Raw genomic sequence first — 69,121 nt, forward strand, 5'->3', positions numbered from 1 at the left:
AGCCAGAAAATGTACTTTGGGGTGATTAAGACTAACCCATAGTGGGACACAGAGAGACGAGAAGAATGGATTAATCACGTCATGTTTTTTTCCCCTTCTTGCGAGGAATAATTAACTAGTAACTAGCAAACAAATAATAATGTAGTAGGTTAATTAGTAGTGCCCATGTTCCGATAATCATGTTTATTTTGTTTTCTGTTTCGGAGGCAGCGGATGCGCCAATGATTCGCACACGGCAGCACTCATGCGCACAGCCATGCTGCCCTGCTGGAGCTTGGTTGTACTGTTTCCTCCCTCTTCCTCCTCACTGATGGAGTGTATTCAGTAGCCCTGCAATGCAAGCGATGCGACGAAGCGAGGACCATTGGATGGATCATGGATGCCAGAGATTGGGCTCTGAATTATTCAGGCATTTTTTTGTAGGGAATAGAAATATTATTAGAGCGGAATTATGCGTGTACATACAGTACTGCTGCTTGTGATTGATGTTTGGTACACGTACTACGTACTCGTACAAATGCTCCAAAACGGACCCGGCCGTGCAACGTCTTTTTCGTGAGCAGTGGGTGATCATTTGGGGGGCAATATTGTAGGGGCGGGTTAGGGGTGTTTGGTTTCTCCTCCTAAATTTTAATTGTTGTTCCATTGGATGTTTGACACATGTATAGAATATTAAATATAGACTAATTATGAAACTAATTATACAGATTGCTACTAATTTGCGAGACGAATCTTTTAAGCCTAATCAGTCCCTGATTTGATAATGTAGTGCTACAATAAACATATGCTAGTGACTGATTAATTAGGCTTAATAAATTTGTCTCGTAGAATACTGACGAATTCTGTAATTTGTTTTTTTATTAGTATCCCAAACATCTCGTACGACACACTCTAAATACCCCCTAAGTTACCTGCTGGCTGGAGTGGCAGCTGCTGTGGTGGCCTCCGATTCGAGCCAGGCGACTACTACTTGTGTTGGATACCTCGATCATTGAGTAGCTAGGTAGCTCCGAATTGAAAAAAAAAAAACTCGACCGGTGAGGAAAGAACCGTTCTCACGGCATTATTATAGGAAGAGACCGTATGACCCTGGTCGAGAAAACCTCCGAATCCTGGCACATACCCCGAAGGGCCGAGTGAACCGGGACAGATCATCAGGCCGGCGGCACCAGAGGCACACCACAGCTGACGCAGTCACCAGGTTCGCGTGCACAGCGAGGGGATTTTTTTGGGTGGGTACCGGAAATTCTGCCCGAATTGAAGCCGAATCATTGTGTTGGAACTAATCGTGTCGTTAGTCTCTTGCTTAACGCACGTCTAGCCAAGCTGGACCAAAATTATTTGTGCAGCAACAGGTTGGTTGGCTAAGCTACTAATACTGCCTCGCTTGCTTCCTCTCTGGTCAACCCGTCGATGCTCGCCACCGTGGTTCTGCTAGATTGCGTCACCAGACAAATTAATTCTTTCGATCGTTTTCTTTTCTTTTCTTTTCTTTTCTTTCTTCTGCGAGGATGATAGTTTTGTTTCAGATCCGATCCACAGGCCTCAAATGTTAACCTCTGTCCTCCGCCAGATCCAACAGTTGATCAGCAGCCAGGAATCATTAGTGCGGTAATCATAGGATGGTCTTACAGAAATTGACAGCTTCCGTCTGTGTGTGAGCTGTGAGTGTGTCCGAGGTACGTACGCGCGGGCAGGTGGTACGGTAACGTGCCAAGTGGCAAGTGAATGGAACTTGCTAGTAGCAGTAGCAGTACGTGTACCTGTACCTGTACCTTGCCTTACCATACGTGTGCATGTGGTGGCCGCACGTGGGGGGCTTCCATGCAAACAGTATTACCCTCAGAAACAAGTGGCCCTCCCATGATCCCATCCGTCCACCGATCCGATCCGTCGCGACACCATCACGACACGTGGCCCCCCGTCCACGCGGGCGTTGTCACCTGTCGATGGAGCGGATGCGCCGGTACACCGAACACGTTCCCAAGTTCTTCTCCACGAATCGGCATCGCGATCCAGGACGGGACGCGCCCGTGTCCCACGGATCACGTGTGAGCGCGTCGACCTCCACAACTTGGCTTCCAGTCGGCCAGTCCGTTCCTGGTGGACTACAGCCACGGCCACGGCCCACGGCAACATGATGGGCTAACGCGGGCGGTCTCCAGTGCCTGAGCCCAGCTACCACCGGGCTTTTCAGATGGGCCACACGCACAAACTCCGGCCTGCGTACTACTACTCCTACATCGTAAAGCAGCCCATGAGGACTGAGGAGGAGAACTCTCTCTCTCTCTCTCTCTGCAAAGGCGGTTCGGTTCCGATCGCCGTGCGACTGACCGACCCGACGACGGCACGACGCTACCTGCCCTTCCTCGCGCTCGACTCACCGGCCCGCGTCGTAAAGGACTAAAGGCGGTGGTTGCGTTCCATGGCACGCCTTGCCGTTCTTGGCTGCTCAGACCCGATGCGTCTTCAATTCGCCAGGCAAACCTTCTTCCATTCTCGGTTCCTCCTCGATGGAGACGCGAGCCGCGTCTTCCCCGAGTGCGCGCTCGTTCATCTCCATCTCTTTCGGCCTTTTCTGCACCTCCGTCTCGGGTTAAAGCCGTGTGACGAGGCCTAGCACATCTGCACCTCTGCCTAGCACATCCGTTCTCCGTGCGTGATCGGCCGGCAGGGAGGGACCGGCCATGGACGACGACAACCTCGGCTGCTGCCTCCTGTGCTGCGCCTGCGCCGCCGACGTCATCTGCAACTGGTGCACCTTCCTCGTCGCGCTGCGGCCGCCGCGGTGCTGGTCGCCGCCTTCGGCGTCGCGCTCCCCGTCCGCGCCACCGTCACCGACGCCTCGCTGAGCTGCCTCGACCTCGTCGTCACCACCAGCAACGGCACCGCTACCGCCGCCTCATCCGTCTCCGTCTCCGTCGCCTACAATCTCTCCCTGACAGTCCAGCTGCGCAACCACAACTAGGCCATGCGGGTCGAGCTGGCCGCGCCGCTCGACGCCGAGCTCCGCTTCGCGGGGCAGCGCTTCGACGGCGCCCGCCTGGCGGACCCGGGCAGGAGCGTCCCGCCGCGGGGCACGGAGGAGTTCCGCGTGCTGGCCGCGTCGCCGTCACCCGGTGGGGTGCCGCTCGGGGGCGCCGGCGCCGCGACGGAGCTCGCGAGGGAGCGCGCCGAAGGGGTGTTCGAGGTGGAGCTGCGGATCGCCGGGGAGGTCAGGTACCGCCCCGTGCACGCCGGCCGGAGCAGCAGGCTGGAGGCGACGTGCCCGCTCAAGTTGCTCATGCCGAACGCGCCGCGGGGGACGCACTTGGTGGTGCTGCAGAAGGACGTCAGCTGCTATTAGCCTACTATAGCTAGCTTGCTTGCTTACCAGGAATTACGTACGTACGTATGCTTGCATTGCATATATGGTTGCATTGGACGCAGTTTGTTGGGGATGCGCGCGATCTCTGATCTGATCTTTCATATGAACAAATAACTAACCTAGCATGGATTCCTACGCATTTGCATTGTAATTACTATAGTCACGAATGAATGGCTCCACGTCTACTGTCATTCACCTTCAAGTAGTCATTTACATTATTCGGTCTGTACATGAATATGTCGTTATTAAATGCGTAGCATGAAAGTTCTTGAAGTGCCCACAACTACACAAGCGAACGCAGTACTAGAGAATTTGCAGGAAATTCGCCTTTGTTTGGTTAATTAAAATCAACCTGCAACGTTTTGATCACCAACTACGTTGTGCACGTTGACTATAAGCACTAGAAAATTCTATGGGCAGTCTTTTTAAAAAAAATAGTTTCATAATCATAGAATTTGAAAGAAAATACTAGTTATTATCAAATTATATGCACTTTTCCTATCTACCAGGTGCCTGATTTCCTTTAATCCGACCAGGGGACGTTGTAACAGAACCGACCAATTATACGAAATTAAGTAAGAAAATTATCCGCCGGAGCAGACGATTTAGCAAACTTAAGCCCGTATAACCCGGTAGTCCGTGAAATCACGAAGGATTTCAAACCAACTCACATACCAACCAAGATCGTAATAAGTTTAGCGGTCACCATCACATATTACATAAAAGTTCGCATCACAGATACATCAGAGTTTAAACATAGTTATTACAAACGAGTTCGAATAAAAGTAGCGGGAGCCATTTGTTCAAAACCACACACACTCACACGGAGTTCAAATACAGTACCAGCTAATGATCATCTCCAACAAAAGCATCAGACGAGACGTAAGGAATGACCATGCACGTGGTCCTAAGCATCACCCATCGCAGGATAAAGGCAGTTGATACAGTAGTCGTAATACATCTGCTCATCTGCAACAAGTGGGAATAAAACCCTGAGTACGAGAAGGTACTCAGCTAGACTTACCCGACATAACCGAAAATAAAGTGACACCAAGGATTATGAAGGGCTTTATAGTAGGGTAGCTGACTCATTTGCAAAAAGAGACATTTTTAGCATTTCAAGAACCTTTCCAGAAGCATTATTGTCAAGTTAATTATTATTAACCTGTCTACTACATTTGCACCTATACTAGAGCAAGCATGTGATTAAGCAAATAATGATAACCATTGATCATTAACAACTTCTATAATGTCATATTCCTTATAGCTGTCCAAGTGTTCCATCAACATTACTACGATGAAGTCACTCAAGTCAAGTGCTCACTATCCAGGAGCGATGGCGATTCGAATCGATTCCTAACCAGCTGGTGATTTATTCCTTACACAAACCTCACTCACCCGCTAAAGTGAGGTATCGGTCACCGAGTCAACTATCCAGGAAAATCTCGAGTTTGCCAGGAACCACATGTACCCGGGGGCCGACCGACTGCCCTTTGGTCTTATCATCGCGCCCCCGTGTCCTACCACACCTGCTCCGGCACAGTGCGCTGCGGGCAATCTACTCGGCCTGAATAATCTTCCAGCTTCGCGGTCGAAAGGTACTTTATTCGGCCAGCTAAATATAAGGCATGCGTTCAACATGACCTGAGGCCCAACAACGGTCGGTCCTTAATCGACACAGACGGAAAGCACTACAGTCCAAAACTCTATAAGTCTCCGTCCGGTCTCAACTTCAAATTAACACTTAGTTATACCATGACTACATAGTTATCCAAGCAGATCTAGGTAACCACCTATAGCTCGCAGGTGACAGGAAATCACCCGACTTCTACCGATCTAAGCCAGCTAAGCATTGACTCGACTGCGGATACCAGGGTAACAAGGATGTAGTATAACAAAGGTAGACAAGGTATAATGCAGCAACGGTTGCAAACAACTCCTGAACGTAATGCATCAATTAAGGTAAAACATTTAATTAATAATTGCAAACCGGGGAGAAAAATGCTCCGGGGCTTGCCTCTCTCGAAGGAGCTCGGGCGGTGATCGGGGCACTCCGAAAGTTCCTCAACGTCCTCCTCGTCTGCTTCGGTCACTTCCTGCGGCTGCACCTCGAGCTGCTCCTCAAGCTCCTCGGGTATGATGACTGGGCTCTCGGTTTGCGATCCTGTATGATGCAGGTGCGTAAGTGCTTATGCAAAAGGTGCATCGGATGAAATGAACACAATGAATATGCTTGGATGCAAGGTAGTCAACATCATCTAAGGACATGTACTACAAGCACATGTCATCTACTGCATTCTCTTCTACTACTAATATGCTAAGTCAACACATCTCATTAAATGCTTCAAAGATACACCAAAGCTTCACTAATTTCTTAATCTTGCACAAAGCAACATTTGATTAAACCCTAATTAATAATAGGTTTGAATAGCAACGTCTATTTTTATAGCTTAGAAATTTTTTAGAAAATTACCATAGCACAGTACTACCCTAAGTAGTCTACCATCAGATTTTTATGGTATTTGGATAAGTGGAATAGCCTACACAAAAATGACAAGCTTGGACCTAATTATGAGCATGAAAATACTTTGTATTATGAAAAGTGTCAAACAACAGATTTAGTATTTTTTCTAGATTCTAAACAGTAAATAATCACTGTACAAAAATTATCACATGCATGTTTTATACAAATTTTGCTCTCTAGCAAAAATAACAAAAATCAGCCATTAAAGGCACTTGAACTACATCTCACAATTTTTCTATAGGACATGCATGGCATATATTTTTTCTAGGAAGTACATTACACAAGAAGAGTAACAAACTTGGAAGCATATTTTTCTGATACATATAGGTTTTACTACACATTTTACAAGATATCAGCAATATCAAGAATTAAATAAAGCTCTACAAAAAAGTATCTAAAAATGACATGCAATATTTTTATCATGTAGATCTGGTGACAAGGAACACAACAAAATTTGTTTCAACAAATTTGGAGCCAAAATGAGTACACAAACATTTTTCCAAAGTATTTCTCTTCCCAAATAATAAAAGAAAAACCGAAAGCAATTTTCCTATTACTACTGGGCCGGCCCATGGAAACGACTGGCCCACGGCCGCTTTCGGCCTGCGCAACCGAGCGGAGGAAAGGCGACGGCCTGGCTCGGGGCTCGGGCCCAAGGCCGACCTGGCCTAGCTCGGCCGAGGCTAGACAGCCACGCCACGCCGGCGTTCCAAGCGCCACGGCGGTGTGGCCGCTGCCAGCGGGCCGGCGGCCGTTGCCGGCCATGACCGGGCAAGCGGGCGTGCGCGCTGGGTCCGCAAGAAGATGGCGAACCCGAGCAGGTTACTCAAGGGGATGGAGAAGGGACGGGGGAAGCCCTTCCACGGCGAGGTCAAGCGCGACGGCGCCATGACCGACGGCGGCGAAAACGCGCAAGGCAGCTATACCTTGCTCAAATGGTGTCCCTACAGCGAGCACCAGGTGCCGGGGAGCGAGGCGGAGCGATGTGTGCTCGATTGCGGGCAATGGTGGACCACCCGCGGCCAATTTCGCCGACGGGGCTGCGGTGGCGATGCCGGCGCGAGCAGAGCTCAGTGCAGGGCGAGGTAGAGACGCAGCGCGGGAGAGGAAAATGAGAAGTGCTGGGAGAAGCGGAGCTGCGGTGGCTTGAAAACGGCGAGGCGCGCTTGCTTGCGGGGGCCACGGGACGCCACCCGGCCGGCGTCGCCGGCATGCGCTCGACACGCGGCGCAGCATGCCTGACGCTGTCGGACGCGTACGCGCGCGCGGGAGAGAAGGAAGACAGCGCGCGGGGTGGGCTGGGCCTGAGGCGAAGGCGCGGGCGCGTGGAGATTGCTGGGCCAGCTTCGGCTGATGGGCCAGAAGTGAGGCGGCGGCCTGTTAAAAGAGAGAAACAATTTTTCTAATTCCATTTTCAATGAATTTTCAAATATCAGTTTTCAAGTACCCTTTTGAGCAAGAAAATGACTTCTTTTGAAAATGGCCCAAAAATAAAAGTTGCTTAGAATTTAATCCTCTACAACTTTGCTTTAGGGACTAACTAAAAATTTTGCATAGATTTTGAATTGGGAAGCAAAAGCTAAATAGAAGGGATTTTTGACCATTTTCAATAAAAATTTCAAAAGCATATTTTGTCAAAAGTTTGAATACAAACTTTGCTCCAAAAATTGTGCTAAATAATTCTAGATGATTTACAATTATAGCCAAACATGTTTTACTAACCTAACAAGCATAATTAGGGCAAAATAACTCTAAACAAGTGTATGCAACATTCATGTTTCATGAGCATGTTTCATATGTTTCGAATCATTGTTTCAGTTATTATTTACATAATTAGGCATGGATACTTAGGATGCTTGATGATGCACAATATGCATGATTTGCAGTGCCTAAATGCTTGCATAACACCGGGGTGTTACAGACGTATCAGCTGTTGATCGTGTTTTGTGTTTTTGTGCATGATCAAACTCTCTGATGGAATCAACAGCTCTACAGTATCACTTTTCAGGCACCTATAAATTAGCATCTCCTGATTATATGGGTAACTCTGTTCTCTTAAAATATGGATTCATTCTGAAATGCTTGACATTTAATTTTGTCCATTTTCACTGTATGCAATTTCACCCAAAAAAAATCAATTTTAACAGTTTAAATAAAATGTACAGACAATAATTATCGCTAGTTGTGGTGGTTGGAACTAAATCCAGCCAATTCAATTGGCTTTCAACCGGAACAAATGGCCGAAAAGTCAACCGCAGCTGCTGCCGCTAGCTGATCCGGCAGGAGAGATACATTTGCAAAATTTTAGCATGGGATTTTTTTTAAAGAAACCGATTATATAAAGAAGAAAATAAAATTTTTCCACAGCAGGCTGAGGTTCTAGCGTTGCTCAACTCAAAAGCCCGGTGGTGGCTGGGCTGAGCCGCTCAGGCCCAGGAGCGCAGGCTAGGCAACCCAACGCACCGTCGCCCCTCCCGTTCCTCACTCGCGCCGCCTCCCTCCCACACGCGCACTCGCGGCTCGCGCAGGCAAGGCGCCGCCGCCGCTCAGCGCCGAGAGGAGCAGCGCCGTCGCTCAGCGGCCGCCGGTGACGAGCCTCCGCGGAAGCCAGCGGCCCTACCGGCGAGGAAGCGAGTTCTTCTTCCTTCTCCACCGACGGGACAGCGCGTGGATCTGGCGACCTCTGGGCTCCGGCGAGGCGGCGACGGCGAGTGGTGACTGCTGATAGGTGGTGAGTTTATTTGCCTTCTGTCTCAGCCCTTCCTTAGTTTATTTGACTCAATTTCTTCTTATGAGAGCTGATGTATTTTGAGTGCACAGCTAGAACGTCCACGTCGACCATTGCCTACTTGGAAACTGGAACTGGGCTGAGCGGACGTAGACCGTTCGAATTCCAATCGCAAGGTCTGCTCTCCTTCGTCAAGGGCTTCCATGTCGGAGACTGAATCGGCGGCAGTGGCAGCGGCGCCGGACCCGGCGGCTGCAGCGGAGCCGAAGCCTCGGCGGCTGCGGGGGCACAAGAAGGGCGCCGTCACCTGCTGCGTCGCCTCCTCCGCCCGCCCGGGTGTCGTCGCGTCCTCCGGCGAGGTAGGCGTTTCCATCACGCTGCTCGTCTACTCTTCCGAGAACAAACACTGTGCCGTACGATGACTCGGTGTCCTGCTTCGGGAGTTGTTACAAGGGCGCCCCGTGGTCCATGGGCGTCGGCCAATAGTTGCAGTGCAGGCCATGGTGTCTTTCGCTGAGGACACGAGTCGAACACCTCATGTGCAGTGGTCGCTGGTTAATTGGTGCTCGGTTGAGACATTTTGTCGGTCGGGTGGCAAACCATGGGCTGACTGCACATCGAGCTAAGCGTGTTGCCAGAACAACGAACCGCACCTTGCGTGCTCCTCCTTGCATTCTATCAACGCACTGGATGGAATATCCTGTGTGGGATTAGTAACATAGATGATTCTTTCGAGTGTCCAGTGACCATTGTCTCCATCAAAGTAAACTATCTGGTAACAATCTTATAAGGTTATGCCATGCCCCATGTCCCCATGCCTTTTTGTGATTTTATCCATTATATCCATTCGGTATCACAGTTTCATTACATGTTTCATGCTATGTTGAAAGCACCAGTAGGAACTAGGAAGAGATGAGATTTTCATGCGGTAGTATACTGGTAGGCAGAGAAGAGATGGCAATCCATCACTAACTACTTGGTCACTATGCTGGAAATTCTGGTATCATAGGGTAGTTGGTGCTCTCCTTGTGTAGGTCTCCTTTTTAGCGGCTTCCAATGGCGTGTTTTTCATGAAGAGGGAGAGAAACAAATAGCGATTACAAGAACTAGGTAAGCCATGGCTTACCCAGAGAAAAAGGGACCCAAGAGTATTTTTAAGGACTGTGCATAGTTAATTCGCGACTGGATTGACCTGGGGTCTAAACTGAAACCCATGCTAAAAGGTTTAGTAACAAGATTCGACAAAGCCCATAGAGCTGAGAAGCCTGCTGAAATCTAAAATTCAGCTTCCTCCACAATTGCATGGGTGAGCACAGTTAGCGACGGAGCGACCACAATAGTTATCTGAAAACTCTCATTTCTCTCCTTCCATAGCAGCCAGGTAACCAGCAGCACCAAGCAGTCAAACCCTTCCCTGAATTGTTTGTGCACCTTCTTTCTAGCTATCTGCCACCATTGTGTAATTGTAGACTCAGGGCGTGGTACAAGGTGTGGTAGGCTTCCCTATGAAAGCAGGCTCCACCAAACCTCCCGACTGTAACAGAAACCAAGAAGAAGATGATCAATGGATTCTAACTCCTGACTGCACAACGCAAAACTCATGGTCCCTGCAGCTTATGACGCTTCCTGTGTTGCGCCGTCCAGCAACGATCTTGGAGGACTAACCAAACAAAAAACTTAAGTTTTGGAGGCGCTCTAACTTTCCAAAAGTTCTTTTGCAGCTGCCATGTAAATTGCTCCAATGAAGATTGCTCTGTAAGCAGAAGATGCCGAATACTGACAGTCTGCAGACCAGCGACAAATAAATTGTTCTTCCTCCCTGACTGAAGAGAGAAAGCTTCTACTTTGTCCCAGATATCCAAATATTCTTGCATTACCTGTACCTTCAGAGCACCTTGAATTTTTGAAACCAGTGATTCCTTCATGGACATTCATACTGTCACATCTCTTTGGGACCGCATGAAAAAAGCTGGGTGCCACGTGCCTAATTGAGGAACCATCAAGCCAGGCTCAGAAGATCAACCCAAGTACGATCTGGGTCAGTTCTGTGAAGCCATTCCCACCTTAATCTGAGGGCACACCCAAAGAGACAGAAATCCTGGAAACCTAGGCCACCAAGCTCAGTAGGGTGACAGATCAATCTGTTCAATGGCCCATACCGACAAACAGGTGGCAATGGAGATGAATATTGGAATTGCAGAGTGTGTGACATTCACCAAGGTAGCCCGCCCAGCTAAATTTAGCATGTTGCCCTTCCAAGTGGGAATTCTATCCACAATCATGTCCACCAACGGCTGTTCCTTGCTGTGTTCAAGCTTGTAGATCGAGAGAGGAACACCTAAGTAGTGACAGGGGAAAGGAGCAATCTGACAGCTGAAAATCTCCTGACCGAAGGCAAGTTCGGCCATGGAGCACCAGATGGGTGTCACCTGGCAGCTGGCACTTGTCCAGGTTGGTCCAAAGCCTGGTCAGTGGTCACCCCTCGTCGAATGTACCCAGAATGCTTCTGAAGTCAAGACCAAAAAAATCCCATTGAAGTTGAGCGACCAGGACCACGAGATCATCCACACCAGATGCTTGGCACGTGATGGCACTATGGCCCAGTGGCTTGAGAATATCACATTTTTCCGCCAAACAAATCAGTGCATTCAGCACCTCCATGACAATAACAAAGATCATTGGTGACAATGTCACCCTGGCACAGACCTCTCGCATGGCCGATCCGCCTCCCAGTCCGTCCGTTTAACAAAATCTTCGTGCTTGTTGACAAAATAAATATAAATCCAATCATGTCATCCTTGTAGTGCTCCTTTAGCTCAAAATTTTCCTCACCAGCGGTGAGGCTATTGCAGAAATCTTATGCATATGATTTGTACTATTTGCTTCCCTTCCCCCGTTTTTCAAGCCCTTGGTGGGTTAATTGTCATGTTCTCATGTCTTATCCTACCGCCTCAGGATGGATGTCTTTGCTGGTTTGATCTGCGCACCAAAGATGTACTTTTGACCATGGAGGCAGCAAATAAACCAATTTCTTCAATTTGCTTTAAACCAGGTCACTATGCCATCCAAATACAAGCATCTTTGTATGTTAATCCATGAATTGAATATTTGGTGGGCGTGCAGACATTTTGCACTTACAAAATCATTATTTGTGTAGGAAATGAAGATTGTGTGTATATCTCTGCTGGAAATGAAATATTGTCCTTTGATGTTCGTATGGTAAGTTCAGAATTCAATTGTATTTTTATTGTTAGTTTGAAGTTATATGATCCAACTGACTATTATGTTGCCTGTGCCTGGTTTCTTGTCAGTAACATGATTACAGTGGTTTTCTTATAGGGAACTCAATCAAAGCCATTAGAGACGTATAACTACAATAGAGATGAAATCAATCAGGTAGTATGCTATTCTACAAAACCACTATAAAATATCCTCCTACTGTGATCTTTCTCCTACATTCAATTCTAGGCTTTATGATAACATTGAATTGAGCTAAAGATTCAGAATCTGATACTTTCACTTTTGATGCAGATTGCTGTCAGCTCTAAAGGTTTTCTCGCTGCTGCAGATGATAGTGGGGATGTTAAGGTATAGAATATTTTGCAAGTGTATGAACATAAATGTCAAAGATCATTGCATTTTAACAAATATCAATTACCAAATACCACATTCTCCAGATTTTGGTGTTGGCTATTTTGAGGTTGTTGCATGAATGTTTTGAAGGGGAGCCTTGGCGCAGTGGTAAAGCTGCTGCCTTGTGACCATGAGGTCACGGGTTCAAGTCCTGGAAACAGCCTCTTGTAGAAATGCAGGGAAAGGCTGCGTACAAAAGACCCAAGTGGTCGGACCCTTCCCCTGACCCTGCGCAAGCGGGAGTTACGTGCACTGGTGCTGCCCCCCTTTTTTTTAACTGTTTTTCCTGCTTAAGGTATATAAGCATATTGTATGGAATTTATTTTGGAATGTTCTGTTTCGAAAATGGCACAAATGATGCTCCTGAAGAATAAGTTTGCTGTAAGATCGTTTGTCATTATGAATTCAAATTTATCGGCTTATATATTTGTGCTTTGTTCTGAAACCAAGAAGAGGTTGTTATGTTACACTTTTTGAATCGCATGTAGATTGCTAGAGGGTTTGGGAACTGGAGAACAGTAGAATAAATGCCTCGAGTTAGAAGAAAGATATGTGCAACACACTGATAGGCATGATTAATCTTGTACTTGTTCAATGATTTTGTTCTTGAGAAGTTATGGTCTATTTTGCAGATTGTCAATACCATTCAGAAGTGCCTGTATAAAAGAATAAGGGAAGCCCACACAAGTGTATCCTTATCTGGTGTAACTGGATGCTTTTGATAATTTTTATTTGTAGTAGCGTTCCATTTTTATGTTTAAAATGTGCAATAAGTTCCTCTCTATATGCAATATGTACGTCAGTTGTTCCTTGATAATTTTTCGTACAGATTTGCAGCAGCGTGCAATTCATTCCTTGGAGACCTTGGACAGGTTAGTGTTATCATTTTCTTTTTCTTTTTTCAGGGTTTTGTTTGGCTTAATCTTGTAGTCTTGTGGCTCCTTTTTTGTCGACCATTTAGGGAGCCAATCCTAGAAAACTTTGTTGGATTTTTAATTCTTTTTTTTTCAATGCCTTTATTGTCAATAATAAATATTTTTCATTTGGCAGCAATTACTGGTGGCCTCGACTCAAAGCTCGTTGCATGGGATTTCTCCAAAGGACGAACACTGTTTTCTATTGATTATGGTACCCCCTTTACTTTCCATGGAACACCTGTGAATAGCGTGCATTACTTAGACTGCTCCATGTTCTTTTTGTCTTTGTAAAAGAGTATCCTAGCAGTTCCTTGATCTCATACATTTCCATTAAGCATTGGTAAATTGAGCCCTCATATTGTCCATTGGAAAGTCGGTTCACCTCGCTTTACATAGAAATATTAGTTTCTGTTCATGTATTGCTTTTCACCTCAAAATACTCTCCAATTCGGATCAATCAACATTTCAACATAATATTCATTACTGAGTTTCAGGATCACCTGAATTGCAAAATGGCAGTTCTTCCGGTAGTGCAGGGCAATGTTTCAACCCTGCTTTTGTTCATTCAGTAGAAGTTTCTGAAGAGGGTATTTTGGGAGGGCTCTACAAGGTTTGTGCTGTTGCAAGGGGGGATGGTGCTGTTGATGTGGTTGATCTTGAGTATGAACTGGCTCCTGCGAAATCGAAGGGAGCTCCTCGGGCAGCTATTTCAAAAATGAGTTCAAAAGGAGCTGAACTTGGAGATGGGAGCTGTAATCAAAGTCAAGCGAAAAGAATCCATCTTGACTACACGATGGGTGGCCATACAGCAGCTGTGTCTTGTGTGTAAGTCCCTTCATTTTGTCAATGTATCAGTTAAATATCTCATTATATGCAGCTCTCTTGTGTATTGAGGCGAATCTTGTTTTCTTGAACTAATCAACTGCTTAACAGAGCATTTTCAGTATTTGGTGAGAAGGGGAAGTTCCTCGTTTCTGGCGGCAATGACGCATCAGTGAAGCTGTGGGATTGGTCCAAAGGATTTTCCTCTGAAACAAACAGCAAAGTTGAATTGGTTTTGAATATTGATGTAAAGAAAAAGGTCAGGACTGAACCTTCAATTTTTTGCAACTATTGTGATGTTGTCTCTTTTTTTGTCTTTGACTATTCATATGTACAGCTGATAACAAAAATATAGAAATCTATATAATAAATGGGTTTTTCTATTTTAAAAGATGAAGTTCTTAGGCTCAGTAAAAAAATTCATGATGACCTCTGTTTTGGCAGGTAAATTGGCTGTGTACTGCTCCAACTGATTCAGATAACTTGGTTGTGTGTGACACATCCAAGGTGGTCAAAGTATATAATTTCCGATAGATGGATCAAGGTGTAGCCTCAGTTTGTCAGACAGTTATCCGAGGGAGTGAAGATTGTCTGACCGTTGGAACCAATTTGGTCCTGACTCTGGTATCCAGATATTACAAGCCTGGTGCAGATAGTTCCTGAATTGAGAAGTCATTGGTTAGCAATTCGCAATATCAGTTATGGCGTGGAAAGGATCTGATAAAGTATCGATTATTCTGTTACTGGCGGATCTTATTTTGTTCCGATATATGTGTACAATACAACTTCCACAGGCTGCTAGCTAGACTTATCTTTGTTGTATGGTGAAATGAATTTACGTGTTTGGAGAAAAGAAGGCTTGTTTGTGCTGGAAGACATTATCTTTTTTGTTTCTATATATTGTAGCTGTTATTTCTCGATATGGTGCTGCCTGTGGCAGCACATATAATCAAGAACCAAGGAAGATGCATGACGAATGTTTTTCTGCGCTATAATGTGTTAATGATGGCCTGTTGAACTATCTCTGAAGGATCTCTCTGTTGCACTCTTGGGCAACTTGTCAGTCTCAGTGGTTGCAAACTCTTGTTGTACCCATGGAAATTGGAAACAGGAGGAAGAAGAGGAGTTCAAAGCTTTCTGTGACATGACGTGATCTTGGTGTGGCTGTGCTGGACTGGATAGCTTTCTGGATTAGGTTGCCCATTTGCCTTTTGCCCCTCACATTTTATACAAACTTAAACAAAGGAGCACATGAATTGATAACACATTTTTGCAGTCTTTCCCAACAATTGCTCAGAAAGTTCTATCTTGTGATGAGGAGGGTATTTCTGCAAAACTTCCAGGTCTGTATCATCTTTCATTTGCATGTGGTCAGGAAGTGGATAGAAGCAGGCCTGAAACTCTCTCCATTGGAAGACAGGAACCAGGGGTTGTGCTGCTGTTCTTGGAGGAGAAAGAAGAGAAGAAATGGGAGGCTTGCTCTTGCCGCATCACCAAACCTTTCCAAATTCTTTGCAAGCTGCCATCCCGGGATCTCTCTCTCTTCACAAAGGTGACCGCAAAAACCTTCATTACTTGACAGTTGGTAGGCCTGATTTCGCAATCTTTGAAGCTTTTATGGTGAAAAAATAGTGTTTGCAGAATCTCTCGTTCTGCTCTTTGGCAAACAAAAAATAACGATGAGAAAAAAAAAACCAGCGTGCATGGATCAACAGTTCAGCACCTGACTGAAGCTGCAGTGAACTGCACACTATCGCAAAATGGAACTGAGAGTTCAGCAATGTATCTTGACGCAGTCACTGAACTTGCAGGTGTGCACCTCTTCTGTTCTCCGCGGCAAGGCTTTCCACGCTCATTTTGGTCGGCCCTCATCAGATCAGAAGCCAACGGGAACGGCGTGGCGTTGCCAGACATGGTCAGCAAGCATAGCAAGGAGGAGCTCATTGCTTTCTTCAGAGACATTCAGACCTCCATTGCCGAGAGGTCGCCTAAAGCTTCCAAGAGGACGAGGAAGCAGCCACCTGATCCGTTAAAAGAGGTCCACGGGAGGGAGCAGTCACACGGTATGTCCAAGCCGAACGATGCTGGAGTTGAATTCTTTTCTGAAATGGGCGTATTACAGCTCATTAGTCCTCCTGCAAGCACATGCTGTTTGTTTTCTAACTCTAGATCATACATGTTTTTTATCATGTTGTGATGTGAATTGATCATCACAAAGCATAGGTAGAGGAGACGGCGGCACCGGCGATGTTTCAGAGGAACGACAGAGGAAAGTGATGAATCTGGAGGACATGAACGTTGCCGACTTGAGAGAATTGGCGAGGGCGAGAAGGATGAGGGGTTACTCCAAGCTAAAGAAGGGCGAGCTCATTGATCGGTTGAAAGGGGTTATGCAATAAACCTCACCATCCTAGTGGGAATCACAATAGAAATACTCGTAATTGTGTGGTGAAGACTAAGAGCAGTTTCGCAGTTAACATGTTCTTGTTGCCAACTTTTCGAAAGTACGATGAGATTACCAACAAAAAAATGTATGATATGGTATGTCCAGGCCTGGTGCAGTGGTGAGAGCTGTCTCACTGAGTCACCAGGTCGTGGGTTCGAAGCAGCCTCTCTGCAAATTTTGCGGGGAAGGCTTCCTCGGTTTTTCTCTTCTTCAGACTCCACTCATGTGGGAGCCTCCGGCACTGGGTCTACCATTTTTTTTATGGTATATCCTTCATGCCAAGTGTACTGTACTACTGTTTCTATAGAGTAAATTCACATGGGTAAGAAGAAGAACGACGTTGATGTGAACAGCGATAGTAGTTGAACTGTTGTGCTATGCCGAAACTTTTGGTTTCAATTTTTTGGAGAAATGGTGTGAATTAATCCTAACTTGACCAGAAGGTAGGCATGTCAGTTGTGAGTTGCAACAAGGATCACACATACAGCCATACATACTCCTTCCCTTCCAAAACGTAGGTCGCTTTGTTATGTCTGAAATTTTGTTTCTTTATTGTCCCGTTCGGCTTGCCGAAACTTAGCTGAATTGGCTGAAAAATACTGTTCTGACTGAATTATTGTGAGAGAAAAATACCGTTTCGACTGAAAAAATAAGCTAAATAGTGTGAATTATAAAGTAAGCCGAACGGGCCATTTAAATCAACCATGAAATATATCTTTATACTATGTTTGTTTGGAATTTGATATAGGGTTATTTTATAAACTCAATCAAAACAAAAGAAGCCTGACTTATAAAAAAATTAAAATGGTCTGTGTTTTTTGGGATGAAGGGGTTGGAAACAAAGAAATCAATACAGGAAAGGATCTCCCGACACTGTTTTGTAACCAAAACCTTGATTGTTTTGACGCACATGACCATTTTTGCAGTGTGAATTAGTCATTAGAAGCTAGGATAACATGAGAAACAAACTAAAACCTCCAGATTAAATACTTTCTTTATCACTAGACTTCAACGTGGCCAGCTGATTTACTCAATGAATTGGTAAATACACATTTATAGTATATAAACCTTTACATGTTTTTGCATTTCACAAATCCGTTGCAGTCTACTCCCTCCGTCCAAATGATGTCTCAAAATATTTGACGTTATAGCTCTGCTCATAGGCCACACTGCCTACTGCATCAGTCATCTGTCAAATCGTTGTCCTCTGAGGTGTATCGCGAAATGTGAAAAGTTGGTCTGTGATGATTTGGTGTTTTGTGTGTGGCGTGAGAGCAAGCACCCCATTAAATGAGCATGTCAACTCAAATACACAGTAGCCTAATGATAAGTTTATAGAGGTAGCTAGGTCTTTTATTTGTAAGCTTATAGATTGTTTGGTTGCCCCTCCATAATTTTAATCGTTGTCCCATTAGATGTTTGACACATGCATGAAGTATTAAATATAGACTAATTATAAAATTAATTACATAGTTTACTACTAATTTGCGAGACGAATCTTTTGAGTCTAATTAGTCCAAGATTTGACAATGTTTTGCTATAATAAACCTATGTTAATGACAGATTAATTAATCTTAAAAAATTCATCTCACGAAGTATTGACGGATTATGTAATTTATTTTTTTATTAGTATCAAACATACTATGCAATATTCTTCCGATATGTCTCCTAAACTTTAGTAGTCGGATCCGAACACCCCTTTAGTGAATGCAACATTTGCTATAGTGTCTTTTATTACGGGATGGAGTGAGTAACCGGACAGATCCGGGTTCTTAGTCCCGACAATGGAATCTTTTTTTTCCGCTAGTAGAGGCCCCGAGACTCCCTGAATCCCTTGGTACTTTTTTTGAATTTATACAGCGAGTACTCCCTTCGTGTTAAAAAAATAAAGTTGTTTCGGCACTATCTTTAAAGCATAACTTTGAGTACTTATTTTTATAAAGATATTTATCAAAAAATGATATATGTAAATTTGTATGAAAGTATTTTTTAAGATAAATCTATATATCTGACTTTCACATTTTTAAACACAATAACTTAAAAGTTATTCATGATTTATATTTTTAATGTAAGTTTTGTCCAAAATAACTTTATTTTTTATTTTTAGTACGGAGGAGGGAGTACCTGGCATGCGCTCCTGGGCCTGAGCCCATCCACCACCGGCCTTTTGAATTGGGCAGAGCTCGTCGGTACGTCGCAGAGCAGCCTAAAGCCAAAACCGAGGGAGTCTCATCTCCGCACTTGTGGCCTGGCACCTGCTGCGCACACACCCATTTCTACCCACCCACCCCACTAGCCCACGCAAGCGGCCGATGGTTGCTAGTACTGTAGAGTGCTAGTACTTGCTACCACGACCACGAGCACTGCTACCTCCGGGGCGCTGCCGCGCGCGGGCGAGGCGATCGAACTAGCGGTGGTTCTAGCTGCATCCCCCGATCAACCCCGCCCCCGGCGCCCAAGCACGTAAGCGATCCCTTCCCCCTGCTTCTCGCCTCGGTCTGGGCGCGATGGGTGCTGGTTGACCCCCGTTTTGGTGGGGTTTAAGGCGGGTTTTGTGGTTGTGGTTGTGGTTGGGAGGATGCGGGCACGGGTTGGCGCTCGCTTGCCTGTTGGAGCGCAGCGGGCGATGCGGCGCCGTTTTGAGCGGTTTCGGGGCTAGGGTTTGGGGGAGATGGGGGCTGAATGGGCCAGCCTGGGTTGGGTTGCAACGGGTTGAGGTGGTTCTGAACTTTGGGCAGTTGGGGTTGGGATTTGCGGGCTTTGTAAGAGCGGAGCTGCGATTGGACGTCTTCCTGCGAGGCGTTTGTTGGTTTTCGCGTGTATTTTTCCTGGTCTGCTTTTAATGTAGTTCGTTAGGGGGACATGGCCGGAATTTTGTGTATTATTTTTGCCTCTCTTTTTTTCAGACCTGCATTTGTTGTAACAGTTAATCGCTTATGATTCTGGTGCAGCTTGGCTACTTCGAAATTGCTGGAGTTTTGGTATTAGGGGAGCTGGGGATTTGGGAGGCCAGAACTGTCGTATTATTTATTTTGTTTTTAATTGTTTGCATATCACAAAGCATGTGTGCGTGGTTCACTGAAACTGGGGAATGATTCCACTTTTCTGTGTGGTTGGCGAATGCTGTGGAGTACTTGAGTAGCCTTTTGACTTCTGTTCTGCCCAGGTGCAGAATTTAACACGGTGGCTTGCTAGATGGCTCACCTGATGATGAGATGTGTATCAGCAGTGATTTTCATGACCAGCATGACAGAAAGCTGGGTTGTTATTTTTGTGCTATGAATTATTATTATTTTTGTTATTCCAGGTGGTGATCCAATTGCATATTATATGGAGTCTTTGAATTCCTTTGGTTACTTATTTTGTTTCATTATGGATTATTGAATTTGGTACTCCTAGTTTACCTGCATCAGCATGTATAATGTCCATACTTGTTCAACTTTCAAGTTTTATCAAAGAATGGACGTTTTATGAACATTTGAGATGAGAAACAACTCTTACGAAGCAAACATACCTATGAACTAGTAACTGGGAGTCCATGATTCTTTAGATTTTCTTTTCCACTTTCCTGTTAGTAGATGTTCTGTACATTACTTCCCTTTTTATCTGCCCTTTGCTTCTCCTTGGTGGCTTCGTGGTCCTAGTGTGTTACTGGTTCCAAATATATTTTTAGACATTTATTACTCCATATTACTCTGTGCTGCTACCTATGGTGAATTATCTCAGTAACGATTTTGTTTGTCCAACTTGCCCCTGCATGTATGCTGTATGCATATTAATGTTGCCATTTTGCACGTTTTTTCATGATTTCCAAAGAATGGGTGCTGGAAGGAAGACTGAAACTTTCTATGCTGCAACACCAAGTGCACAGACACAAAATCGAAGCAATGAATGGTATGGAGCCTTTTCTGTTGCTGCCCGTAATCTTCGGGAAGATGAGCTAGGAGGAGTGATTTTTGGCTGCAAACACAACACCATGAATGAATGCCTCTCAAAACAGCTGTTTGGTTAGTAAATTCCTTTCCACCTTTTTCTTAACTAGCAATTCCTTTTCCACCTTATAATGCAACGCCGCTACTGCAATTAAATCATCACCCCCATAAAACTATAAACTGTCATCCTCACATCAGTTCTTAGCTTTTTGGAACATTGACTTCTCGTCAGTATTTTGTTCAATAGGTTTGCCTTCAAGCCATTTCTCATATGTGAAGAATGTTAAACCTGGCATGCCCCTATTTCTGTTCAATTATAGTGACCGAAAAATGCATGGAATTTATGAGGCTGCATGTGCTGGCAAGCTTAACATTGATCAATTTGCTTGGAGTGATGGTGGTAGAATAAAGACACAATTTCCTGCACAGGTATCATCAAATAAGAATCCTTCCATTTATGCAGCACCATACCCATGTATGTATGGTTAATCTGGTCATAGGTTCATAAGCTTACTGACTCGTGAGTGACTTGTGTATTTTGAAGGTCCTCATCTCCATGAAGACTCACTGCTTTCCAGTTCCAGAGTCTCAATTCCAAAGTGTGATCCGTGGCAATTATTACAGACCTCGTCACTTCTTCTTTGAGCTAGACCATGAACAAACAAGAGCTTTGATATCTTTGTTTAAGCCTGCCCCTGTTCATGATGTTCCAAACAAATGGGATCCTTCCAGATCTATGCAATCTCCAACAGTCGAAGCGTATGTTAATCCTGGTCATGTGAAGCCTGAGTCCTATATAAAGGATCTCAATCCATTTGATGTTTCTTCTGAATCTCATTGTATTGACCCTTACAACTTGGTTGATCCAGATGGTGAATATGCTAGTGCGAGTAGAACATCAACAAGCCACCTTGACGATGAGTCTTCTAACTGGGATGATTTAGATGATGTTGCGACCAAGGAAGGAACTGAATTTGTCAATGATGACCATCCACATATTAATCCACAACATAATGAACAGTGTGGCACAGTGGCTGTTAGGCAGAAACTACAAGAGATGTCTGTTTTACGACAGCAGGAGGCTCAATCCTCCAAGGACACTGTTGATTCTGCTTCAAATAAACCAATGCCTCAAGAACCACAGTTTGATGCCACACTCCCCACAGACCCATCTGATTCCACCTCAAAGGGTGATGTACGTATTGAAGACCTGAAATCATTAGGGCAATCTCGTGGAAATGCTGAGGTGCTTTAAGCTATTCCATTCTATTGCTTTCTCTTTCACAGAAATTACTTTCGGATTACGCTCCATATTTTCAACTGTATTATTTGTAATGTTTGCTATGGCAGTCCTATCTGATATGTCTTGTTGTCTGTAGCTGCTTCACATCGTCAAAGAACTATCCAAGAGGAACCAAGCAATGGAGAAAAAACTGGTACTGCTCTTCTTGCCCGTTTAGGTGGAAAAATGAATGCCCTGTTCGCTTGGCTTATAAGCCGTACTTTTTCAGCCAACGAATATTATTTTTCTCTCACAACAAATCAGCCAACGGTCCTTTCGGCCATGGCTTATCAGCCAAGCGAACATGGCAGAAAGCATTATTATCCATTAGAGTATAAATAGATAGATTATTTTACTTTCCTCATTGGCTCCGGATCTGCATTAGCATATCTGTGGTTATTTGGATTTTGAAGTTAGCTCAAATGTTCAATAGAATTATGGAATTACATATGATATGTGTACCCTGTAGATGTGGTTGATGCCGAGTTATGTGGTATTGATGCATGGTATATGTGCAATCTCCCTCCTAATTGTGGTTCTTCTATCTACCAGTTTGAGTCAGATAAAGAAATACTGTTTCTGAGGGAATCGATGAAGGACACAGGAGGAAGAATTCAGGAACTGGAATACCAGTATGAGAAACTACAATCAAACTATAACTCTTTGGTCCCACTCCTTGGTAGTCCACATGATAATATGGAAGGACCATCAATATTCCTAATAGGTGGCTACAGGGGCAGTACTTGCCTGTCATCACTAGATTCCTTTTGCCCTAAGACAGACAGAGTAGTGCCTCTGTGTTCAATGAGCTCAGCCCGTGCATATGCAGCAGTAGCTGCATTGAAGGATCATCTCTATATTTTTGGTGGTGGGGATGGCAGTTCATGGTATCACACAGGTAAATGTTCTAACATGATCAAGTGTTTTATATAAGTTCCAAGCTGTTGACTATCTGCATTCCTTTTGTTGAAGTGGAATGCTACAGTATAGGCAGTAATAAATGGATAACATGCCCCCGCTTGAAACATGCAAAAGGAAGCCTTGCTGGAACTACATTGAATGATAAAATATTTGCTATTGGTGGTGGAGATGGGTCTGCAGTTTTCTCAGAAGTTGAGATGTTTGATCCAGCACTCGGGAGGTGGATAGACAGTGTGTCAATGCGGCAAAAGGTATGGTCTCACAGTCTCACACTTCCTATCACATTTAGTTTGTTGGATATAGAGTAGAATGTTCTAAACTACTCACTCTGTTCCAAATTGTAAGTCATTCTAGCTTTGTCCCAAGTCAAACTTGTCTAACTTTGACCAAGTTTATAGAAAAATATACTAATATCTACAATATCATACACATACACTATCAAAATATATGTTATGATGTACCTTATGAATCTAGTTTGGTGTTGTTGTTTGTGCATTTTTCTACAAACTTGGTCAAACTACAGAAGCTTGACTCAGGACAAAGCTAGAATGACTTATTGTTGGCTTCCCTACTAGTCCATTCTTTATTCTCGTGTTATGGTTAACAAGATTCAGGATCCATATAATGGAGCAAAATTTAAAAAGGAAATGTTATAGGGAGAAATTGTTTGAACTCTATAGCTAAAAGTTCCAGATCACAAGAAGAAGCAAGTTTTTGCAATAGGTAGTCATATTATTTTATTATTGTTTGCTTGTCATAAATTGGCAAAGCACTGTTCATTCTTATAGTAAGATCAGTAATTATCAACTGCATTAGAATATGGATAGCTATTTAAGCATTGGGATGGTGAGTGTGTATATTATATGGAAGTAGTTCTGCATATCTCTAATTTAATGTAGTTTCTTTTGGAACTAATAACATATATCGTACATATTTTTCACAAATATTTTTCCAGTCTGTATCAAACTACTCCATCCAGTCACAAATAAGTGATGATTTGGGCATTGACACAACTTTGACTAGTACTTCTTATTATGAAGTATTTGTAAAATATAGAAGAGGTTCATTTAAAAAAAAAACTCGACCTGCGGGGGGTATGATGGCCCCTGGGTTTTTCCCTTTAAGAAGATCTTCTCACACAGATCGAGAAAACCCCCGAACCCCCGCCCCCAGCCTGACGCAGTGGTACCGTAACCCTGTGAGAACCGGGCCGGGGCCAAACTGCGCTTTGGCACCTGGGGGCGGGCGAGGGGATTTTTTTAACCTCAGCCTGAAATTCGCTCCCACGGGGAGTCGAACTCAGGACCTGAGGAGTGCCGCCGAGCCACCTAACCGCTTGGACTAGGCGCCCTTTGGACTAGGTTCATTTTTATGAAACTACATTTTGAGATAAATCTACTGTTAGCATTCTCAAATATCCAAACTCAACATTTAAAAAGTAACATGCGACAAAAGCTTGAAATGGTTGACTTAAGACAACCCCAAAACATTTACTAATTTGTGAGTGGAAGGGAGTATGCATCAAATTGCAATGCGTGAGCGTATTTGCTGGAGAGAATTGGGCGCTATTTCATGTGATTTTGTATCTGTAGGATAAGGATCATCTGCATGTGTCCATGACTTAATTGTTTTGTGTTTGTGAGATAATCTGCTGCTCTCCCTCTCCAGCTTTTTGCTGCAGCAGAGTTTGAACCATTTCGGTCAGCTCTTGCTAGCTTCTGTAGAGGTATGGCAATAGGCCATCGCCTCCTTGTACTAGTCTGTACACTTAGAAGTGGCAATAGGCCACTAGTAGTAGTGGCTTACCTCAGCCATACATAGTTGGTAAGGCTGATCTCAGCCATGTCCTAGAGGACATTGTAGTTGGTGTACTCACCTCTACACTTGTGCATATATTCACTAGGCAATACAAGGAGAAAACCAGTTCAATTGAACACACATTCAGAGTTTCAGTGTTGTGCTCGTGGTGTGTGTGTGCTCTGTTGTCACCCCCTTCTACCTCTAGCTGTGGGTGTGTGTGAGGGTGTTGGTGAGCTAGCTGCTCACCTGTGCAAGGAGATCTAGGGCCAACAGTGTTATCTAGTTTACCCACGATGGTTTGATTTAGAACTCAATTCTTGCTTTTGTTTGTTATATATATATGTTGTTCCAGAGATTTGCTCCTGCTGCAGCCGTATTAAGTGGTACACTCTATGTAACTGGTGGTTATGATGGCAACACGTACTTACAGTATGATCCTTGACCATTCTTTCAGTATTATGATTATGATTTAGATGTCTTTTTACTTTGCTATTGACAAAATGATGGTAATACACAGATCAGCAGAAAGATATGACCCAAGGGAAGGTTTCTGGACTCTGCTTCCAAGTATGAGTGCAAGAAGAGGATCCCACTCCGTAGCTGTCATGAGGGAATCCTTGTGAGTTCTGAGACTCTTTCTCTCCATCTCCATCCTATGACCTCCTTGCAACCCAAGACTTGCATAATCTGCCTCATTGTTGTGTACACTGAAACAGGATAGCTTATGTTTCAGATTCGCTGTGGGAGGGTATGATGGAAACAGCAAGATTTCTACTGTAGAAATCTTTGATCCGCGTGCCAATTCATGGAGGATAGACAGTTCATCCAGCACCGCAAGAGGATACGGATGTGCGGTGACAATGGATGATAATCTGTACCTCATTGGTGGGGTCAATGATGCTGGAGAAACTATCGAGACTGTAAGTCTGTTGGTTGTTATTCTCCCATGATTTATTTTCCCTGGATTTGTTGGATTCTTGAATTTCTTCTGGTGGTGTTTCGCAGGTTGAAGTTTACAATGAGAGGCAAGGCTGGTCGATCTCTGGCTGCAGATCCATAGGGAGGAGGGCCTTTGCCTGCGCTATCACCGTTTGACAGGACCACGGATCTCATAGCCTACCAATTTTTTGGAACAGCGTTATGGTTTTGCAGCCTTTGCCCTCTTGGTGGTTCTACACATTGGTCAGAGTATACCTTCTTCCCAAAACAGTCACTGGGTTGAGAAAAAATTTGCTCCCTCCTTCCGCCCCTACTTATACTACTTCCGTCCGTGGATAAATCAACTTTTAGAGTTGTCTTGAGTCAAACTTTTGCAAGTTTGATTGAATTTATAGACCAGTATTTTTGACACAAAATTATTGGATACACCATGAATATATTTTTCATAGTGTACTCATTTAGTGTCATAGGTGTTAATATTCTTTCCTATAAAATTGGTCAACCTTACAAAAGTTTGATTTAGGACAACTCTAAAAGTTGATTTATTTGGGGATGGAAGGAGTATAAGACAAAGCCACCTATTTTTTCTGGTAGTGCATTTCGGAATTGACAATCACAGAATGCCACCAAATGGTTAAGGCCACAGTAGCATGTTCTGTTGTGTAACGTTCAGGCAGTCTACTGCTGCTTGCACTTTTGAGAAACTAGATATGGTATAGGTGATGAGGCGGAGGGTTCATGAGTATTTTGGGGAGTTCAAATGTACATGCCGAGCTCCTTACAGCATTCGAGACACGCTCCTTGGAGCATTATTTCTTGCTCCGTAATTGCTGAATGCTGATGGTAGCAATCTAGCTAGCTCTGGCAGCTCTAATTGGCAGCCAGTGGATATGATTGTTGCAAGGTAATCGCTCTTGTCCAGTGAACTGGTAGCATCTGTATTCTTCTCATATATAGTGCGATCGGTTGGTGGAATCTGGACTATGCGGCAATGCATTGTGTTGGTGAACGGAGTGCAACGCTGCTAAGCAAGGAATATGGTCCTAACTCTAGGTATTTGGCCCGCCAAACTGCCTATCGTAGGAGCAAAGATGCGGTTCGACTGCGGACCTGTTGCTTGTGCGAGATTTCACAGGGTTAGATAAGCCTTGATCAGTTCAGCCATTCTTTCCAAAGATGCTCGATTGCGTTGCGTGTTTCTGAGTAAGTTTTCGTTAGCCTGATGAGGGCTGGTTATCTTAGCACAAAAGGGATTTCTCTCATTCCCAAATGTTAGCTGTGAGCAACTCCAATAGCTTAGCTAAAATTAGTAGCCAAATTCTATAGTTTAGTCATTTTGTCAGCCTTACTATTTTTTATTTTCAGATAGCTAGCGTCTATGGTTGGCTTTATATGGCCACAGAAAATTAAAAGATAGCTAGCTTTCTATTTTACAAAGTCAAATAACACATTTGTTAGAGCATACTTTAATAGCCGAGCTATTGAAGTTGCTCTTAACGTATGGATAAAAATGGAACTTGAGGACTAATTGGGCGGTTAGACAACCGATAAGCGATTGGTGTTTAAATTCTGAAACCTCACGAAAGCAAAGAAAAAAAAAAGATTCTTCCGATTACCAATCGACAGCGCAAGGTTCCCGTAAGGCTACATCGTCCAGAACGGCAGAATCCAAATAAATCAACGGTGGACTCCTTCAGACGTACACACCAAATAAACCAACACCTTCGTGTCGTTCTCGCTGCAAGCAATTATCCAGGATCCACCCTAGTTTATGCGATTAGCATCGCGCTTTCCCCAGCTTTCTTATTTAAAATCACACTGTTTCTTCACTGCAGCATAAGGCACCAACTTACCCTAGTTTATGCGATTAGCATCGCGCTTTCCCCAGCTTTCTTATTTAAAATCACACTGTTTTCTTCACTGCAGCATAAGGCACCAACTTGAGCAGAAATATGTTGCACCGATTTACCTTTGGCTCAGCACGGAAGTATAAAAGGGAGATTCCTCAAGGTCCAATTGACAACAGAAATTCTTCAACTCAGACACCCATCTTCAAACCGAGAATCTACTTTACCCGAAACTTTGCCGGGCCTTACTGGACTCAATCATCGTCGACCAGAATTCTATCCCAAAAACATTGCCTTCTTCCTCTATAAAATCTACCTATTCCCCTCATCGATCATCAAACCACCAGCTCAAGTTTCCAGCACTAGAGCAATGGCCTCCAACTTTGTGCCTGATGCCTGGGCTTGGATCACCAGCCTGCCCCCATTCACCCATTGGCGCACCAGCGCCATGTCCCTTTGCATTTGCACCACACCATCATCATCAGCGTCATCACAGCCATCAATGAACCTCTCGATTGTGAAAAACCCTTCCATCCCCCAGCCTTCTTATGTTACCTTCTCCATCTTTGCAAACTACAGTGTGCCAGTTTCCCTGTGGACGTCAAAACCAGTCCATCTGAAAACAAAGACACAGCAAACTCTAGATGAACAAGATATGATACAGGTCTTCGTTGACATTGTCAACTCAGTGATGAGGTATTGTCCAGACAAAAAATCGTCATTTCGGTTCCCTGGGGCACAGCCTCATGCCAACTTCAAGGACGTGTTCAACATAGTTTTCTTGTCCCTGGCCTTCCTGGTGTGCATCTACGAGTCTCCTCGTGATCTCCGTCCTGGATGCTTGGATTCACTGAGAACCCAGCTTACTGGTTCAAAGTGCAGAGATGCCGCAAAGAACCTTGTAAAGATGCTTGGGGCAAACCTTGAGGACCAGTGGATGCAGACAATGAATCTCGCAGTAACTAACTGGATCGTTGAGCTGAGATCCGCAAACCAGTCATCTGGGGTATCATCGCCGCTGTTCTCATATGCCCTCTCAGCAAGCGGGCTCTGGAAGGTGCAGCTGTACTGCCCAGTCATAACCATGGGCATGGAGGAACCTGCAGAAGCAACACAGGATGAGCGCCTTCTCTTCTCACTCATTTATCAGCAGGTTGAATGTGTGATTCAGCTAGCTTATAGAACAGCAAGAAGGGATAACTGGATTGATGTCGAGGTGAAGGTAGACAACATAAGGTCAGTTATTTTAACATATAAGAACCAGTTCTTTCTATTACATGAACTCACAATCAAGTTTCCGTTCTTTTTCCTGAGGTAGCAATAACAACTTGATTTTTTAGTACAAAGGCCAAAGAATAGTTCAATTTTAGTGGTACCCTGTAAAGTCTATCTGCATAAGTTGGCATCAAAGCTAGATCATTAGATAACAAATAAAACCTAGACATGTCAAAATATAGTCACTTTCTACACTAAAGTAAATTGACATGGAGTAAGGAATCATGTATATTTTTGTAAAATGTTGTTAACTAGGAACAATATAGATCTTAGAGTAAAACTCCCATTTGAGTAGTCTACACCAGAACTGTCTAGAAATTCATTAGCATATGTAATCTATAAGCCAACACTATTTAAAAATCATTAGAAATTCATGGTGGTTCATTGTTTCACAGACTATGATTAGCTGTAGAAAGCAACTTCATTAAAAAAAAACATTTGTCCACACACATGGACTATCTAATAAAACAAAATAAAAGGGAACAGACAGCACTCACTTTTGGCATCTAACACAGGTGTGATGTGGACTCTTTGGTCTCTGAGACCCTCATGGCAGAACGTGGATATGGCTCTGAAGAGAAGCACTTCCCATCTCGTGTCATGCTGCAAATCACACCTATGCAACAATCTGATGTGCTGTCTGTTTCTGTCGGCAAGTCCAACGACAACCCCACACATGAATTTGGTTTTGAGAAGGGCTTTGAGGGTTCCTTTGATCCCCCAAACTCATTTGGTCTGAAGGCATCAGTCACTGAAAGCCTTACACTGGCCATGAAGCCCTGGAAATTTGAGCAGTCTGTGCATGGCAACACTGCAACCTTGAACTGGTTTCTTCATGATGGTGTCAATGGAAGGGAGGTTTATTCCTCAAAACCTTCAAAGCTTTCTCTGCTTCAACCCAGGGCCTGGTTCCGTGACAGGTACTCAAATGCATACCGCCCGTTCACAAAGCAGGGGGGTGTCATTTTTGCACGTGATGAGTATGGAGATAGTGTCTGGTGGAAGATCTGTGGTGCAACACTAGGAAAGACTATGAACTGGGAAATCCGAGGGTGGATTTGGCTAACATACTGGCCTAACAAACAAAGGACCTTCCATAGCGAAACAAGGTGGCTTGAATTTAGAGAATGCCTGCAGCTTCCCCTTACAAAGTTTCCATAAATCACTTTACTCTGAATGATTGTATAGCAGTATGAGATATAACCATTGAAAAATCCATGCATGTATGAGGCACAAAAAGTATGATTACTCTATTGTAACTGAATGTACCATTACAACGAAATAACTTGCTCATATGCCTGCTTTGCAATTTAATGCAATCCTAAAAATTTATTCGGTGTACTTACCATTCCTTTTCTTGACCTAACTTGAGTTCAGCTGAGCAAATGTGCAATATTAACAACCAAGAGAGCTCATTAAACACGGACTCATTTCCTACTATAGTACAGGAACTCAACACACAGGACAACTTCTTGTACCGGTTGGCTCATAGTATAAAGCTATGTCTCAGTAAGATGAAAACCACGAATGACTACAACGCTTCAGGTTGAAGCATTTTCCTAACATCTAGAATGAAGTTATTCCTACTTCTCCCCATAACCATGCTTCTAATATGCAAAAAGGCTAAACCCATCATCTCCATCATGGTATTCTTCATGTGCTTCAATTTTTTTATCAGCATTCAATTCTATAATTATCATCTCAACCACCTCTTCAACGTTGAAGTAATCATAACTTACTTCCCCTTCTTTGTGTAACACACTCTTCTCAGATTGAATGACGTCCACAGTCTTGCAGGCAACGTGGACACTTCCCAAGTCATCATTCCCTTCTGTTTTCACCTCATGGACCTCAGTCTCCACAGATTCCACCTCAGTCTCCACTTTCTCATCAGACCGTTGCAACGTGGCAGCTGGTACACTAGATGCCAGCAACGAAAGCGCCGATGTGCAGCCAGAGTTGGCGTCAGCAGAGTTCTCCGAGAAGTTGACACGTGCCTTGGGGCCATACATGGCCTTTGCCGCCTCATCGTATGCATGGGCAGCCTCCACAGCGGTAGGGAAGGAGCCCAGCCATAGCCGCCGGCCACGGTTGGGCTCGCGGATCTCCGCCACCCACTTGCCCCACGTCCGCTGCCTCACGCCACGATACACGCAGTTGACGTTCTCAGGCCCTCCTTTGCCCGCCATGCACCCTTTCTTGGAACCCTTGGCCGGCGCCTTCCTGGAGCCGCTCTCGTCCTGCAGCTTCTGGTTCTGCTCCTTCCACCACTTGATCGTCTCGGCAATGGAGTCAGGGCCAGTGCTCTTCCTCCTCATCCTCTTCTTCCTGACCCAACAAGGCAATTCATTCATCATTTCATAAGGCCCGGAGCGGAAACATTCAAATGAAAATCACAAGATATAGAAGGTCATCTATCTAATCCGCTTCAAGGAAAGAAGTAAACGAGCCCTGTTGATTCCTCCAAGGGCCAGCAGTAATCTAACCAAGCTGAAAAGAAAGAGAGAGTCGTTTTAGATGCTGTGCACACAAGGCAGTTCTTCTGCTGCCATGGCACTCCAGGAAGAAAAGGCATGGACCTGCACCACCATGAACACAGGAGACTTCCACATCCGCTACCCAGGGGCAACATCACCTGTCTGTCTCGCCCAATTCAGCACTGAGACACCGCCCCGAATAATTTTGAACTGTAATTCTCCCCCCGAGATGTCTATCTTACAAAATTCTCCACCGAGAAAGCTTGAAGTTAACCCAAAAACAAAACTATATTTGGAAACGAAGATCGGATGAAATAGTGTCGGGAACTACTCCTAGCCGTGGAAGATTTGGTCTACCCAATCCGCCGCCAAACGAGCACAGCAGCGAGATGGATGGACAAGCTCCAGGTCAGCAGCAGGAGACTCGTCAACACTACCCAAACCCAGACCACCAGACAGAAGCACATCGGCAGGCAGGCACGCACCGATTCCGCGGCCGGCTAGGCGCACGCACAGCGCCGGCGCAGCAATGCTCGACGAGCACCACGCACGAGCAAGGAAGACCGGCGCGCGAGAAGGAGAACCGGAGGACAGGACAGGACAGCTCACCTGACAAGGGCCCCGGAGGCGGCGTCCCCTTGCGCTCCCTGGCCGGCGGCGGCGTCTCCCAGTTCCATGGACGGAAGAGCGAGAAGAGAGCGAGAGATCTCCCCGCTCCTCCGCTGCCCTGCCTAGATTTCGTCCCTCCCTCCCGCCCGCCTGGGCCTGGCCGGCCGCCTCTCTGTGGCGGTGTGGCGGTGGTATCCTCGTTGTTTCTCGTCTGGGCAGCAGCCAGATCTTCTACGGCCGGCGCGCCCCCCGGATCTCTCCCCGTCCCCCTTCCCTCTCCCACCTCACACCTCGTAACGCGGCAGGTGTCGGTGTCCCCCCACCTCTGACGCTGCCGCCGCTTCGCCTGCCTGGCCTGCCTGCGTGCGTGACTGCGTCCGCTTCGGTTTTGACGTGGACGCCACCGCGGTGCGGCTAATCTGGCAGGCTGCTGGCGGGCGCGGGGGCGCCGGGGCGGGTCAAACGAGAAACAACACCCCGCGCCAGCAAGCGTTTACACGCCAGCCATACGGCGTCCGCCCGCCGCCCTGCCAGCACCAACACGCGCGCGTGCTTCTCTCTCTTTCTAACAGAAACAGCGTCGTGTCCGTGCAACCAACTCCGGACGCCTTTTTCGGCATCACCATTAGAAAAACGAAAACCCTTTGGATAGCTACTACAGCGGCCTTTGGCTGACCATGGATGATGCTGCGGGCTGCGGTGGCTAACGGCCACCCCATTGTATGCTCATGAGCATTTGTGCCCACGATTTGAGTTGCTTGACGATGACACAGATGGACAGTATTATGGCATGGTAGATCTTAGGCTTGTGTGGATTCAGAATCAGGATAGGTTACCGCCATTTCAAATTGCATAAAAAGAGGTATATAGGCTAAATTTGATTGATATCCGACAAATAGATATACCATACATAACATCCCATTTGTTGGGAGAAAGGAACTAACGTAACTGTCAACTGTAAAAATGCCCCCCCGCCCCAATTCGAAACGTCGAAGAATCCAAAAGATGCTCAAATAGGCTACGAGACGTCTTCCTTTACGTGGCAAAAAGGTAGCAACGCTCGGACAAATTAAAGAAGAAGAATGTGAAAGTCGAGGTTCGAAACCCTAGATTAGCTTCGTCGAGTTGAACTCGATCAGCTGACTCTTGTTTACACATATCCCGATAATTTAAGTGATACGTAGAACTAAGGTGACCATCTTATCTACTTTTATCGTACCTTCTCACTCCTCTGTCTCTTTTGTGTCCTTCATCAATTTTGGACGTACGTGTCGTATTGTATACACTTTTACTTTTTACCTCGTGCATACACTTACTTCTATCAATATCTTTCGAATTTGATGTTCATATATCATACTCTTGCGAGCATCTTTGGAAGATTAAGGCTGAGCTCTTTGATAGGCACAGGCAACACAAACCAATCTATAATCTCAATTTTACAATTTTATAAATCCTATAAGAAAAGACTCTTGTATCACCATTCCTTCTCGCGCCAATCAAACCAAGGTAGTCTTATATGCCGCATATTTTTTCCCCAAATTCCCTGTCGTTGTATCGGTTCACCTTGTTTTATTCGTAGTTACAACTTTTGTTCAACATATACGGTCGTCATCACGAATCAGCGGCGCTCAAGTTCTTTGGGTACATCATCCAGTCAGATAAAGTGTTGTCTCGGCAGATTTCAAAGAAAAAAAAGTGTTGTCTCGACAAGGCGGTGGCGGTGGTGCCTTGCCCGACGGTTCTTGCGGCTACCGGTGCTTGGTGCGTGAAATTTTCGTATTTTGGTCTCTTTTGAAAACAATTTTTAGAAAAATACCTACGCCAAAACATTTTCTGAAAATAGACCATTTTTAGTCGTCTTAGCACATGACGCCGAGATATGAGGCTCGGCGTCGTGTCACTCAACGCCGAGGTATTGCCATGTCACGGACGACCGAGGTCGTCGTCGACACGGTGGCGCGTGGGTCCGAGATGTCGGCGTCGTGTCCGCCGACGCCAAGTGCCCAACCTCGGCGCGGCTGGACTACACGCCGAGCTACTGGACCCACCCGGAGCGCGGCCCAGGCGGCCCAACAAAGCACGGTGGCCCAGAAGCTCGGTGTTGGGTCACTTAACGCCGAGCCTCCAGACCTCGGCGTGGCCCGACTTAACGCCGAGGTCTGGTCCCTTTAGGCCGCGCCGAGGCCCCTTCTTCTTCCTCCCTCCATTCTGAAACCGCCGGCCTCCCTCTCTTTCTCTTCTCCCCCGCGCCGCCACCAAACCCTAGGCTCCAAAATCGACCCTCAGTGCCACGATCTTGGCTCCCGAAGCTTCCTCGAGGTAATAGTCCCTCCCCTCCTCCATTCTATCCGCGTAGATGTGCTTGCATTGTCTCTAATCATATGGAATCATGGGTGTATGGTGTTTTGGTATATGTGTATTTGCATTTGCAAAATGTATGGCTTAGGTTGATTGAGTGCATTGTTGTTTAACTGCTTTATGTGCTGAACATGTTAGGTTAGTTTGGTTTCTAGTTATTTTGGTCATTAGGGTTCTTTGTTTATTGTAGGTGTCATTAGGGTTAGTTATTTGTTGGTCATTAGGGTTACTATGTATTTTATTTATTTGTTGGTCATTACATTTCAATTTGTTATGACTAGAAATGATTATGTTGTTGGGGTTGAAAAAGATGAAATGATATATTTTAGTTTCTACTTATTGGATTGAAACTCACATGATATATTGATATGTGACACTACTTGTTGTGTGATGGCTGTAGATGGATAAATTAGTGAGGTTGCATCTTGGAGGCCGTATTGTTAGGACAAGAGATGATAGTTTGGAATTTCTGGACATGTGTGAGGAGTTGTTGATTTTTTCTGAAACACCATCTTTGACCCAGTTAGTGGAGCGAGTCAAGGTTAAGTTAGGCTGGAATAAAAGAGACGTGCATGTTCAGTTTGAAGGTGTCATAGATGTTGGGTCATTGAAGGGTCCTCGGATCAAGCGGTTGCTCAAAATTACAAGCGAGACTGAATGGAATGATTACAAGGCAGTTGTATTGGCCTCAGAAGTGCGATCTTTGGATTTAGTAGTAAGTAAGGAGTCCGGCTTAGGAAATGATAACTTCGAAGCATGGCCATCTTCCCCCGCTCACATAGGTTATGGTCCTTTGCCTGAAGAAGAAATACTTGTCACACAACTAGGCTACGGTGGGGATGAGGAAGAGAATCTGGTTGCCGGTGGTGAGGGCAATCATGATAGTGATGAAGAGAATGATGATTATATAATTGTTGATGCAGAAGAAGGTTTGGACGACGCTAGCGAAGACTTTTCTATTGAGGATGAGCTTAGCGACGAAGATGATCTTAGTGGTGAAAAAGACTTTGGTGATGCTAGGGCTACGACCCGTTTTGACATGGAGATAGCTGGAGATGATGAATCCTTCGTAGAGGAGATAGCCGAAGACTCTGATGACGATCGCCCTGTTGGTCGTCTGAATTTTAGGGAAATAGAGATATTGTCTAGGATCTTGCCTTGGAGAGATCCACTAGTTGGTGATTTTGAGGACCTTAGCCATGGTCATAGGGCAGTAGCTGATGGTGGGCCAAGTGATACAACTATGCCTGATGTTAGCGGTTGAAGGGTCGAGATGGCGACTAGAGGGGGGTGAATAGTCTTTTTTAAAACTTAATCGCGTCGGCTAACCGATATAAATGTAGAATTAAGACTATCGGTCTAGCCAAGACTATACCCCACTATATATGTTCACTAGCACCTTTCAAAGATAACAATTATGCAACAAAGGTGCCGGGCTAGCTAGAGCTCTCTTAACCAATGCTAGGAGCAAGGTCACACAAACCTATGCCTCTAGTACTTTTAAGCAACAAGGGAGCTCCTACACATGTGAAAGCTCTAGTTTGGTTTTGGTTAATTGATGAAACCCTAAGTGCTAACCTAGTTTATCAAAGTGATTATGAGATAGGTAGCACTACTCCAAGTAATGAAGCAATGACGAAGATCATGACAATGGTGATAGCATGGTGATGATCAAATGCTTGAACTTGGAAAAGAAGAAAGAGAAAAACAAAAGGCTCAAGGCAAAGGTATAAAATGTAGGAGCCATTTTGTTTTAGTGATCAAGACACTTAGTGAGTGTGATCACATTTAGGATAGATAGCCGTACTATTAAGAGGAGTGAAACTCGTATCGGAATGCGGTTATCAAAGTGCCACTAGATGCTCTAACTCATTGAATATGCATTTAGGATCTAGTGGAGTGCTAACACCCTTGAAAATATTTGTGAAAATATGCTAACATATGTGCGCAAGGTGTTTGCAGGGTTGAGATGGGTTTGGGTCCCGCTCTCCCTCCCGCCGAGCTTGCGAGGCGGGATTCGGCGCTTTTGGAAAAATGAAATGTCTATTTTCTATTGCGCCGGATGCAAAATTCTTGGTGGTTGGCACACTTGAGAAAGGGTGAAGAAGTTAGAGTTGAAATGGAGTTGGTCGAAATGATGCTGGCGTCGGTCTACTGACCGGACGCTGGGTCACTCAGCGACCGGACGCTGAAGGGCTGCGTCCGGTCGAGCTGTCAGACGGCACAGTCGCTGGGGTTGAGCACCGGACGCTGGTCTGCGTCCGGTCAAGGTGGACCGGACGCGTCCGGTCGAAAAAACATGCCACGGGGAGCTTACTGGAAACGACCGGACGCTAGGGCTTCAGCGTCCGGTCAGTTTTGACCGGAGCGTCCGGTCAGCTTTGTAGCCGTTGAAATCTGACGAACAGCGTTTGAAACTGGTGACGCGCGGCGTCCATCGGGCGACCGGACGCTGAGGGCCAGCGTCCGGTCAGTATGACCGGAGCGTCCGGTCAGAGCGCGTATTGCCCAGTGAAGGGGTATAACGGCTCTATTTGATGGGGGCTCTATTTATAGCCCCATGGCCGGCTCAAGGGATAACTCTTGCACATTTTCATTGACATAGCAACCTTGTGAGCTTAGCCAAAGTCCTCCCACTCATCTCCATCATTGATCCATCATCATTGTGAGATTGGGAGAGAATCCAAGTGCATTGCTTGAGTGATTGCATCTAGAGGCACTTGGTATTCGTGTTGCGCTGCGGATTTCGCTTGTTTCTCTTGGTGGTTGCCACCACCTAGACGGTTGGAGCAGCGGTGGAGGATCGGCACGAGTTGGTGATTGTTCGTGGCCATCTCCGGTGATTGTAAGGGGAGTTGTACCTTCCCCGGCGGAGTACCGAAAGGTAACTCTAGTAAATTGCTCGTGTCATTGAGTTACCTCACTTGTGGGTCGGTTCTTGCGGTGTCCAATCGTGTGGACGAGGTTTGTGAAACACCTCTTAGCCGCCGAACCACCAAGTGTTGGTCGACACAACGGGGACGTAGCGTGTTGGCAAGCACGTGAACCTCGGGAGAAAATCGATTGTCTCTCTTCTTTGACATTCTCCCGGTGATTGGCTATATATTCATCTTGTGATTGGTTCATCCCCTACACGTCGGTATAATCACTCTACTCACTCATTTACATTCTTGCAAACTAGTTGATACAAGCTCTTTAGTGTAATTAGAATTGAGAGCTTGCTTCATTATTTACATTCATCTAGTTGAGCTCTTTAGAGTAGCAAGGTTGAGAGCTCTTAGTGAGTATTTACTTAGCAAGTTTGTGTGCCTAAGTATTCATTGCAACTAGAATTGTTGGATAGGTGGCTTGCAACCCTTGTAGAGCTAGAGCAAGTTTGCATTACGCTATTTGTCACACTAATCAAATTGCTCTAGTTGATTTGTAGATTTTTAAATAGGCTATTCACCCCCCCTCTAGCCATATTAGGACCTTTCAACATGCTAGTAAGCAAAAGCACAAAGCTAACAAAGCTCACTAGCAATGCTCAATAACAAGGCAACCAATGCCTAATTAGAGAGCGTAAATACTTAGCTACACAAACTAAGCAATGTGACTAACAAGGTTACTAAAACCAAATTAGCCACGCAAGGGAGCTACTTCTATGCTACACAAGCAAGAAGATAATTGGCAAGCTACGCAAGCTATCTAATTACAAGAGCAACTACACAAGCTTAATATGTATAAAAGTAATTCCAAGCTTGTGTAACGGGGATGCAAACCAACGGGAAGAATAAGGTTGACACGATGATTTTTCTCCCGAGGTTCACGTGTTTGCCAACACGCTAGTCTCCGTTGTGTCGACCGCTCACTTGATGGTTCGGCGGCTAATTAGCATCACCCGCTAAGCCTGCACGTCGGGCGCCGCAAGAACCTACCCCTTGAGTGAGAGTAGCTCAATGACACGCTTTACTAGAGTTGCTCTTCGCGGCTCCCACAGGGCGAGCACAATGCCCCTCACAAGCACTTCTCCAGAGCGCCGCACAAGCTTCTTGCGCGCTTCGATGGAGACCACCACCAAGCCATATAGGAGGTGGCAACCTCCAAGAGTAACAAGCACCACCGGCTTGCAACTCGATCACCTAGTGCCACTCGATGCAACCTCACGATGCAATCGCACTAGAATCGCTCACTCACACAATCGAATGATCACTATCAAGTATGTGTGTGATGGAGGGCTCCCAAGCACTCTCAAGCATGGACACTAAGTCCCTTGAGGTGCTCCCCCCCAGCCATGGCCGAGGGCCACTTCTATTTATAGCCCCAAGGGCTAAACTAGCCGTTACCCCTTCACTGGGCAACGGTCGGGCCGACCGGACGCTCCGGTCATGTTGACCGGACGCTGGACCTCAGCGTCCGATCGCTCATAGACGACCACGTGTCCCGGTTCCAACGGTCACTTGACCTGACCGGACGCTGGACCCTCAGCGTCCGGTCGTTTCCAGTAAGCTCCCGAGCATGACCGGACGCGTCCGGTCGAACGCGATCGGACGCAGCCAGTGTCCGGTCACACTCCAGCTACTGTGTCACCGTATGTCAGCCTGACCGGACGCAGCCTGCCAGCGTCCGGTGCATTCAGATCCAGCGTCCGGTCAGTTGACCGACGCCAGCATCTTCGCGACCAACTCGTTTTCAACTCTAACTTCTTCACCCTTGCTCCAATGAGCTAACCACCAAGAATTTGCATCCGGCGCAATAGAAAATAGGCATTTCATTTTCCCGAAAGCGCCGAATCCCGCCTCGCAAGCTCGGCGGGAGGGAGAGAGGGACCCAAACCCATCTCAACCCTGCAAACACCACCGCCTTTGTAAATGTGCCAATACCACCAAGTGTACACCACCATGTGTATGTGTGTTAGCATTTTCACAATCATTTCCCAAAGGATGTTAGCCACTCAACTTGCCACGCCACTCGATCCTAGCGTCAATGCAAAGTTAGAACACTCGAGTGACACTAGATGACCGATATGCAAACAAGTTTGCCCCTCTTGATAATACGGCCATCTATCCTAAACCCGGTCATAAACTTCTCTACACACCTATGACCGGTGAAATAAAATGCCCTGGGTTATACCTTTGCCTTGCGCATTCCATTCCACCTCCTTCAATGTCGATGCAATACATGCACCAACATGATCAACAATGATATGATCCACTTCATATCATCACATGATCATATTGGTTCATCGATCTTGACTCTACTTGCTCTTCACCGTTGCCATCGTCCATCGGCGCCAAGTCTTACTCAAGCTTCACCGCCACGCGGTCCATCACTCCAAAGCCTTCGACTTGCCCTTCACGCTTGCAACCGATCCATCAAGCCAAGTCTTGTCTTGATCTTCTCCACCTTGATCACATGACTCAATGTCATGTCTCATGTGCATTTAAGCTCCTTCATCATCGCATGTGTGAGCTTTGCAACATCTCCAAGCCATTTTCACCTTCATGGCATATGTTGCTCACACACATGTACCTGTGGACTAATCACCTGTGTATCTCACATAAATATAATTAGTCCACCTAAGTTGTCACTCAATTACCAAAACCAAACAAGGACCTTTCAGCGGTTGCCTCATCATACGAAAGGGCATATTGTTTGCTACCATGGATGAGTTGAAATCATGGTTGCAAGAGTACTCCATTGTACACAATCGACCTTTTAGGGTCATCAATTCATTCAAGGAGAAGAGGTACACTGTTGCTTATGAAGAACAACAGTGTGGTTGGAGAGTATGTGCTAGGAAGACGAAGGCAGACAAATGGAAGATTACCTCAGTGAAGCAACCACATGTTTGTGCCACTGCTGAGGCAGAAGAGAACCATCTGCAGCTCAATTCTAGGTTCATTGCAAGGCAATTATGCCCCATGGTGAAGCATATGCCAACCATTACGGTGTCTGCGTTGGTTGAGATTATCTTCCAATGGTACAATTACTATGTCAAGTATAGGAAAGCATGGAGGGCAAAGCAACGTGATATCCGATACTATGTCAAATATTTGGAAATTGGGAAGAAGCTTATGAGCGCCTCCCTGTAATGTTGAACACAATGAGGGCTATAAATCCTGGGATGCACTTCGAGTATTTACCTAAGGAAGGTGAAACAAGGAATGGTAGCCAGGTATTTGGAAGGGTGTTTTGGGCGTTCGGGCAGAGCATCGAAGCATTCAAGCATTGCAGGCCCGTCGTCTTAATTGATGGGACCTTTCTTATAGGGAAATTTGAAGGCACAATGCTTATTTGTATTGGGACAGATGCAGAGGACCAGCTTGTGCCATTAGCCTTTGTGATTGTTCGGAAGGAGGACACGGATAGTTGGTGTTGGTTTCTCAGGCTAGTAAGACAAGTGGTAATTGGTCTGGGACGTAATGTTTGTGTGATATCTGATAGGCATGCTGGCATTCTGAATGTCGTAGAACAAGAGATTCCTGGTTACGGCCAAATACATTACCGGTGGTGCACTAGACACCTTGCTCAGAATCTTATAAGGCGTGATCACACAAAGGACAACTTCAAATTATTTGAGGAGGTTTGCAGGCAGCAAGAGGTTCAATTATTCAAAGATAAGTTAGATGCCTTGAAGTTAGCCACAAATGTTGATGGCAGGCAATTCTTGAGCGAGTTGATGGCGTCGAAGGATAAGTGGTCACTTGCACATGACACCGGTGGTTGGAGATGGGGCTTCATGACTAGTAACATGGCAGAGATGTTCAACAGCCTTCTAAGAGGTTGTCGTGGTCTGTCTGTGACTGCTATTGCCTCATTCACCTTCTACAAGTTGAATTCTTGGTTCGTTTCGAGGAAGAAGCATGCGAAGTCTCTATGGACAGCAGGCAAAGCTTGGCCATTTTTAGCATCTCAGGAACTAGCTTTCTCAAAGAAAAAGTCTAAACGATAGAAGGGTTCATGTTTCGATCCGATCAACCATGGATATGAGATTCTAGAGGGTGGTGGAACTAACATTGGTGGTGAAAACCGAGGTGCTCGAAAACATAAAGTAGTGATCAATGAGAACAAGTGTACGTGTGAAAAACCGATCATATACCATAGGCCTTGCTCCCACATGATTACAGCCTGTCGCCTTAGACGTGTTGACGCTGAGGTCCCTCCCCATATGACCGCGGAGTTCTCTTTGAGGAACCTAATGAGCACCTAGAATCCTCAGTTCGAGCCATTTCTTGACGAGAGTCAATGGCCTACTTATGATGGCCCCAAGTATGTGGCTGATCTTGGTTTACTCTGGAAGAGTAGAGGACCTAGGCGATGGAAGCGGTTCAGGATGGATATGGACCGAGCCATGAAAGGTAGATCAACCACGAGTAAGGTTGGGAGACATTTTGTAGAGGACACTCAAAAGAGCCGTTGCTCTGGTTGCCATAAGCCATGCCACAATAAGAGAAAATGTCCTGAACTACTTAGACAACAGGTATCCACCAAGCTAGCTACTAGAATTGCTTTGTGTAATAGTACATTGGTTTACTTTTATTTTTTTTATTTTTATGTTACTTCGTACCTCATACACATGCTTTAACTTATACTAATGCTTTGGCATTGCTTATGTTGCAGGATGGATCGGTTCCCCCTTCTTGATCCAAGGTTCGATGAGCACCACCGGGCTCGGAGGATCAAGAACGGAGAGGTATATTCAACAATTCGTATGAAACATTGCATTGTTCATGTTTTGCTCTATAGTCCATGCTCTTTATAAAGTGACATGAACTAATACTTTTTCATGCTTGTCTTTTATTGCAGGTTTTGAATGTGCTGAGGCCAATGACACATGAGGCCTCTACGACCATGGTCTATGACGAGAGGTACATGCCCCTCCTGAAGCTGGCGAACCTTGCTATCGTTGCTCGTGTTTGTCGTCGAGGCACGCCACCTTTCAACCCAGCGGCGCTGACGGTGTTGATAGATCGGTGGCGTCCGAAGACACACAGCTTTCACCTACCATGCGGGGAGATGACGGTCACTCTTGAGGATGTTGCCATGATCCTTGGAGTCAAAATCCGAGGATTCCCAGTGACAGGAGACACGGAGTCCGAAGGATGGCAGCAGCGGGTTGAGCACTTCTTGGGACGGCCCCTAGCGGCAGTTGAGGCTGGCAAGAAATGGCGCGGCAGTGGGGTGTCCCTGAGGTGGCTTCGTCAGTAGTTTCGGGAGTGCCCACCCAACGTAGACGCCGAGACCGTGACATACTACTGTCGGGCCTACGTCCTCCACATGTTTGGTACGGTTCTCTTCCCTGACGGCACTGGAGACACGGCGTCCTGGATGTACATCCCGTGCCTTTTGAACTGGGAGGATGTCGGCAATAGGAGTTGGGGCTCGGCTATACTTGCCTTCCTGTACCGTCAGCTTTGCAAGGCACTCTTTTTTGCAGATTTGGGTGTGGGAGAGGCTTTCAGTTGGAAGGCCGCATCCTGAACTTGTAACCCTTTCAGTACTTGTAGCCCTTTCAGTGACTGCAACAACACAAGTAGTCTTTTCAGTGATACAAACAGTACCACTACAGTCTTAGGATAGTTAACGAAGTACAGGGCATAAGACCATCTGAAATAAAATCATAGTGCATTCCAACATAATAAAAAAAAGTCCAGGAAATAAGTTCATCTGAAATAAAAGCAGAGTGCATTACAACATAGTAAAAAAAGTCCAAGGCTACACGACATCGCTCGTGAATAAACCAAATACCTACTGAGTGCAACGAGGCCACTTTCTCTTCCTCTCGGCATCGGGATTCTCCTCCATCGCTGCCTTCACTCGGCGCACACGCTCAAGCTTCTTCTCTCTCTCCGCCCTGTACGCAGCAACATGCCTCCTTTCCTCCTCTTCCTTATGCTCCTTTTCTATAGCCTTCAGTCTGCGTCTCTGCTCAAACCTCTCCTTAACCTCCGCATCCCACTCCTTCAGGCCTTCTAGACGCTGCTTGTCCGACTCCTTGATCTCAGTGTCAATCCACTGCTCAAAGTCACACAGTGGTGGAACGGTCTGCAAGAAAAACAAATTGTTACAAAACAAATAAATAAGCAATACTTAATATCACAAAAAAATTAATTAACACAATAAAAATTCCTCACAAACGATGCACGGCGCTGTTGCTTTGTAGGTTCCCATGCATAATTGGGACATATCCAATACCTTTGTCTATATGTTTCCTCATCTTCAGAGAGTCTATCTTGCAAGGATCACCACAAAAGCACATTGGTCGAGGAACACCTTCAGGGAGAGGCTTTAGGTCGTAGGGATTTGCCCTCTGGCGACCATAGCTACAATTGAAAGAATTTAGTCATATTAACGGAGAACCAAACCTAAACTTAGGGTTTTCTATTTGTTGCACAGATAATGAATAAACATTGGGATTACCTTGGAATACGAGCTTTACCATGCCTTGGCATCCTAACATTACGTAGAAAAAAAATCAACCCAAAGTACCTTGCAACGAATGTAAAGGTACTAACACTAAATCACCATACCTCCCAAATAAGCTTTTCATTACAAACCCTAAACAAATTCGAATCCCAACAAACACAAAATTTAACTCAATGATTATAAACCATAACATATACAACAACAGCAACAGCAACAACCATACATTTGGGTCATTCAATCATTTGAACCACCATACATTGAACGAATAATATGAACATGAACCAAACCTATAATGCCAAGTTCAAAAACAAACGAATCTAAATGGATGAATTGAAAGAGGGGAAAGAGGAGTACCTTGGCAAAACGCCTTGGTCATAACAAATTGAAATGTAATGACCAACAAATAAATAAAATACATAGTAACCCTAATGACCAACAAATAACTAACCCTAATGACACCTACAATAAACAAATAACCCTAATGACCAAAATAACTAGAAACCAAACTAACCTAACATGTTCAGCACATAAAACAGTTAAACAACAATGCACTCAATCATCCTAAGCCATACATTTTGCAAATGCAAACACAAATATACCAAAACACAATACAACCATGATTCCACATGATTAGGGACAATGTAAGCACATCTACGCGGATAGAATGGAGGAGGGGAGGGACCATTACCTCGAGGAAGCTTCGGGAGACAAGATCCAGGCACCTGGGGTCGATTTTGGAGGTTAGAGTTTTGTGGGGGCGTGAGGGATTTGGGAGCCGGCGGCCTTCAGAATTTGGGAGCCGTGGGGGAATGGAGGAGGGGATGGAAGAAGAAGAAGGGGGCCTCGGCCTAAAGGGACCAGACCTCGGCGTTGAGTCGGACCACGCCGAGGTCTGCAGGCTCGGCGTTAAGTGACCCAACGCCGAGCTTCTGGGCCACCGTGCTTTGTTGGGCCGCCTAGGCCGCGCTCCGGATGGGGCAGTAGCTCGGCGCGCAGTCCAACCGCACCGAGGTTGGGCACTTGGCGTCGGTGGACACGACGCCGACATCTCGGACCCACGCGCCACCGTGTCGACGACGACCCCGGTCGTCCGTGACGTGGCAATACCTTGGCGTCGAGTGACACGACGCTGAGCCTCATATCTCGGCGTTATGTGCTAAGACGCCTAAAAATGGTCTATTTTCAGAAAATATTTTGACGTAGGTATTTTTCTAAAAATTGTTTTCAAGAGAGACCAAAATACGAAAATTTCACGCTTGGTGCCAAGTGCCAGACAGCGAGAGTCACGCGCCGTTACGAGGGACTGGTGGGGGGAGGACGGCAGCAGGTGGCTGGGCTGCCAACGTCAGGCGCGGTGTGCCGCTGAAAGTTGTCGTGCGCGCTGGGTTTTTTCCTCTTTTTTTTTTTTTTTGAAAACCCTGGCCTTTTTCCTACCACGGCTTTGGCGGTTGATGGGCACGCATCGATCGCAAGGCCTCGTCGTCGTCGCTGTTGCGTTGCTCGGCACGGTGAAGCTCGGCCCGGTCGGTTCGGTACGGCCCACCTTAGTTCAAGATCACATATTCAGAAATTTTATTTGTTGCTCAAAAAAAATTCAGAAATTTTATTTTATACTTGCTAAAAAAAAGAGAAATTTTTATTTTACTTCGGTTCGGTGCATCATCGTTGCTGTCTGTCGCAGATTGCTGACTTCACCCAACTTTGATCAAATTCATGCATGTGCGCTGCCGCAGTGCATCAGCTCATTACAACATCAGAATATTACATAAGCGAGGAGGATTCAGTTCATCTATGATCAAGAATTCATTACTGATAATACAACACTAGTCTGAAGAACTGGAGGTCAGAACTAATTGTTCCATCCAATGTTTTCAAGTCGTCTGATTAATCGCGATTAGTCGGTCTGGTCGGTACCATGACCTCGATTAGAGACTTCGACTCGATTAGCTCGACTAGAAACCTGGTCGTCCGACTAGTCGACGACTAATGATTAGTCGTCCGACCAGGGGGCTGCACGACCAGGCTGGGCATTGCCTTCTTTGGGCTTGCCTGACTAGGCTTCCAGGTGAGTAGTTGGGCTGCCAATTTGGCTCACTAGGGTCTGTAATATATATACATGAGGCCAAGTCTCCAGGGTTCCCATCTCTTATTCTCTCCGGTGCGTGACGATTGCTGCTGCTTTGCTCTCTCTCTCTCTTCTCCTCTCCTGTGCGTGACGGCTGCTGCTGCTCTGGTCTTTCTCTTCTTTGCTCCTGTGCGTGACGGCTGCTGCTGCTCTGCTCTTTCTCTCTTCTCTGCTTCTCTTCCCCAGCCAGCACGCCCCTTGGTGAAGCTCTTCCCTGGCTCTGCGCCTCTGCTCCCCCCTAGCTCACGAAAATGAGCTCTTCCTCCAATGATGGTAGGTGTGCCCACTGCCCAGACCAGACTCGACTGGTCGTCCTAGTCGACGACTAATCGCGACTAATCGTCTGGTCGGTCCCATGGCAATTAGAGTTGACTAGACGACTTGAAAACATTGGTTCCATCTGTAAGGAGTTTCGGTTTCCTTCGAAAAGACGCCGGAAGGATTTATATTTGTTTAATGAGGCATTAAATTTTGAAACCCACAGGCATCAAATTTTGAAACTCACCATAGTTAAAACTAACTGGAAGAAACGAAGTAAAGTTGGAATATTAACATGCGATTTGTTGAAGGTTTCAATTCAATGCCCACTAGCAAACGGTCAGATATCATCTCCATAAATACCCGGAGGTTGGGGTGATTAACAAACCAATCTGGAGAGAAAGGAAAGAGCATCATATCGTGGGGGGAAAAAATGGCAATAATTACTGTTCCTCGAGTTGTCCCTTCTCCTGCTGAAGATGCCGCGGCTCTCTTGAAGGCGTTCCAAGGTTACTGCTGCTCCTGAATCCTGATCTTTCTGACTGTAGCGCGCGTAACATGCTCAAATTTTTGTGGTTCATTCAGGATGGGGCACCGACGAGCAGGCGGTGATATCCATCTTAGCTCACCGCGACGCGACCCAGAGGAAGCAGATCGCGCTGGAGTACGAACACAAGTACAGCGAGAGCCTAATCCAGCGCCTGCAGTCAGAGCTCTCCGGCGATTTAGAGGTTCAGATTAGTGTGCATGCATTTGCCCTCCTGCTCCGATGAGCTTATTTTTTGTCAGTTCAGTTCGCCTGACCGCTAATGCGTTTGCAGAGAGCAGTGTACCACTGGATGTTTGACCCCGCCGAGAGGCAGGCTGTGATGGCGAACGCCGCAACGGAATGCGTCCAGGAGGAGTACCCGGTGATCGTGGAGGTCGCGTGCACCAACTCGTCCGCGGAGCTCGTGGCCGTCAAGAAGGCATACCATGCCCTGTACAGGCGCTCCCTGGAAGAAGACGTCGCCGCTCGTGCCACGGGCAACCTTCGCAGTGTACGTGCAGCTAGCTGCAGTTCGCTTACTTGTTCACCATGCATCCAGCATCCTTGACGACGACACTCCTTGTCGTGCCGGCCGGCTAGCTACCTAACCTGTCCTCGTACGTACGTCACCTTCGTTCAGCTTCTGCTCGCGCTGGTGAGCACGTACAGGTACGACGGCGACGACAACGTGGACATGGAGCTAGCGCGATCAGAGGCGAAGATCGTGCACGAGGCTGTGCGGCGCGCCGCGGCAGCGGGGGGTCACGAGGAGCTCATCAGGGTGGTGGGCACCAGGAGCAAGGCGCAGCTCAGGGCCACGTTCGGCTGCTTCAAGGACGAGCACCGCGGCAGCGTCACCAAGGCGCTGCCGCGTGGGGACGACCCCACGGGGTACCCCCGCGCGCTGCGGACGGCGGTGCGGTGCGTCGCGGATCCCAGCAAGTACTTCGCCAAGGTGAGGCGGTGGTCGTCGACGATGATCGTCGTCGTTGTTGAACTGAACGGAACTGATTATTGTTGCCGTTGTATGTGTTGGCTGAAAAGATCGATTCTGAGATGGATTAGGCACGCACGCAGGTGCTGAGGAACGCGACGCGCGAGTCTGCAGGGACCGACGAGGATAGCCTGACGAGGGTGGTGGTGATGCACGCGGAGAAGGACGACATGGGGGCCATCTGCGCCGCGTTCCAGAAGAGGGCGTCGTGCACCTTGGAACAGGCCATCGCCAAGGAAACCTCGGGGGACTACAGGAGCTTCCTGCTGGCTCTTCTTGGAAGCTAAACAGCAGTATACATATATATAATATAATGCTAATGCATGATCCATCGGTCGACGGCCATAATATCTCGTCGATTATATTACGAAACAAAATAACGGTCTTAGTAGCTGTTTAATTAGACAGTGAGATGATGCAGGGGCGTGGTACAGTTACAGTGTGCGTTTTCAGTACTACCTTATATATTTATTAGTTTGGAGTAATATAAAATGTAACAAGTGAAGGCAATAACAACAAAAACTATATATATATATATATATATAAGATATGTGTAAGTTGTTGCTCTAATGAGGATCTACCAAGTAAAGAGGATCTACCAAGACTGGATTACCTATGAATCGTGCTAATATAAGATATGTGTAAGTTGTTGCTCTAATGATCGGCATATGCATAAGTCACCATCTCCTTTAATTAGGCCCCCCTTTAGAACACAATTATGGTCTTAATTTGATCGTCATCATTTCATTGCAACAGAGCCCAAAGTCAAAACCAATGTGTCATTTCATCTTGCACCGGATAAGCTCTTTGTCGGGATGTAACATACATTGCCTTTTTTTTAATAATGGAAAGATATGCATAGTCGTGATTATTACAATACTGTCATTGTGTTGACTCTAACCATCGGCATATCAAGAAGTCACCGTCTCCTTTTGGTCCCAAACCTATGCGTCCCTGAATAGTACATGTAAATAAGATTTTGCTTACATCTGTCAAAAACTAGCTCATTCTGATTGACCATCGTATTGCCCAACACAGAGCTGAAGCTCCTATCAACATTTTTTATAGTTTTAGTTTAATGCTATACGATGTTAAAAGTTTGAATTGAAATGCATGCAAAATAAACTTAGCATAATGTCAATAAAAAAATATTGTATGGTTTCATGCTTTTATAGATACACTCTATAAACATAGTATATATTTAAGTGGATAGCAAAAGCTACGTATATAAAAAAGTCAAAACGTTTTGCCTTTGCGCAAGAGCAAGGATCCAAGTGTCTTACACAAGAGAGACCGAGAGAGCAAAAGCTATGTATCTAAGTGCTCTTCCTCCTAATGATGAAGGATTCAATTAATTTTACTGATAACACCATATATTAAAATCAAGGAATATAAATAGGTTATCATTTTGATCTGTGGGTTACAAAAGATACATCTCCAAAAGTGAACAGGGCAAGGACAACAAAGTGAAACAAGTAATAGGAAAAAAAAATTCAATTACACATGCTCAGTAACAATCTGAGACTAATCAACGATTTTGCTGCAGAGCTAAGTAATATATCTTCATGCAGTCTGATGCTAAATGTATGGCCTTGGACATTCATAGTTGAGCAAGCACCTTTGTTGATCATGAGCTGCCGTGGCAGCAATTGTATTATTTCAGCCAATGGTTTAGATCAAAGCATGGACATAAAATTCTTTTCTCAGGTATTATATCTGCAGAATGTAGAGGATAACATCAGTAAATCTTGGAGTCTTGGACCTCAAATCAGGCGTTATCATCCTGTGGCCTCCACAAACCAAGGAATTTGATGCTTTAAATAGATTTACTGATGCCTAGCTGGTGCCACACCCCAACTAGAAAATTTGCTAAAACCAGCTGGTGCCTGCAGGCTGCAGAATTATGGCAAGACAAGATAAGGCTTACCTTGAACATTTCGCTGAAAAGTCCTTCTAAAGGGTTCTGGCGCTGTATATTGTAAAATTTTGCAGCTATTTCGTCCAGTAACTGCAAAATGCAACCATGCAATCCCATAAGCTGCCAAAGTTTGCAAATTTTCTAGTTTGACATGATACTATGATAGCAAGTTAGTTCCAGAAATACAGCTAACTTTCAACAGATTCCTACAGGATCCAAAATAATCTTTTACATAAGCACATTATTACCAATATTTTTCCAGTTTTTTAAACTATTATATCCTGGTTCCTGTCAAATTCATGGCTACAGTTGTAAAAGATGACATGTGATGCTGAACAGATATTCTTAACGAGCAACAAAATATTTGAGAAATGGCACTACCTCCTGAAACACAGGGTCACGATCTGTACTTGTCTTATACTTCTGTCGAAGTGTCCTAAAAAGAGGGTAAGCATCTCTCTCAAGCCTGTAAACAGTGTCAAATGTTACAAATGCTAGAGTGCTGGAAACAAATAATATATTCCATGACATATAAATTGTCAGAATTTGAAACAACTTGAAATGTTCCATTAAGATCATTTAAAACATATATGGTGACATTAATATGTTCAAAGTGGCCAACGGGCCTCTAGTCCATCTGGTTAGAGAACCTCAGTGGCACTCCTCGCGTCCTGGAATCGACTCCTCGTGGGAGCGAATTTCAGGCTGTGGTTAAAAAAAAAAACCCTCGTCTGTCCCAGGAAAGGTAGCGTAGTCTTGTGAAGGCACAGGTCAAGAGCCGGCCCACTCACAGGTTACGGTTCCGTGTGTATGGATGGGGCAGGGGTCCAGGGATTTTCTCGATTTGTGTGAGAAGACCTTCTTAAGCACAATACCCAGGGGGCGGTCTTGACCTCTCGCAGGCCGAGTTTTTTTTTATATGTTCAAAGTGCAGTACCAGTTTGTTATAAAGAAAATACCTAGCGAATATCTTAATAGTGCAGATTTTGTATCCAGGGGCGTGAGCATCCCCATTAGTGGAATTCATCATGCAGCAATACTTCAAAAATTCATCAAAGGAATATTGTATGTAGTGCACATAAAGTTAAGTATAGCTACAACAATTCAGTTTCAAATTCATCCTAGTTGTCAAGAATCAAAATAGAAGAGCAGTCAATCTGGCACTGTTCATCACGTGATGACAGTAGTGTTTTTCAAATATTTTGGAATTCACTACCCATCGTTTCCTGGCAATACTAATACTCTGGAAGATGAATTTTGTCCTGTGTTTTTTTGCCTTAAAACACAGGTTTTATCTTTCTTTTTCTGCAACTTTGGTTCTGCCTTTTAAATAAAATGCACATAGCGGCTTCCCTACTGTATTTCGCCTTTTAAACACATGTTTTTTTGAATGTCGACATGAAAAATGAATTTGAGATTGAATTTTTGCAGGTTTATTTAGCTTGTGTACTGCATACATGATTGTGTGATGATTTTTGAACCACAGCAATATGTTGGCTTAACTATATTTTGGCTAAAGAGGATGATCCCTTCCCTGAACCCTGGGACATCAACAAATTATTGATCTCTTAACACGGGGCAACATACCACAGAAGAGAGCAAAAAATAAAACATGATATCAGTGATTTGTGATACTGGCATTCAAATATAATTCCTGCAATACTATTATAAGCTTCAGAAAGCATAGCATGACACGGTAGCAAATCAATAAACAAACCTAACAGCTTGAACTAAACCAAAAAATGAAAAAATAACCAAACCTCACCATGAAGTTGTCAAGAGAGAAGTGAAACTATTCTAAAACAAAAGAAAGAGGCACTACACCTGTCCAATTGGCGTATTAACTTACTTCATGGTCTTAGACACATCAAAATAAAAACAAAATTTGCCTTTGATCATAACTATTCACAAGAAACATATATGAATCCACACTCCTTAATTAGTTTTTTTCTTGAAGGGACCAGGACATCAACGTATCAGTTAAATTGTTACTAATTGTTTTAAATCAACTCATTAAGAGCAAGACATGAATCTTAGGTCGGAAGATCACACAAAATTAGGCAATCTACTCATTTTGCAGTTGACAATTCAAAACTATTCATCCAAAACTGCAACACTTTTCCTGCAACAATTTGTCCAGTCTGAAAGAGAGAACATTCTTACGTTGATAAAAGATCAGGAAAGAATAGGGGACAAACTTACGTGGGTAAAAGATACTTGATGAACTGAATCAAGTCTGTTTTGGGAAAATCCGAGTTAGCAGATTTTAGTTGTTCCTTCATCTCATCCATAAGTAAATTCGCATCTCTCAGGTTCCCTTGAGATAGGTACCTTAAGGAATGAATATTATGTCAGGAAACAGAATATCTCTTATTCTCTACCCAACAATAATATCATAACATATACTTGTATCCCACCAATGAAACCGTCTAGTTTACTCTGAAGTATGCTACTCTCTGCATTCGGCATAGGCCAAAGGGAATTTGTGGATCACATGTCAGGATATTTATTCGAGACAATATAACCTAGGTAGTTGTTGTTAATCATGTACCGATTAATTAAAGAAAACTCAACCAACCTATGAAGAACTAGGTATCATTGTATAAATATAAAAAATTGGCAGCCAAATTCAAGCAGGGAGTGTACACCCACAACTCCCACCGAACTAGGTTCAGTTTCTAATTATGGTCTTGCTAACCTCTACCTAATAACACTGCAAATATAACAGAAACCAGACCTTTCCTGCATTGCAATACACTGAAGATCTGCACTCATACATGGAAAGGACATCCTCCCGATCCCAAGAAAAAATTATGGAAGGATATCTTACATTAGAACCCCACGTGCAATTGCAGTATCATCTTCACCAGGGTAACACTGCATATCACAACAAAAAGGATTAGATTATCACACTATGTAAACTTATTTAAGAACAAAACCGCTACCTTGCCCATAAAGTTCACCAGCATAGAAGCGAACTTTTTTGGATCATTTCCGTGTACAAAATGACTTGAGACTTTAGTCATGTCCTGCAGTCAAAGGGACTAAACATTAAACCTTGGAGCAAAATCACAAAAGCACTAAACTATAGCAACAGCAGTGACTCATAAAAAAAACTGAAGCTTCAATATAGAAGACATACACATTCTTATCAGCCAATGAATTATAGCAAGTTACCGTCTCTGGAGATTCTGAATATATGTATTCTGCTAACATAACATGCAGTTCAGGAGAACCATTTCTTGATGTTCCAAACTCAGCAGACCACCTTAAAAAAATAAATGACACATTATTAGTGTCGTATGAAGACAGCACCTTGATAAGAGGGAGAACCATCATAAAGCTCAATAACAGAGTAAGAATGGAAATAACAATCGTAATTCGTATTGCAGTGTCAAAACCACACAATATTTTAGCATAAGCCACATTTCAATATTTCATCTTGAAATAACAGCATGACCAACTCTAGAAACCATAACATCAAGATCAACTATTGAAAGTCTCAATAAAACATGTGAAATGAGAGCAATATTATGGAAAATTATCTTTGTTCTTTACCTTTTGACTTAACCAGTCAGATGATTCTGAATTTTCATATAAAACGAGAGCAAATGAGTCAGAACCATGCATTACCCTATCACTATAATCCCAATAACTCATTGATGTTATCTGCTAGGTTATGCACATAAGTTTGGAAACAATTTGATGCTTTAATGGCAAACATTTGTTTACTGTTACATGCATTGAATAAAATTTGTGTAACCCTACCTGATCGCAGCTTTCAGGAATGATGAACAACTCTCTGCACGCACTTTGGCAGCAGAAATAGCTTCAGATAATTGATGCCCTTCATCATCATAGTCATCTCCAAGGAAATGTGGAACAGTTATCCTTGGGAATGCCTCATATATCTTTCTGATACGATCTAATGTGACACAATATAGTTACTATCACAAAACGTGATATCTATCAACCGAATTTATTGCATGCATCAATTTACTAGAAGGGGATTGTTTTATTCAGTTCATGCAGAACCATAAGAGGACCAACAAAATTTTCTGTATGTAAAGAGAGAAAAAAAAAGAGAACTAAATATGCTAAAATCAAATTTGGCACTAGAGGACAAGGGTCACTGCTTTCAACAATATTTTAGGCTCTTCAATATTTTGCACGAAGCTAGGAGTAACAAAAAAATGATATACTGTACAAATGGATTGGCTAGATAATTGAAGGAAAAACAAACTGAAACAATAGGAAATATTGGGATGATCAGTAGAAGGAACTTATGTATTGTGCTTCTTTATAAAAGAAAAAAACTGACCAAAATTTTGTTCACTATATGCAAGCTCTCCTGTGATGAGGGTGTCAACAAAGAGGACAGCAAGTTCACCACCACAGGTAACCTGGAATTGTTGATAATAATATAAACACAACGGAATCTTTTACCAGTAAGGAAAATGAAGGATTTCAAAGTTCTACATGCTGCTGCAATGTGGCTTCTACCATGGATTGGGTCCAAATGCAGTTTAGGTTGACACAAGTACATAAGCAGTTAACAGCAAAACTAGTGCTCTACCATTTATCCTGAAAATCCAAAGCACCTCGCTATAGTACAGCAAGGTAGCCTATGCTACAATAACATCTGTTTCCAATTAAAGAGCAAAATGGAATGGGCATTTGTAGAGTCTGTTTTATAAATTATTTCGGGAGTGCAAAAAAAGAAGGAAAAATAAACACAGGAAACATTAACGGCTTGCCGCAGAGGAAGAAACTGCATGCATAAAATAATCTAGCTTAAGCTGTTCTTTTTCCTTTTTGATTCTGCATCCCCTAAATGGGAAAAAGTTGAAGAAAATTGTGCAGTTGGGTAACTCCTACATAAAAATTAGGAAAACTCGTAATGAGATCAAATCAATCAATATTCTTGGTATAAATTGATGGATGACATCAGCTGCTAACAATATTTGTTAACTTGCACTATCACAAGAAAGTAACCTGCCCATGCTTCAATTGTACCAAAGCGCCTGATTGAAGGATGTCCAAGGCTTCTGAATACTTCTGAGCAGTAATATATCTACACAAGATGTGTCAAAACAAGTTAAGATGATCTACTAAGTGTTGGTATATTGTGATCCCTGAGACTACATTCTCCCTTGGCTAATTCTGGTAAAATTTACGCATCATTTTCGGCTATTTATTTTTCTAATTATATGATACATTTTGATCCTTGAAAACCGTAATGTTTCGCACCCTGTTGAATCAAATTACATAAACACCTTCAAATAAAATTCTTTCCTAAATTACCCAACCTAATCTGCACTATCCTTCTGGCTTAAGAAACATGGGCATTTCATGTGTGAATAACATTTGTCCACAATGCAAGGTTTTTGTTCTTTCTTTTACTTGAAATGTTCTATAGGTATGCCCTGACATGAGTACCTTTAAGATGCTATATGAGCCAAACTAATAACAAATAACAAACCGATTCAGCTCTTGCTCATGGAGTCAACTTAAAGTAATAATGGTGTGTAAGGTTGATCTCCATCATGTACTAAGAAACTCTTAAATAGACTGAAACATAAGGTTGTTGAAATTGTGCAACAAGAGGAACAAAGAGAGCCAACCATTTGTTATTAAGTTACATAATATACATAGTACCTTGCACTGGTTGACTTGTACATTTGTTGAGCTTCATAGAAATTTCCTCCAGCCACCATACTCTCAAGCCTTTCAATTGTCTGAGAAACATAATTCACAATTATTAATTAATTGAGTAAAATTCTACAGGACATGTGCCTAAAATACAACTTAATGCTGCCAAGGAAACACAAGCTCACATAACAGCTAATGCTAAAAGGGTGCAGTGAAATACTTTAGAGCAGATAGGGCAAGGTTTTGTTGCTAAATCCATTCACTTTTCATTAGTCGAAAGTCGAAACACACAAGCTACTCATGAATATTCACATCATTGAATTGTTTTTCAAAATGCTTCTACCCTCTTAACGGATAATGACTGCTTTCTGTAGCAACAGAAATTTCACAAGAGAACTGAAAAAGTAATATTAAAGAAACTTTCAGAGTTTATACAGGAAATTGCATAAAAGAATTCTGGTTTCGAGGTAAAAATTGTGCTTAGTTTTGTTCGAGTAAATGGCGCCAAGCTTGGGGAAGAGAAATAATCAAATATGGTTGTTAGGTTGCGATGATATGGTAATTCTGGTGATAAAAGCATCAACGTTGGGATCTTATTATTATATACAGGACTACTCGTTGTTTCCTTTTTTTTAATTGATTGAGAAAAGTGTGCAGTATCCCTTGTGCAGACAACTAGATTCAACCAAGTGAAACTCAGCATCATTATTGAATTTTTGTCCTCTCGAATGCGTGCCCGCGTCACCGTGCATTGGAGGTCTTCAGCAACCCTAGTTCCAACAAATTGGCCATGAGAGGCGATGCCCCGGAGGCGCAGACGTTGGTTCCCCGAGATCCAACTCGCCCATCTCGCACACGCCCGAAAGACACGAACGCTCACATTAATGCGAACGCGCTCACCTCACCCGCGGGGCCCGAGCAGAAGCCATAGGGAGGGAAGGGATGAACGGGGAGAGGGGATCCCTCACCTTCTCGGGAGGAGGCAGGTCGCGGCGCGACCTCATGCTCCCCCTCATGCTCAAGGACCGCGACATGGCTCCCCGACGGGCTAGCCTCGGCGCCGGCGGTGAGAGGAGGACGGCGGGCAGCGGTGGTGGGTGTGGGTGATCGGAGTCGCCGCGTCGGTAAAGGAATCGCCTCTGGGGTAAGAGACGGCGTGGCCTGGCTCTTGGTGGGTGGGCGCTGATCGTGCTCGCGCGAATCCTAAAGCGATCGTCTCTCCGTTTTGGTTCCCGAATGCCGAGCCCTTTAGTTTAGGGAAATCCACGTATTTTTCGATTTATTTCTTAGCACAAGGACAACTTAAACTGTAACTCTATTACTCTCTCCGTCGCACACGTTTTAGGTTTGGACATGGAAATTAAGAAAAATCATCCTAAAATAAAGAACGTTTTAGGTTTGGACACGAGAATTAAAGAAAAGTAAAAAGATGTTATGCAACAAGAAGAAGAGAGATAGAGAGAAATAAAATCAACGTCAACTATTTTGGCCTTGGGACGGAGGGAGTATGTGATGAAATTGACCGGTTCCATGAAATTTTTGGGATTAATGGATCCATGCCATTACATTTTTCGTGCTTCTAATAAGATATATTATTACTATTCATCTATGTTAGAAACTTGTCATTACAATAGTCCCTATACCTAATTCATGCTATTTTCTATACTTGAAACGACACTGGGCCCATTTTCAGATCATTGTATTTTTCATATCATCTAAAATACTCCTACTACCCTCTCCCCACTCAATGGCATGTGGGCCCCACAGTCATCGCCTTCCTCTAACCCGCTTCAAGCAGTTCAACAGTAATCTAAATATATAGTCATGCTAGTAGCTCGGCAACACCGCCCCATGGAAGTAGAGCCCTTGCTTCTCCAAGCAGTTCAACGGTGCCATGGCTGAAGCACTCTTGAAGACGATGGACCTCGCCGCAGATACTGACGACGCACGCAAGGTGGCGTTCGGCTCCATCAGCAGCGTCAAGTGAGCCGTCTTCGGTCTCCCAAATTCGCAGGGCTCGGTCGTTCGATCTGGCTTCATCATCGGTTGCAGGGCCTTGGCCGACGGTGGTGACTTTGCGGCCGCTACCATGTGTGCCCTCACCGCGGGGTCGTAGGCGCTTGCTCGTGGGAAGATGTTGTCACTGCCACCGAGAAGACGGTGAGAGGAAGGGGATGACTATGTGGGCCCGTATGCCTTTGAGTGGGGAGAGGGTAGTCAGAGGGGTATTTTGCAACGATCTGCAAGTGGGTCCGTTGTCGTTTTCAAGTGCAGAAAATGGCATGAATCGAGTATAGAGACAATTGTGATGACAAGTTTCCAAATAGGTGAACGATAATGGCATACCTCAGAAACACGAAAATTGTAATGCCATGGATCCAAATAACTCATTTTTTACTGTGTGCGCATAATATATAGCGCATATATAACGTACATAAACTGGCAAATATGTCCATGCATGGAACTAGACTCAATACCATTACTGACACAAGTTGTTTTAACTTGTATGAACACGGATTGTAAATCTAGGTCACATGAGATACAAAGCACGCAAAAGTATTTTGAGAAGTAGAAAAATACTCAAACTAGAAGTAGGTGGATTTACCTATCAACCACGAGAAAATTGGAAGTTCACCATTATCAAATGTGGGCTTCGCTCGAATGCCACCCTGCAAATAGGGTTCACCTGAACACCATTATGAAACCATGGCTACACACTATAATGCCTTTTCTCCATTTTCTTTTTTCATTAAACCATATTTTTCTAAAAACTGGACCTATCGTGACCATGATGCCCCTGGGCTCAATCGATACAGGCAAATGTAAGTCTCTCCTCCTCTACCTTCTCTTTGTTCTCCTGCCCGATACCACCTCCGTTGTCTCTGCTACTCAATGCCTTTGACGTACCTACTCGTTGTCGCTGCCGCATTCTAGGTCTAGGCGCATTCTAGATCTAGGATGCACCTTGACAAGAGTTGCTGACCTTGCTCCTTGCTCCTGGACAGTCAGATGGAGTTGGGAGACGTAGAGGCGTGAGTGTGGTGATATAGACAAGGCCCGATCTTTCAATAGGTATGATAGCGTCGATTGGTGTAGGCTCGACGTTCACGATTTAGGCTTTGAACCAAGACTTATTCGGACCCCCACAACCATTACACCACTGCTCCGTTGGTTATCAACCACGCGCAACGCGATTGACCTCGCCGAGAATGCTTTCCTGCAAGTAAATCGATAATACAAGCAAGAACGGATAAACATAATCTGAAATTGCAAATAAATATGAGGCTTATGAATCTGAGAAGGAGTTCAAGTCTTTATTCGAAAGGACTAATCGCTACAGGCGAACAAGATCAAGAATAGGGACCCTGTTTTAACAGCAAACGATCTTGGCGATACAGTTGTAGCAAATAATGTCTATTTCACGTGGAAAACAAGAACGCAACAGAACCAAACCCTAACGAGAGTGGCGCGGCTAATTATAGAGTCTTGGGCATCAGCCCCCGGACGCGCCCCCTAATGGGCTCTAAGACGATACACGTCCCAACGGACGAAAAGATGGTGTCGCAGCACCCTGGCAGATTATGGACGCTGACTTGTTTCGACGATTTCCGTTGACTCCGAATGAGTTTTGACGTGAAACCAAAGCCATTTGTTATGTTATCAAATTATCTTTCCAAGCATACGTGGATCGTCAAAAAAGGAGTCCGTATGCGCTCTGGGCATTGATTTTACTCGGGACTGCTCATAGATTCTGAGGTGGACTCAAACTTGATTTGGGCCTCCACCTTGGCGACTCGAACCAAATAAGCTTTGGACCTCCTTCCCGTTTTGGACACCCTTGCTGATGTCCTCGACCTCCATGTGATTCTCAAAGCATGGTTGGATGCATGGAGGTCATATCCTCATCATGTGGAAACCGGGTTGGGGGCGCCTGTGTGTTGGAGGCAGGGGCGTGCGATGGACACTGGGAGAGTGGGAGGCGACAAAGTTGAGTACACAGTGGGCACAGGGAGGAGACGGCGGCGGCGTGAGGTGGTCGCTCCTTTTTTTCTACGTTAAGATAACCGATAGAGCAAGGGGAGGGGAGATGAAGGATTGAGCACATGGGCATAATGGTCACAATAGGTATAGTTTTGAGGAAAAAATGATTTACTAGAAAAGATAATAGAGAAAATGTATTATACAGTGTAGCCATGGTTTCATAGTAGCATTCGGGCAAATCCCATTTTGCGGGATGGCATCCAGGCGAAGTCCACGTTTGACAACGGTGAACTTCCAATTTTCTCATTAACCACCACCAACACACCTCCGCCCTCGCCGCCCATCGATCCCCTCCCCTTTCGTCTCATGCTCATCTTGGATCCCCTTTTGTCCTCTCGAGCTCGTCGCCCACGCCCCTCCACCCTTGCCGCCATTGACTCCCCTTCTGACCTCCCAAGCTCATTGCCCATCCCCCTCCTGACCCTCTTCTCCCCTCCCCTTGTGGCCTCCTTCGCCTCATGGTGCCGGCGACAAAGATGACGATGATGGCAGGGAGGTGGATTGCAGCTTGTGCCGGTTCTTGCGGCCACCCACGACGCCCTATGCGTCCTCTCCCTCACCCTCTCCTCCACTTTTGGCCTCCTGAGCTCACCCTTTTCTCCATAGCCTCTCACGCATCATGGTGCTGGCGGCAAAGATGATGACATCGGTGGGGACGTGGATTGCGGCTAGTGCACCCACCAAGCCCCACGCGTCCTTAGCCGCGTCGACGTAGAGGAGCAGATGCAGATGACTTGGGTGCCGAGGCCTCTGTCCCTGGATCCGGCCAGCTTCATTCCTATGCAGGAAAGGTTTCATGGCTAGAAGCTCCTACCGACGGCAAGAGCAGCGCTAGCAGCAACGACGGCAGTGATAGAGTCGAGCAGGGGTAAGAGGTTGTTGTGCTGAGAGGGAGTTGAGTGGAGTCATGACACTTGTGTAGGTCGGGCCTGGCTTTAGCTACTACCGTCTATCTGTTGCGTGCTAGCTTAAGCCTGGGCAGCAGGCCTCCCTTGCATTACTTGGCATGGCTTCATTAGGTGCTAGGCCGGGTAACCAAAGAGACAGACCTTGCACTAGATAAGCTTGATAGCTGCTTAGCCACCCAACCAAACATGCCCACAAGGTCCGATTGGTTGCCTACATTAGCCTGTACCCAGGCTGCTTGCTTGTGTAGTGCAGTTTGCTCATACTTGGTTACATGCATAGGCACTTATGCAGGTTTGTACATTGCTCAAACCAGATTCAGTAAAGTATTAGCTAGTACGTCTGATTTGGTCGTATTAGATAATGTAGCTTTGCACAAGCCGATGGACACACAAAAATGAGATATTCTCTAACTCACATACCTCTAATAGAAACATAAGATCTCAACTAGAATATAGAGATGACTACATCCTCTAAAATGTAAACAACAAAACACAATTTTATCAAATGTGACTTGTCTGTGCTTACACTGGCTTTGGCCATGCTGCACAAGGCCTAATACAGGCAAAGGCTAATCCAAGCAACCAATCAAACCTATATAAGTAAAACTGTGAGCTCTCGATATATGTTTTGTTGGAGTTTCGTTCACTAGAAAACAACAATGCCATCTGAGGGTGTGCTCAGATAGAAAAATCGGTTCCGTTTCTCATCTGAATCAGTGCCACTAGCCTGTTTGAGGGACGTGGGAATCAGAGCCAGAATGATACACTTTTCTTTCGTCAGAGCTCAAAACCGCTAGATCGTGATTTCTCCCGGTTCCGTTTCCGCCTCTCCTATACGTTAGTGATTTTTTCGAGTTAACCATTTTTAAGTGCAACAAGTTATGGATTGTATATAAGTTGTTCTTTGCGCATAAAAAGTTCTAGATTTTTTTGAACCATGTCTTCAATTATAAGATTTTTATAATTTTTTTTTGAATTCAGTCTACCAGTCAAACGGTAGCATAAAGTGATTTTGATTCATCTAGAAACATTTTTTAAAAGAATATAGATCCGAAACATTTCTACATCTGGGTCCCTGCTACCAAACACGCTCTGAGTTCTATGAACGTGAAACGTGTCTCCTCTCTCTCCTCTTAATTCTTCCATGTCATCTTATCAGTTTTGCTGATGTTGCACTATAATAAATGAGAATGAAACTCCCACTAAAATCGCTAGCATTACTCAATTTGGATGATAGTAATAATATTTTTGACTAGGACGTGTAGCTAACATAATAAGACACTATAGTGATATCCACCAACACTTGCGTCCGATCTTACCCTACATCAATAGGCCAATAGCAACGTAAAGATGAGGCGCCCATGCAGCATGTTCAGCATGATACGCATTGCCATTGGTTGTTAAAGCTATCCGATTGGTTGGATATTATTATTCTCTCTCTTCAAATGAACGGGGAGCTAATAAGCTAGAAGAAGCTACAGTGTGCTGTGTGATGCTATCGATCTAATAATACTCCTTTGAGGATCACCGTTTGGTCATTGAGTCTATTTGATCCACCCAATTAGAGCTTAGAGCAACTCCAACAGAGTTGGTAAAATAGATGGCTAAACTTATAATTTAGCCAACCTCTAAAATAGAAACCCAGTAAAAAAACAGAAAACTCCAACAACTTTTTTTATTTAGGTGGGGCGAATGGCTAGCGGCACATGCAAGCTATACCTAGCATACGAGAATTCCGGGATAGATGACTTGCTATTTTAGAAAGCGAGATACAATAGCTGTTGGACTCTCTTTTTCTCTAAAATACTCAAATATAGATTACACAACATGGATAGCTCTTCTGCTGGAGTTGCTCTTAGTTAGCTAAAATTTCAAAGCTAAACTGTAGCTAGCTAAAAGTTCTCCCCGCTAAAGTTTAGTTGGGGTGGTTGATCCTCCAGCTAATAAACTCAGCTAAACTTTAGCTGGGTTGAAGTAGCTAAATTTAGCTAAACTTTAGATGATATTATAGCTAGACTGTTTGGGTCCCTAGCTAAGTTTAGCTTGCTAAACTTTAGTTGGTGGATCCAAACATGCCCATTATAATTAATCTATATCTATATCTATAATACTATAAAGAGGTAAAATTTCTGTCACTGATAATTTTTTGTCCAACCTAAAAATCTTAAAGTATCTCAGCCATCATGGAACCGTCTGTTTTTTTTTTTGCGTGGAATATGTTTCCGTCCTGGTGTTCTTTTCTGGTTCTTTTTTTTATTCTTTATATTTATCTCCCCGGATGGAAACCCACGTTCGGTTGTGTACGGTGGTTTTTTTGTCTCCATTTTTTATAAACAAAAAAATGATAAGTAACAAATATATAGTATTATGGATATTTAAACTATTTATCCTTCTCTATAATAAATAATCCGTGACTGAAATCTTAAATCATTTATCATCCAATCTAATATATAATATATACATATATAATATTAAAGAGGAGAAAATTATTTTTCTGTCCCTTCTAGAAACTCACTTCGGGGCTCGAGTTCATCCTCCACGTGCCAATAAACCTAATCCAAATCAATGATGGAACACATAATTATTTTTACGCCCTATGTGTTCCATATGTGATCTGACTCGATGGTGGCCAATAAACCAGAATTTTTATGCCCTTTGTGTTCTATATGTGATCTAACTCGTGATACGTGCTCATACGAAGAACAACGCATCCAATAATAGTATGAAGTACGATTCCAAGACATATCGGATTCCGTTGCAATGTACGGGCATATTTGCTAGTAATTATAATAAGTCATTCTCATGACGATTCGATCAAACACACAATGCTAACAATGTTCTCTTCTTCTATGGTTGTAACACTCCCATCATTGCCGATTATCCTCTACCGGATGAAATTCCGGTAGTGATAGGGGCTTCCGACCCGATAGTGATGACATGTTTATGAGGTAGTGGGTTTCATTCTTCCAAACACTAAATTTGTACTCCCTCTGTCGGGTTCATAAACTCGGGGTTCCTCATGGACCGGCTTCCCAGCAAAGGCTCGGCCCAGCAGATAACGTTGCGAAACCAACGCGCAACTCTTGGGCCGGCCCAAGTACCTAAAATGACAGACCAGAAGGGCGATCCAATCTCCGACCAGAAGGCCTGGCCGAGGAGGAACGACGCCCACTTTCGACTCCGGCCCGCCTCTCCGACCAGAGTGCTCGCTTCGGTCTCCAGCCCGCCTTCGGACAACCTCTCCGACCGGAAGGCCTGGCCAAAACACCACTTCCGACTCCGACCCGCTTCTCCGACCAAGAATGCGCCAAACCTCTGCTTACTGCTCTTCTCCGACTAGCGCAATCAGGGTCGACTGGGACCAACTGACCGGGGACGTCCGCTCGGTAAGGACTAGGAAATAGACGGAGAACTAAGTCAGGGCACTCAAGTCAACCGCAATACCGAGGAACGTACCCTGTACACCTGTAGGATAGTACCCTGCGACCTCCCTGGCATAACAGAGCCCAAGCAGTGTTGTAGGCGTTGACATTTTTTTCTACAGTGTTGTGGGCCCCATCAACTCCAATACCAGACAAACATGGTAAGGCTCCCCCACATGCCTCTGGGCATCAACAGTATTGTGGGCGTCGGCATTTACCGTACCAGGCGAACATGGTAAACCCCCTTGCATGCCTCTGGATATCAACAGTATGGCAGGCACCGACGCCTGCCATACCTGAAGAAGACAACGCAACCTCCCACGTGCATTTGACATTCAACAGTATTATGGGCGCCTACCATCATCTTGTACCCGCCAACATAGGCAACAAGACTTAGCAGCGTACGTACTCTCTCCCTCTCACTTGTAAGGCCATCCCCTTCATCTATAAAAGGTGATGCGCTCTCTCCCAAAAGATAATTCATTCAAATCGATCAGTTCACCTATATTGATTCACCCTCTATAACTTTAGACACTCTAAAGTTATACCGAGCACATGCTCGAACGCTTAGCACATAGCGGGGCTCCCGTCACTCTCGGCCCTTCAGACCGGAGTCTGACTGGATCTCTTGTACCCCTCATCTTTCTCCTTCTCATTTATAACCCCACTGCAAACTTCGAGCACCTGATCTCAGGAATAAAGTCATCGACCGACTCAAAACTGGACGTAGGGCACGTTGCCTGAACCAGTATAAACCATGTGTCATTGAGTGCCAGGTCACCTCCGATCACAACGTATAATAAAACTACAAATATTTACGTGTTGGTCACTTTCTGCACCGACAGTTGGCGTCGTCCGTGGAGAAGACGCTGTACGTTCAACACTTTTTGGTCATCGGATGGCCCACTCTTCCACCACCTTCGCCATGGCAGGATCAAGCGATACAACTCGCTTTGGCTCACTGGTGTTTTCTGCACTCCCACCTGTTGGGATGTGAGTTTCACCCGTCTTCGAGCCGTCCCAGGACTTCCTCTTTGGAAGCCTAGGCTTTATCGCCGACCGGCTCGACGTACTACACCTCTGCGAGGAGGCACTTGTTCCAGCACCCGTCGGAGGGGCGCCCTCCATCGGCTTTGGGACGCACGACGACTTCAACGATGAGGCGCCTACGCTTCATTTCGAGCAAACTCTCAGCTTAAACCCCGCTGTGAGTAATATACATATTGTTATTTACTCACTATTTGCTATCTTCCACTGATTATCTGAAGGGACCCCGTTGTCCCTACCGCGACCGCCATGCGACTGGTTCCCCTATGGCCTCGCATCCCCTGTGGATGCGTATGCTCGGGGGCTCCGAAGGATGCCGACGCCGCCCCCTCTCATGTCTGAATTTTTGGGGATGGCGAGCTATGCTCCCACTTGTTTCCTCAACCTTATGGATGACGATGTTGAGAGTGACGGCTCCAGCATCGGCGACATGGCACCTAGCCATCGTTCGTCCTAGGAGTGCACTATGGCGGATGCTTCGGGACAGCTGCCAGTGGTAGAGGAGTCCTTGCAGACTCACACCCCTCTACACCCTTGTGCGAGGACCCTCACGCTCACCCGAAAGCACGGCGAGGAACTACGATAATGGTGATAGAACCAGTCGCCACCTACGCCAGTGCGCTCGGCGCACCACACTGTGCCCCATGCGCTTAAACCGGTGAGCGACGCCCGGAGTCACGCCCGCCAGGTCCAGCGCACCCTCATGGATGGGGGGAACGATCCTCCACAGTTCGCTTGGACTGACTAGAACATCACCGCTGTGGTAATGCTTATGCGCAGCCTTCCCGAGCCGAATGACCCCCAGGAACAGGCGATCTACCGAAACCTCTGGGCACTGGTGGAAACCGCCGTTGTTCAATAGGCGGAGAGCTCCGCATCAAGACACCGACTCGCACCCTCTCTCTCCACCAGGCGAGTGGGGACACACCAGACGAATCGCTCCACCCGCTCACCGCTACAGCCACCGAGCGCGGCACAAGAGGCTACATATGCGCCCTGGCTTGACCTGGCGCACGTTCTGCACCGACCGCCTGTACGCGAGTGGCTCGGGCCGAACCAAGACGCTCGTAGCGTCATCAGCAACCGACGTCGATCCAAGCATGATGATGATGTCCATCGAGCAGCAGTGATGGTAGGCCACACAGACCACGGCCAGACCATCGCGAGGACTGGTGAAACACACCCCAGGCGTGGTTGCCGGCCGGACGACCGTAATCCCAGCCCGAATGGCCTGGGACCACGGGCCTTTGCCCGACACATCTAGAGAGTGCCGCTCCCACAACGCTTCAATGGAGGCCAAGGCAAAGGCAAGACCAAGCACGAGGATCAGGACGAAGGTCCCTCCATGCAGAGAGGCAAAAAGAATAGAAAAGATCACCGTCGACCGGCCAACTCTGCGTTGGTCGCCACAGCTGATCACACGGGCAAGCAGCCCAACAGGGCCTTTTGGACCACTTCAACGAGCTCATGGAGAGCCCATGTACTAATCATGCTTACCCCGTCAAACACCTCTACAAGGACTGTGAGCTCCTCAAGCGCCTTCTACGACAGACCGGTGGGCTGAAGGAAGAAAAAGGCGAAGAAGCAGCGGCCAAGAAAGAGGGCGTAGCGGGCAAGGATTCGGACGACTGAAGGTCGAGGTGATCCGACCGGACGCCTACCGACTGAAAGACGACAATGACAATGATCTCACCAATGCTTGGAACAGCTATGTCGTTTCTTCCCCTAAAATTCAGTCTTACCATTGTTTACTTAATGTTTGCTCCTATAAAAGCGCCCCGACCCGAATGTCTAGACCCGCACTCAGAGGCCTCCCACATGGTCTCGCCTTTGGCAATGATACCCGCCGCCACGCACCTACGTCCGCCTAGCTCCTCCTACTCGTCCCGCTTCCTTCTCCTCCCCACATAGCGCGCATCCACCGGCCACGGCCGCTCCACCGAGTCGGCGAGCCTCCATGACGAATCCTCCAGCAAGCAGGCAAGGGGAGGAGATTCGTGTGGCATCGCCCCCGCCAGCGAGTTGGCCCCACCGCTGTCGCACCGGCGACCTCCGTGCCACTGCGAGCTCCATGCGAGGCAGCCGACCTCTATGCCGTCGTTGAGCTCCGCAATGACGAGCCTCCATTCGTCCAAGCAGCAATGTGACATTGCACTGAAAGCGCATGTTGTAAGTGTATGTTCCAAGTGTTTCAAATATTTCAGAGGTATGTTCCAAGTGTTTTATTATATCGATGTTGCAAAAGTAGATCGGGATATTCATGTTGCAATGGCTATACACGTATGTTTCAAGTGCATATTCCAAACGTTTCATCTATTTCAGACCTATGTTGCAAGTGTTTCATTTGGATGTTGAAAAACTAGATCGGGATTTTGCATATATATGCAAGTGTTTCATGTGTTTTCATACGTATGTTACAAGCGTTTCATCTCGATATTTGCATATGTTTGCAGTGGCTATACACGTGTTTTCAAGTTTTTTCTGGTGTTTTGCAAGTGTTTCAGACGTATGCTGCAAACATTTCAGTTGTTTCGGATGTATGTTGCAAGTGTTTCATCTAGATGTTGTAAAAATAAATCAGGTGTTGCTATGTTGTAATGTGCGTGAGAAGCGGAGAGGCACGAGCGGTCCCACGTACGGCCTGGCGGTGCTGACGACGTCTGGGCAGCGCAGTCATTTTTTTTTTCTGACCAAGGTAAAACCCTGCTTTTAAAAAGCAAACATGTCACAATTACAAGACGGCTGGGGGCGCCAGATTACAGAGTGGAAGCAACAAAGCCCGCCGTGCACAGCACCGGGCAACCACGCAGGAGCGAGAAGGGGACTAAACGTAGCAAACATCCAGACCTGATAGCTACACAGAAAGCGACCCCTACTTGAAAACGAAAAAACAGACCCAAGAAGGTAAAAGAAACCAGAAAACACGAGAGAAATCTACTACGCCTCCCTTCTGGGACTCCATCAGCTTCAGTAGACCAGGCCTTCCACCCAGGTGCTTTGAAAGCTTCAACTTCAGCTTAGATGACAAGCAAAATCAGGACGTCAACAGGAAAGCAAGCTAAGAGAAAAAAAAAGCAGTCAACTTCTCAAATGGCCCTTCGATCTCCATCGCGTCAGTTTGCCGCCAAAAAACTTGTAGCCATTCCTAAATTGCAACTGAGCCCAGCAACTTGCAACTGAGCAAGTGTTATCATCACAGATCCTGTACAGACTTGGAAATTCTAGTTGCAGTGGAATATTGGTAGCCCATACATCCTCCCAGAATAAGGTATTTTCCCCATTATTAACACTGGAAACTAAACCCCAACTGACAGCCTTCCTTGTTTCAAGCACCCCTTTCCAAAATTGTGATCCATTATTGAAAACACATTGGGTGAAGCTTTTTTTTTTGAAATATTTGTTCTTTTCTTCAACAAATTGTAACAAAGGGCTTGATTTTAACAGGGCCCTGCAAAAAAAAAAATCTCTAAGAAGTTTATGTCGGATATGTAAAAAGGTGAACGCCACTAGGCACTACTACCATGTACAGGCCTCAGCCCCGGGGCTGATGTGGCCTGTCTGCCTCCACCCCTCAGCCACCACCACCGCGTTGCCTTTGCCGCGAGCGACCGTAGCGAGGAGATTGCAATGGCGGCCTCCACTGCTTCCCGCCTCTCGCCTCCTCGCTTCCGCGCTCCTTCCCCGTCTCCTCATCCTCCAATCCGCCGCTCGCGCTTCTCCCCTGTTCGCGCAGCCAAGTACGTCCCTGTCTTTGGTCCCCCACACTCTCTCCGCTTTCACTTTGTTGCACGGATATTCTCAGATGTTTGGATTCTCCCTGTTCTTGGGAGGCTGGAGTAGTGTTTGTATCAGTAATTGAAACTAGGAGACTACGAGATTGCAATTCAGTTTTTATTCCCGCCTATTTTATGCGCCTTTATCTATATGCAATTCAGTTTAGCAGAACTTCTCCTCGTATGTGTGCCCAGTGATGTTTTATACTTTTATCTATGTGCATTTGCCTTGATGGCCTCTAGTTTTGGTCACTGTCAACTCTTGTTGTTGCCATCGAGGTGCAAGTTTAATTTGTTTGCTTCAGTCCAGCTAACTAATGGCACAATTGTAGGTTGTAGCTGCAGCTAATTATAACTCTTCAAGTTGTTGTAGTCTATTTCATCTGTCAGTAACTCGGTATTCAGACATATGAACCTGTAATTGTAGGTTGGAAGCTGTGTTGTCTATTGGTACTCATCTAATCCCACACCCAAGAAAGGTTAGTTATTTATTTAAACCACATAATTCAAATTGCTCCGGGAACATTGTTTGTTTTTTCTTAATCCTTTTTGCAATTGAGCTTGCCGGACATCCATTGTATTTTTTATATTTCGCAGGCTGCAAGTGGCGGAGAAGATGCTTTCTTTGCCAATAGCGATGCTGGCGGAGTATTTGCCATTGCAGATGGTGTCTCGGGGTATGCCCATCTTTGCTGCAACAAACTGTTTCTCCACACAAAAGAAGTGCTGCAGTGAACTGTCAGTGTTTTTTTTTTGATAGGCAATCAGTGCCTTTTACTTCTGAGTGTTTGTAGCACTTTCAATAAGCATATGTTGTTTTCAGTAATATGCATTAACACATGGTTTTTATCCTGCTAGTCATTCTCTTATCTACTGACAGATGGGCAGAAAAAGATGTCAATCCAGCTCTATTCTCTCGAGAGCTCATGAGAAACAGCTCTAATTTTCTCAATGATGAGGAGGTGTCTCTTGCTAAACCTCAGCACTATTAACATACACCATTTCCTTTACTCTATGTGCCTGTAACAAATTTACCGTCTGTGACCGGAAGGTTCCGGGTTCGAGTCGCGGTCTCCTCGTATTGCACAGGCGAGGGTAAGGCTTGCCACTAACACCCTTCCCTAGACCCCGCACAGAGCGGGAGCTCTTTGCACTGGGTACGCCTGTAA

At 45.1% G+C, this 69,121-nt stretch overlaps 7 protein-coding genes across 17 annotated transcripts in view; 5 read left to right on the forward strand and 2 right to left on the reverse strand.

Moving 5' to 3' along the window:
* The first annotated feature begins 8,305 nt into the window (after positions 1-8,305).
* LOC136449558 (uncharacterized) lies at positions 8,306-16,540 on the forward strand. Of its 4 annotated transcripts, XM_066449605.1 has the most exons (16): positions 8,307-8,622; positions 8,712-8,978; positions 11,575-11,671; positions 11,777-11,838; positions 11,959-12,015; positions 12,151-12,207; positions 12,885-12,941; positions 13,082-13,124; positions 13,303-13,380; positions 13,664-13,994; positions 14,103-14,250; positions 14,436-15,186; positions 15,268-15,334; positions 15,412-15,543; positions 15,803-16,054; positions 16,215-16,540. In XM_066449605.1, the coding sequence occupies exons 2-12, from the start codon at positions 8,823-8,825 to the stop codon at positions 14,523-14,525; spliced, it is 1,176 nt and encodes a 391-aa protein (XP_066305702.1). In that variant the 5' UTR covers positions 8,307-8,622; positions 8,712-8,822; the 3' UTR covers positions 14,526-15,186; positions 15,268-15,334; positions 15,412-15,543; positions 15,803-16,054; positions 16,215-16,540. The 4 variants fall into 4 exon arrangements, with proteins under 4 accessions (XP_066305704.1, XP_066305702.1, XP_066305703.1 ...); XM_066449606.1 differs by having other exon boundaries at positions 14,436-15,334; positions 16,210-16,540; XM_066449604.1 differs by having other exon boundaries at positions 14,436-15,334.
* A 2,070-nt stretch (positions 16,541-18,610) lies between these two features.
* On the forward strand, positions 18,611-26,200 carry LOC136449559 (uncharacterized). Of its 6 annotated transcripts, none has more exons than XM_066449610.1 (12): positions 18,611-18,900; positions 19,389-19,698; positions 20,254-20,444; positions 20,617-20,798; positions 20,914-21,615; positions 21,749-21,805; positions 22,204-22,549; positions 22,624-22,823; positions 24,725-24,801; positions 24,890-24,991; positions 25,106-25,292; positions 25,378-26,200. In XM_066449610.1, exons 3-12 carry the CDS (start codon positions 20,255-20,257, stop codon positions 25,465-25,467), a joined length of 2,133 nt encoding a protein of 710 aa, XP_066305707.1. In that variant the 5' UTR covers positions 18,611-18,900; positions 19,389-19,698; position 20,254; the 3' UTR covers positions 25,468-26,200. The 6 variants fall into 6 exon arrangements, with proteins under 6 accessions (XP_066305707.1, XP_066305709.1, XP_066305705.1 ...); XM_066449612.1 differs by having other exon boundaries at positions 19,610-19,698; XM_066449608.1 differs by having other exon boundaries at positions 19,389-20,444.
* A 526-nt stretch (positions 26,201-26,726) lies between these two features.
* Positions 26,727-29,697, forward strand: LOC136449560 (uncharacterized). The gene is made up of 2 exons (XM_066449614.1): positions 26,727-28,394; positions 28,949-29,697. The coding sequence occupies exons 1-2, from the start codon at positions 27,529-27,531 to the stop codon at positions 29,592-29,594; spliced, it is 1,512 nt and encodes a 503-aa protein (XP_066305711.1). The 5' UTR covers positions 26,727-27,528; the 3' UTR covers positions 29,595-29,697.
* Positions 29,698-29,845: 148 nt separating this feature from the next.
* On the reverse strand, positions 29,846-32,018 carry LOC136449562 (dehydration-responsive element-binding protein 2A-like). Of its 2 annotated transcripts, none has more exons than XM_066449616.1 (2): positions 31,520-32,018; positions 29,846-30,923 (listed from the first exon to the last, which is right to left on the reverse strand). In XM_066449616.1, exon 2 carries the CDS (start codon positions 30,788-30,790, stop codon positions 30,041-30,043), a length of 750 nt encoding a protein of 249 aa, XP_066305713.1. In that variant the 5' UTR covers positions 30,791-30,923; positions 31,520-32,018; the 3' UTR covers positions 29,846-30,040. The 2 variants fall into 2 exon arrangements, with proteins under 2 accessions (XP_066305713.1, XP_066305712.1); XM_066449615.1 differs by having other exon boundaries at positions 29,846-30,761; positions 31,520-32,016.
* Positions 32,019-46,077: 14,059 nt separating this feature from the next.
* On the forward strand, positions 46,078-47,664 carry LOC136451577 (annexin-like protein RJ4). The gene is made up of 5 exons (XM_066452273.1): positions 46,078-46,177; positions 46,254-46,399; positions 46,490-46,708; positions 46,838-47,152; positions 47,275-47,664. Exons 1-5 carry the CDS (start codon positions 46,102-46,104, stop codon positions 47,476-47,478), a joined length of 960 nt encoding a protein of 319 aa, XP_066308370.1. The 5' UTR covers positions 46,078-46,101; the 3' UTR covers positions 47,479-47,664.
* An 864-nt stretch (positions 47,665-48,528) lies between these two features.
* On the reverse strand, positions 48,529-55,968 carry LOC136451578 (protein GET4-like). Its single transcript, XM_066452274.1, has 12 exons — positions 55,730-55,968; positions 54,768-54,847; positions 54,105-54,183; positions 53,431-53,512; positions 52,878-53,034; positions 52,287-52,377; positions 52,055-52,138; positions 51,940-51,986; positions 51,312-51,440; positions 49,491-49,575; positions 49,119-49,199; positions 48,529-48,907 (listed from the first exon to the last, which is right to left on the reverse strand). The coding sequence occupies exons 1-12, from the start codon at positions 55,793-55,795 to the stop codon at positions 48,902-48,904; spliced, it is 987 nt and encodes a 328-aa protein (XP_066308371.1). The 5' UTR covers positions 55,796-55,968; the 3' UTR covers positions 48,529-48,901.
* An 11,758-nt stretch (positions 55,969-67,726) lies between these two features.
* The window catches only part of LOC136451579 (probable protein phosphatase 2C 1), a 3,145-nt gene continuing 1,750 nt past the window's right edge, over positions 67,727-69,121 (forward strand). For both annotated transcript variants that reach the window (XM_066452275.1, XM_066452276.1), the window contains exons 1-4: positions 67,727-67,916; positions 68,380-68,431; positions 68,550-68,629; positions 68,833-68,914. In XM_066452275.1, the coding sequence (XP_066308372.1) occupies positions 67,807-67,916; positions 68,380-68,431; positions 68,550-68,629; positions 68,833-68,914 (324 nt within the window). In that variant the 5' untranslated portion in view covers positions 67,727-67,806. The remainder of the gene's footprint in view (positions 67,917-68,379; positions 68,432-68,549; positions 68,630-68,832; positions 68,915-69,121) is intronic.

This window comes from Miscanthus floridulus, chromosome 5 (assembly GCF_019320115.1).
Source record: "Miscanthus floridulus cultivar M001 chromosome 5, ASM1932011v1, whole genome shotgun sequence".
NCBI classification, from domain to species: Eukaryota; Viridiplantae; Streptophyta; class Magnoliopsida; order Poales; family Poaceae; genus Miscanthus; species Miscanthus floridulus.

Coding starts and splice junctions, on each gene's coding strand:
- LOC136449558 (XM_066449606.1), top strand. CDS start 8,823: ATGTCGGAGACTGAATCGGCGGCAGTGGCAGCGGCGCCGGACCCGGCG. Junction 8,979..11,574: donor TCGTCGCGTCCTCCGGCGAG/GTAGGCGTTTCC, acceptor CTACCGCCTCAG/GATGGATGTCTTTGCTGGTT. Junction 13,381..13,663: donor ACTGTTTTCTATTGATTATG/GTACCCCCTTTA, acceptor ACTGAGTTTCAG/GATCACCTGAATTGCAAAAT.
- LOC136449559 (XM_066449608.1), top strand. CDS start 20,147: ATGGTGAATTATCTCAGTAACGATTTTGTTTGTCCAACTTGCCCCTGC. Junction 24,802..24,889: donor GATGGCAACACGTACTTACA/GTATGATCCTTG, acceptor GGTAATACACAG/ATCAGCAGAAAGATATGACC. Junction 24,992..25,105: donor GCTGTCATGAGGGAATCCTT/GTGAGTTCTGAG, acceptor CTTATGTTTCAG/ATTCGCTGTGGGAGGGTATG.
- LOC136449560 (XM_066449614.1), top strand. CDS start 27,529: ATGGCCTCCAACTTTGTGCCTGATGCCTGGGCTTGGATCACCAGCCTG. Junction 28,395..28,948: donor GTGAAGGTAGACAACATAAG/GTCAGTTATTTT, acceptor CATCTAACACAG/GTGTGATGTGGACTCTTTGG.
- LOC136449562 (XM_066449615.1), bottom strand. CDS start 31,587: ATGGAACTGGGAGACGCCGCCGCCGGCCAGGGAGCGCAAGGGGACGCC. Junction 30,762..31,519: donor GCCTCCGGGGCCCTTGTCAG/GTGAGCTGTCCT, acceptor TTGTTGGGTCAG/GAAGAAGAGGATGAGGAGGA.
- LOC136451577 (XM_066452273.1), top strand. CDS start 46,102: ATGGCAATAATTACTGTTCCTCGAGTTGTCCCTTCTCCTGCTGAAGAT. Junction 46,400..46,489: donor AGCTCTCCGGCGATTTAGAG/GTTCAGATTAGT, acceptor ATGCGTTTGCAG/AGAGCAGTGTACCACTGGAT. Junction 47,153..47,274: donor CCAGCAAGTACTTCGCCAAG/GTGAGGCGGTGG, acceptor GCACGCACGCAG/GTGCTGAGGAACGCGACGCG.
- LOC136451578 (XM_066452274.1), bottom strand. CDS start 55,795: ATGTCGCGGTCCTTGAGCATGAGGGGGAGCATGAGGTCGCGCCGCGAC. Junction 51,987..52,054: donor TGGTGAACTTTATGGGCAAG/GTAGCGGTTTTG, acceptor TGTGATATGCAG/TGTTACCCTGGTGAAGATGA. Junction 49,200..49,490: donor GTGACCCTGTGTTTCAGGAG/GTAGTGCCATTT, acceptor TGCATTTTGCAG/TTACTGGACGAAATAGCTGC.